A 72,089-nucleotide genomic window follows, 5' to 3' on the forward strand; every position below is an offset into this window, starting at 1 on the left:
TATAGAGAGCGAGGCTTTACTGAGCACTGTGTTATTTCTGCTGTAAGAGTAAAAAGGTTGTTACCAAAAGGTTGCCAGGGATAGTTAGCTCATGTAGTGCTGAATGATGTTGCTTCTAGTAGTGTGGAGGATGTTCGAGTAGTCAGGCATTTTCCTGATGTATTCCCTGATGATTTACTGGGATTGCCGCCATACCGAGATGTGGAGTTCACTATTGATTTGCTTCCAGGTACGGATCCTATATCTTTGACTTCATATAGAATGGCTCCTGTTGAATTGAGGGAATTGAAAGTCCAGTTGCAGGAATTAATCAATAAAAGTTTTATTCAGCCTAGTACTTTACCCTGGGGAGCTCCAGTTTTGTTTGTAAGGAAGAAAGACGGGACTTTGAGGCTATGTATTGATTATAGGCAATTGAATTGGGTAACAATTAAAAACCGTTATCCATTGCCGCGTATAGATGATTTGTTTGATCAGCTTCGAGGTGCCTGTGTGTTTTCTAAGATTGATTTGAGGTCTGGTTATTACCAGTTGAAGATCAGCAGTGAGGATGTCCCTAAGACTGCTTTCAGGATTGTTTATGACACACCCCGACCTAAATTCGAGGCATGCTGGCCGTCACGTGAGGGTGACGTAGCCATGTGCACAATGCGGAAGCAATAATGATATAAGAAATGCGAATAAATAAAAACCAACGGACTAAAACACTAGATGAGATAAGGTGAAAATGCGATATTAGAAGTGACTACACATAACCAGAGCGTAGGTATCCTAGGTGCAGTTCAACAGGACGAATACTAATTATACAATACCAAAGATGGTCCTACAATAGTGATAATCTGTCAGAGCTGCCGTGAATTCCTCGTGAGCCACCAGCGAGCACTCCTACCTAAAACCTGGAGGGGCGCAAAACAGAAAGTGTGAGTGGGCAAAAACAAAGCTTTTTAAAATCATTTCATTTATCAAAAGTAGTAACCCCTCACCGTAAAACCTGTATAATTCCCAGAAAATAACATATACAATATATCTCAAAATCATATTCAAAATAGCAATCCACCGAATATACCATGTCAAATCTCAGAAAGAAATAAGTAAGCCAGGTGCAATAAATCAATATGAAATAGCATGCTAGCCGGAGTCACCTAAAGTGACCTGTACGGCTGGGTCCACAACTCATCAATCAAAATTCTGCACACGAGTCGGAACCACCTAATGTGGTATGTACCACAGGCTAGGTGTAAATAAATACGCTTAAGTGCTATGGTCACGTGAAGGCTGTGCAAAGTATCGCAAGTCACTTATGAGTTGGAACCACCTAAAGTGGTCTGTACCATAGGTTGGCACCTGCCTTGGATCCAAGGTAAGTGTGTGGTGTGGGATGTGAACGATCACGTGAAGGCTAGGCCCTGTCTTTGGGCGAAGCACTAACACCGGGGTGCAGGATAAATAGCTCAAAATACATCTCAGCACTAATGTACTCATTACCATCACTACCATCAATATACTCACCTGAAGCTTACCTAAGCGTCTATAGTGGCGAGCAACAATATATAACCATACTAACGCACAATTAAACATAAAGAGCATTTGACATGGCATTTCAAAGTATCAAATCATTTAATTAAGTTTTCTGGGAAAAATACCAAGTATATAGATATTTACTGAAAACCAAAAGCCCACTCACTGATATGTGGAAGGGTCGTAACCCCCGAGACCTACTCAAGATAGGTCTCACCTATATGCAAAACAACTATTTAAACTTTATTTTTAAGCACATAAACAAAACTAGGTAATAACTTCTCATACATTGCTCAATTGGGGTATTTGAATATACCACCGTGACCTACTCAACCTCAAGAACATCCCCATATTTTTAGAAAAATTTTCTGACGTCCCACGCGTCGCCCACGCGCAGGCACGTGCCTGGCACACTGACGGATTCCCTAACGGCGTTAAGGAATATTCCGTTAAATAAAAGCATATGCCGTTATGTTTACCTGATGGCGTTAGAATATTCTGTCAACTTTAACGGAATATTCTCCTCCTTCTTCCTTGGTTCGCCGGAGTCCAGCGCCAGTCACCGCTGCTCTTGTCGGATTCTGGAAAAACTTTAGACTTCAATATCTTTCTCATTTCTACACCAAATCTCACAAAATTTATACCAAAATGAAGCCCTCAACAAGTAGAACATGATCGTACCCTTCAAAGGTCCTAAAAGCAACGGAAACTCGCCGAAAAAATCTCATGAAAATCGGCCAAACTTGCAACTCGATAAACCCGAGTGTTCTAACGTTAAAACCACTCCAAAATTGATCCAACGTGCTAGAAAAGCTAGAATAATACCTTCTTAGGTCTCAAAATAACTTAAAACCTTCGTGATCACGTCGGAGGAAAAATCAACCCTCACCGGAGTTCGGGTAACTCAAGTTTTACAAGTCCTCATGACCAACTAAGGGTATGGATGAGTTCCTGAGCTCACAAGGAGTACGAACTACCTTCACAGCCTCGATCCGTGACTGGTGAAGCTCGTTGAGAGATTGACCGTACACTTGTACGGAAAATGGGAAAATCCGAGAGAGAAGAGAGAGAAAAAGAGTTAACGGGAGTGGTATGGGTGTGTGTGTGTGGTCCAGATTGCAACCAATCAAACAAAACCTTAAGTCTTTTAGTTCTAATTGGGTCCAATTAATTAGGAATAGAACTAATTTGTCTAAAACCTTAGCCTATACACACACACACAACTCAACGATTAAAGGGCATAATAGAAATTTCCACGCTCTCGAGGATAAAATAATATATACATTCGGGACGAGCTGTCACAACCTACCCATCTTGAGAAAATTTCGTCCCCAAAATTCCATACAATAAAGTATAACCACTAATAACCGTAAAATAAGCCTGGATACATTTCCTTTATACGATCCTTAGCCTCCTAAGTAGCCTCCTCCACTGAATGATTCCTCCACAACACTTTCACTAAGCGCACGGTCTTATTCCTCAGAACCTTATCTTTCCAATCCAAAATCATCACTGGCTCCTCATCATAAGTCAAATCTGAATTAATTTCCAATGGTTGAGGAAGTATCACATGCGATGGATCAAAAACATAATGATGAAGCATATAAACATGGAACACATCGTGCACTTTAGACAACTCTGGAGGCAACTCGAGCCTGTAAGCAACTTCACCGACTCGCTCGGTGATCTGATACGGTCCGATATACCTAGGATTTAGCTTACCCTTTTTCCCGAATTGCACTACACCTCTCCACGGTGATAGCTTCAAAAATACCCAATCACCCACTTTATACACTCAATCAATGGCATGCCTGTCTGCTAGACTCTTTTGTCGATCATGGGCCGCTTTCAGGTTAGATTTAATTACCTGAATATTCTGAGTAGTCTCCTCTACAATCTCAGGGCCCACTAAAACTCTTTCACCAACCTCTGACCAACACAAAGGAGTACGACAAGATTTGCCATAAAATGCCTCAAATGGTGACATACCAATACTTAACAATCTTCGATATGAATAATTTAGCTAATCAGCTTAAAGAATATTTCTCCCTCACTGGAATAAAATGCACTGACTTAGTAAGCCGATCAACTATCACCCAAATGCCATTATAACCATTTTGTGTACGAGGAAGCTTGTACACAAAATCCATAGTAATACCTTCCGACTTCCATTGTGGCACGGGAAGTGGCTGCATCAATCTAAATGGCTTTTTCCTCTCAGCTTTGACCTGCTGACAAATGGCACACCTACTCACGTACTCAGCAATTTCACTTTTCATACCCGGCCAATAATAAGTTGGCCTAATAGTATAATACATTTTAGTGCCTCTCGGATGTTGGAAATGTGCCCTAAAACCAATCATATGATGATACTTTACGGACATTTCACATGTTAAACTAATCTAGTTTAATATAAAGGGCAAAGATTATTGTTTGAGCCGTCTCATATAAATGTTATATGCTTAAACGATAAGTCCAAGGAATATGTGATTGGGAGAATGCAATCTAAAGAAGTTAGATTCATGAGACCATTCTTTCGTAGACACATCCTAAACGTTCCTGATCATAGGATTGCCAATTAGGCATTGACAGTCCGTTAAGATCAGTACGTGTTGTGTCTTCTCTCAGGGAGAGTGACTAGTCTCGAGTCATTGGTGTGTATGACATCAAGACAAGTACGTAAGTGCTCAATAGAGAATGAGTTCATTGAACACGATCAACGAAGAGTTCTCATATTCATGTCACATGAGAACTCATGGTTGGGATAATGCAAAGTAGTCCTTTGACCTGAGGCATCATAGTTGTCTTGTGGTTAAGTCCTTGATCTTTGATTATGTCAAAGTCACTCCATCAGGAGGGTGTCCACGGCATAGTTGGGGTTAAGCCACTTAGCTATGGAGGCAAGTGAATGCGCAACAAGGGATCTCTAACCTTCAAACCGTTTGAGGGAGAATACTCTATGATATGATTAAGAATCTCTGGCCAGAGTATGAATGAGATTTAGGAAAGTCGTTCCAAATCACATTCAAGGTAATCATATAAGCACACGAATTACATTGGATAGTAGACATGAATATACTATCAAACCAAACAATGTGGTCAAGAGTATTGTATTAGAGAAAGACCGTATTGCATTTGTAATCCTAAACTGAATAGGTTCTCTACCTCTTCTTATTAGCTTGGGTAACCATGATATGCTGCTAGGTGTCACTCTTGGTTTGTGGAAGCCCTAAACGTGTATAAACACTAAAGGGAGAATTGAAAGTAAGTTTCAATTCACAATCGATTTGAAAGAGTTTTAATCGCCCACTGCCTCGCTAAAAGGAACCTAATGGATCGTATACCGTGTAAGGTAGAGATTGAAGAAACAACTGAGATGAGTAAGAATAATTAAATGGTTTAATTATTTATGGCAAGGATTAATTAATATGTTAATTAATCAAACGAATAAGTTCGTTAAAGACCTCGGGATAGTTTTGGACCTTAAGGCTCAATGGGCTTCGAACGTCAAAGCCTATGGACTTAAGTTGTATGACAACTTAATGAATAAAGATTCACAAGGGCCCAAAAGCCCAAATCCCTTAAAGTGGCCGGCCATGTTAGAAGAATGGTTTTTGGTTCTTTAGGTCACTTATTTGAAGGGACTATATAAAGGACTTTATAGCCTAAATTCATTAAGGGTTTTTTTTAGGAAATTGGAGAGAACACAAAGCTCTCCTTTCTCTCTAAAGAGGCCGGCCCCCTTGGAGGGATTAGCTAGCAATCCCACTTCTCCAAGGTCACTCATTTCTTCTCCAATCTAACCTTGGTGTAGACACTTAGAGGTTCTCAATTTTGGGAACTTGGAGAACCATATTCTTCCATCCAAATCCATGGATCTTATAAGCAAGGAATGAAGGCCCTCTCTTTGGGTGATTAGCCTTTGCTTATGCAAAGAGGAATCTACAAAGGTATAAATTTCAACTCACTTTGTTTTGAGTTGAGTCTTGGTTCACCAATCTACTAGGCTTTGAATTTCATGGTTAATGTTTTGTTTTTGAATGCATGCAAGCATGATTCCGCCTTTTAATTGTTAAATGCATGCTATAGATGTTATTCAAATGAACATGTTTTCACAAAATCATCCTTCATCGGATGCATTGCATATGCCGATACACGCGTTTCATCAAGAATTTCTTTCTTTAAATCCGTATTATTCGGCACATACATTCTTCCTTCCTGCATAAGCATGCCATCCGATTCTCTAATCCTTAGATCTTTCTTTTTCCCATCATTTCTTGCTTGAATCAATTCTTGGGTTTCCTCATCATTCATCTGAGCCTCGAGCACTCTATCCATCTTCGTTGTCGAAGATTAAGATCCCTCTGAGTGAAAAGATACTGAAGACTCTTATGATCTGTAAAAATCTTACATTTTTCACCATAAAGATAAAGTCTCTAAATCTTCAAGGCAAAGATAATAACTGCTAACTTAAGATCATGAATATGATAATTCATCTCATGAGGCTTCAACTAACGCGAAGCATAAGCAATCACCCTACCATGCTGCATCAACACACATCCCAGACCATTCAAGGAATCATCACTGTAGATCTCAAAATTACCATTATCATAAGGAAATGCTAAAACAGGTGCATGAGTGAGACAATATTTCAACTGCTGGAAGCTTTGCTCACAATTATCATCCGACTGAAACTTAACATCCTTCTTGGTTAACCTTGTCAGTGGTAATGCAATAACTGAATAATCTTTAACAAACCGTCGATAATAACCTGCTAGGCCAAGAAAACTTCGTACCTCAGTGACGGTTCGTGGTTGCTCCCAATTCTCAACAGCTGCTACCTTTTCAGGATCCACCTGAATACCTTGAGTAGATATGACATGTCCCAAAAATGCCACTTGATCTAGCCAAAATTGGCACTTGCTAAACTTAGCATACAACTGGTGTTCCCTCAATTTCTTCAACACCAAAGTAAGATGTCGAACATGCTCTGATTTCGGCTTAGAGTACACCATAATATCATCAATAAAGACAATGACAAACCTGTCTAAATATTGCTGGAATACTCGATTCATCAAATCCATAAAAGCTGCAGGTGCATTAGTTAACCCGAATGACATCACAAGAAACTCATAATGACCATATAGAGTCCTAAAAGTTATCTTAGGGACATCCTCACTTCTGATCTTCAATTGATAATAACCAGACCTCAAATCAATCTTAGAAAACACACATGCACCTCGAAGCTGATCAAATAAATCATCTATACGCGACAATGGATAACAGTTTTTAATCATTACCCGATTTAATTGCCTGTAATCAATACATAGCCTCAAGGTCTCGTCTTTCTTCCTCATAAATAAAATAGGAGCTCCCCAGGGTGAAGTACTAGGCTGAATAAAACCTTTATCAACTAATTCCTGCAACTGAATTTTCAATTCCCTCAATTTAGCAGGAGCCATTCGATAAGGAGTCAAAGATATAGGATCTGTACCTGGAAGTAAATCAATGGTGAACTCCACGTCTCGGTCTGGCAGCAATCGAGGTAAATCATTAGGGAACACATCAGGAAAATGCCTGACCACACGAACATTCTCCACACAAGTAAGAGTATTATCATTCAACACCACATAAGCCAAATATCCCTGATAACCTTTTTCTAACAATCTTTTAGCTCTTATGGCAGAAATAACACCATGCCTTACCCCACTACGCTCGCCCATGAATAAACCTCAAGCAATCCAGGACGATGAAAAGTAACTGATTTCCCATAGCAATCTATATTGGCACGATTATAATGCAACCAATTTGTGCCCAAAATCACATCAAAATCAACGATATCTAACAGAATGAGATTAGCTGGCATAACTACCTCATCCACTAACACAAGACATCCTGGATAAACACAACTAACATAACATCTCTCTCCTCTAGGCATAGCAAACTCTAAATCATACCCTAGAGGTGTAGGGTAAGGTTGAGTCAACTGAGCGAACGTATGAGAAATAACAGAATGCGTAGCACCACAATCAATTAATACTCTAGCAAAATGACCAAGAATATTCAACGTACCCATGATCAAATAAGGATTATTCTGAGCATCCTGCAGTGTCATGTGGTGAATACGTCCCTGAGCCTGCTGTCTGCCTCCACGACCTCTGCTAGTCTGACCACTACAACCTTGCACATTACGCCCCTGAACTGGCTGACTGGGCTGCCTCGATGATCCTGCACTGCTAAAAGCAATCTCCACATGCTGGGACTGTCTACCAAGGTACCATTGCGATCCACCAGCTGAATATGGCGGATATGGCATATAACCTATTGAATACTGAGGGTAACCACTCTGCTGATACGGGTCCTCTGGATACTGATACTGCTCTGCAGAATAAGGAGCTACATCACCCTGATAGCACATCTACGACCCGTCTGGGCATAATCACTAGGTCCTGAAACTTGCTGGGTCGGCCCTGGGGGTGGTAAGGATGGCTGCTGGGGCCTTTACTGATTCTGAGGACAATGCATAACCCTATGCCCAAATTAACCACAGATAAAACATCATCTACTACCCTGCCTGCACTCCCCAAAATGTCAACTATTACACCTATGACAAAATGGACTACCAGAACCACCAGAGCTACCAGAATCCCTCTACATCTGGAAACGAGGACCTTCAGAAAATCTACCACCTCTCCCCTGCCCAGTGGAACTCATACCTCCGCTAGAAGAACTAGAACTGGCACCACTTCTCTTAAAACTTTGAGTCTTACGAGGTCCCTGAGATGATTGACCCTTACCTTTATCATCTTTCTTCTGATTTCCATCATTTTCTTCCTCATCACTCTCACTAGGCATATTCTCTAAATCTTCAATCCGCAGTAAAATCTCATAAATCTCCTGGTAAGCGGCACAAGGAGTCGTGGTCGCCATAGAACGCCATTTCTTTCGAGTACCTAACCTGAAACGACGAAGCATCTCAACAGGATTATCAGCAACCTTCGGATCATAGTGAGACAAATCAGTAAACCTCCTGTAGTACTCATTAGCTGTCATCTTTCCTTGCTTTAGGTGTGTGAATTCTTGCTTTTTGCGATTTATATACTCTGGAGAAATGAATCTCTTCTGAAATAACTGCTTAAAAACTTCCCAATTGGCAGCTTCCTCTAGTGATAACTGATAAGACTCCTGTCTCTACCAAGCTGCAGGTTCCAGACCTAAAAACCAGGTAGTCGTCTTAACCCACCTATCAGGAGTAAGACTCCCCTAACTTTGCATCACATGGAAAGTTTTCTCAATATGATTGAGCCACCGCTCTGCTCCTTCATGTCCTTCATTACGCATGAAATGATTCCACTACACAGTCTCTAGAGGTGTCCCTTGGGGAGGATGAAGTGAATATGGAATAGCATTTGCTATAGCTTCCCCTAACTGAGCAATATTAGGAAAACTAGGCTCAGTTGAAGGACGTGGCTTTCTACAAGGCGGCATAGTTCTGACAAAAGTGTTGGAAATGTGCCCTAAAGCCAATCATGTGATGATACTTTACGGACATTTCACATGTTAAACTAATCTAGTTTAACATATAAAGGGCATAGATTATTGTTTGAGCCGTCTCATATAAATGTTATATGCTTAAACGATAAAGTCCAAGGAATTTGTGATTGAGAGAATGTAATCTAATGAAGTTAGATTCTTGAGACCATTCTTTCGTAGACACATCCTAAACGTTCCTGATCATAGGATTGCCAATTGGGCATTGACAGTCCGTCAAGATCGGTACGTACTATGTCTTCTCTCAGGGAGAGTGATTAGTCTCGAATCATTGGTGTGTGTGACATCAAGACAAGTACGGTAGGTGCTCAATAGAGAATGAGTTCACTGAACGCGATCAACGAAGAGTTCTCATATTCCATGTCACATAAGAACTCATGGTTGGGATAATGCAAAGTAGTCCTTTGACCTGAGGCATCATAGTTGTCTTGTGGTTAAGACCTTGATCTTTGATTATGTCAAAGTCATCCCACCAGGAGGGTGTCCACGGCATCGTTGGGGTCAAGCCGCTTAGCTATGGAGACAAGTGAATGCGCAACAAGGGATCTCTAACCTTCAAACCGTTTGAGGGAGAATACTCTATGATATGATTTGAATCTTTGGCCAAAGTATGAATGAGATTAGGGAATGCGTTCCGAATCACATTCAAGGTAATCATATAAGCACAAGACACACATTGGATAGTAGACATGAGAAAATAAACTATCAAACCAAACAATGTGGTCAAGAGTATTAGATTAGAGAAGGACCGTATTGCATTTGTAATCTCGAACTGAATAGGTTCTCTAACCTCTTCTGATTAGCTTGGGTAACCATGATATGCTGCTAGGTGTCACTCATGGTTTGTGGAAGCCCTAAACGTGTATAATCACTAAAGGGAGAATTGAAAATAGTTTCAATTCACAATCGATGTAAAATGGTTTTAATCGCCCACTACCTCGCTAAAAAGAACCTAATGGATCGCACACCGTGAAAGGTGGAGATTGGAGATTAAACGGAAATGAGTAAGAATGATTAAATGGTTTAATCATTTATTTATGGCAAGGATTAATTAATATGTTAATTAATCAAACGAATAAGTTCGTTAAAGACTCCGGGATAGTTTTGGACCTTAAGGCCCAATGGGCTTCGAACGTCAAGCCCATTAACTTAAGTTGTATGACAATTTAATGAATGAAGATTCATTAAAGCCCAAAAGCCCAAATCCCATAAGGTGGCCGGCCATATTAGATGAATTAGGGTTGTTTGGTTATTTAGGTCACTTAAAGAAGTGACTATATAAATGACTTTATAACTAAATATTCATTAAGTGAAAAATGGGTTTTATTTTGGGGGAAAATTGGTGAGAATTGTCTCTCCATTTCTCTCTAAAGAGGCCAACACCTTGGAGGGTACATCTAGCAATCCTACTACTCCAAGGTCACTCATTTCTTCTACAATCGAACCTTGGTGTCGAGAATTAGAGGTTCTCAATTTTGGGAACTTGGAGAACCTATTCTTCCATCCAAATCCATGGATCTAAGAAGCAAGGAATGAAGGCCCTTATCTCTTTGGGTGATTAGCCTTTGCTTATGCAAAGAGGAATCTACAAAGGTATTAATTTCAACTCACTTTGTTTTTGAGTTGATTATTGGTTCACCAATCTACTAGGCTTTGAATTTCATGGTCATGTTTTGTTTTTGAGTACATACAAGCATGATTCCGCCTTTAATTGTTAATTGCATGCTATATGATGTTGCTCAAATGAACATGTTTTCACAAAATAATTCCTTCAAGTGGTATCAGAGCCTAGGTCTAGTAGTTGGTGAATCCTTTTGTGTTTTGTAGTTCATAAGTTTGTGATCTAAAAGTTGTAATTGTTACAAGCTTTATTCTTGCTTCTTTGAAAGTAAATTTTGTTGGAAAATTTGCTATCTCAAATGTTGTAGATGTTGTTCATATGAGCATGAATATTGGAGCTAAAATTTGGTGCCATGCTTTTGGGAAAATTCGGCCAAAATCAAAGGGTGATTTTTTGGGTTCTTGTTTGACTTGTTAAAAGTGTTTTAATGTGTTCTTTGGAACCCCTAAGTACCCTAGTTTGGTTAGATGTTATTTCCCTTAAGTAAGAATGGTTTTGGAATGTTTTTGGGTGGAAAAAGTTCATGGAAAAATTTGGGTTTTTCATGGATGTTCTTCATTATTCTTGATGTTCTTGCCAAGAACAAAAAGGTTTGGTGTATTGATTCAAAGTTTTGAATTATTTCATAAAGTATATGTGATATGTTTTTAAATGATTTATTATGTATTTAAAGTGTTAGATATTTGTATAAATGATGATTGAAATAATTGTGATTGAATTATTTCATAAACTTATCTTACATACACTTGCATGTTTTTGACAAAACTCACTAATCAACACACACACCAACCTTATCCCTCCCCAAAACCAGCCACTCCCTCAAAGGGAGTACTTTTGGGGCTTTTATGCAATTACATAAAGTTTTGATACTTTTGTGTATTTGCACTTTGGCCCAAAAGTTTACGTTTTTACGTTAAGGTCCAAAAACGCTAAAGGACAAATTGTTTTGATCCTTTAATGATGTTTTTGCATTATTAAAAGTTTGGGTTCTAGTTGTATTTACATGAAGTTGTGACTTTTGTGTATTATACAAAGTGACCCCAAAAGTTTTTGTTATTGCAATATGGCCCAAAAGTTGAGGTTAATTGCATGATGGCCCAAATAGGATGAGAACAAAATTGTTTTGTCTCTTTAAATGAGAATTTGATTTTCATTTTGTTTAGCTCCATTTAAATCAATCTTATGGATACAAAAACCAAATGAAAATGTTGCATTCAATTAATTAGTTAAAGTGTTAATTAATTAAAGGGTGATTATGAACCTAAGCCTAATATAATTGAGCTATGTGAAAGGCGTTTCAAATTTGTTTGAACCATGGGAATGTGTAGATTAGATTTTGGTTGTAATTTGATTTGATCAAATGTTGTAAAAGGGCTTAAGCTCTTCTTTACTTTAAAGTAATTTGTTATATGCAAATGTTGTAATGAGCATAAGCTCACCTTTACTTTGAAGTACTTCTTTCTTGCTTTATACGATATGCATGAAAATGAAGTAGTTGGGTCCAACGCCCCTAAGACAACACGCCTTAATGTGATTAAACGCGTAACTAAAATCAATCACCATTCCTAGACCGAGATTCAACACAAGGCTCGTGTTGAATCTAAACAAAGGTTCATAATCATCCTTAGGCCCTAAGGCAACTATGTAGTCCATCAAATGAATGCAAAGTTTATGTTAGTAGTATCATATACTCTTGCTTTAAAAATCGTTTTAAAAGCATAGTGGGAGTATTATGTACAACTAAAACAAAGGGATGGACCAATAGTTGTAATAGGACCAAAATAGTTTTAATAGAGATTAAAGTGTATGTTTATATGTGATGAGACACAAAACCCTCAACCAAACCAATATTAAGTTGATAAGCGGAGAGTGCTTTGAACACTCTTTCGTGGCCTTCCACCGTGGTAGGCTCCGATCGTTTGTGACTCGTACACCGGCTTCACCCTATAATGGGGGAGTACAAAGTGCGTGCTTACACTCAGGAGGAGTTCTATATACATACATGATGAAGTGAGGTAGGCAACGAGTTTAGCCAACATGATATAATTCTGAGGCTATGCTTGAACCCCTACACGAACTAGGCATGGTGGGAATGACTTAACTAAGTGCAATGACGCCAACATGATATAATTCTGAGGCATCACTCTCTAGAGGCCAAATAAGATGGGTACTTGCATTAGTTGCAAATGAGTAAGCGTACTCTCTCATTATTATTAATGCTAGCCAACATGATATAATTCTGAGGTGGGCTTGGTAATAGTGAGTCTCCCATAACCTACTAGGAGTTTCATCCAAAACTCTCGAATTCCTATGAGGGATATGGAATTTGCCAAAAATAGTGGGTGGTGCTATTTGATTTAAAGACCCAAATCAAATGGCTTAAAATCAATCAATCTATATTCGTTATGTATTTGATTACCAATATATTTGCAAACGCTATCCAACACTTGACAAAACCGAACGTTTAGTTTACGGACTTGGTACTACAAAACCATAGATTGTCTTTAATGGCTTGTAAAAGTACCAAAGTAGTCTCATCCTCACAATCTTACTATTGATAATGTATCATTAGAAGAATATGTTAGAAAAGGTCTATCATAAAGAGGACAACACTTTTAATGTCATAATTCTTCAATTACAATTTGTTGTATGAAGAAATACGAGTTGCTTTGAACAACTCTTAGTCAATACAAACACTTAGTGCTTGTTTCTTTGTTACATGAACAAGGAACTTGAGAAGAAAGCACAAAGGCATGAACACTTTATGTGCCATGTTTCTTCACTTACAAATTGTTGTATGAAGAAATGAGAGTTGCCTTGTACAACTCTTGAAGGTTTGTAATTATGTTTAGAACATAATGGTTGGTTGACAAAAATAGTCCATTAACATGGACTTATGATGATTTTGAATCATTGAATGTTGAAGTGATAAACCACTTAACGAGACGGAAACTAGGCAAGGACTTCACCTTTGTGTCCCTATCCTAATGGTTCACTAAGTTTATTGTAAACTATGTAGTGAACAATAACCACATGCTCTCCAAAATTGTTTGATGTGTATAACACAATTGAAAAAGGTTTCAAGAGAGATAGTGGGAGTTTAAGGACCATGTCTAATGTAGTCAAAGGTGAAAGTCAGATAAAGAAGATAAATAACTCCAAGGGAACAAACTTTCTTTATGAAAGGATGGACATTGGAAGGGGTATTTGCAAGAAATGTCTTGCAAGTGTCAAGAACACACCTTTCGAAGGTGTTGTAAAATGTTCTTGAAAAGTTCAAAATAGTTGGTTCTTCTACTTGAATGCATGATTCCGTATTAGTAACAAAGCTTTACAATCGTTGTAAAAGTGTGACTAATAAGAAGTAGAAGATATATGAGAGAAGAGAAAGTACTTCACATTCGAAGAGTGAATCAAATGGAGATCTCTGCGAAAGCAGATGGTACTTACTTCCTCATATGAACTACCAAAGAAATTGGAAAAACATAGATTGTCTTTGTATTCCAATTTTAAGGAACTAAATTCCGTCACTATGTGAAATGGATAAATGTTTTGTTTGACAAAACAATGTTCTTTATTAATCAATGATTGGATTATGGTAATCTAATTAATTATCTCTATAATAGAGATAATATGGTGGTGTTAACTGTTTAGAAAATAATGATGCTTAAAACCCAAAAAAAAATTGCAAGGTAGTGACGAATCCCAACTAAAGTTGTGATACCTCTAAAACATAAATTACGAGTTGGCATAAATGGACGCTTTGGATCGTTAGGTCCGGATCCAATACCTTCTTGTTAAAATTGTATGGAGGCGAAATGTTCGAATCTTTATTCTTTTGGAAAGAAGAAAGAATCACAAAGTTGTTGAGGGTAATTCACTTAGATGTTAGTGGCACTTGTCCACAAACATAATATTACTCATGTTGAATAACATTCACCGAAGATCACTCTCGGTTGGACTATAGTTTATTTTGAATAAACACAAGTTCGAATACTTTGCAAAATGTTTCAAAGAATTCAAGTAATGTAAGTTGATGAGTAAGACATCTAAAGTATTTACCTCCTTAGATTTGATCCAAGGAAAGGTAACACTTTAGATAAGTTTCCTTGAAAGATATCAAGGAAAATAGCATCATAAGATAATGTATTTCTCCATTAGGAGAAGAACGAACTTGAATAAGATTTAGTTCGTTAGATGTTATCTATTACCCATATATAGGATATATACTTCTAAAACAATATGATTGTCAATGAGAAGATCTTCCAATATTTTCATGACTCCATAAGATGTAGTTGGAAAGAAAGACAAATCTTAAGCATGTTAAAGATTTGGGGTTGTGTGCTAACAAGCAATATTTGTTTGATAACAATCTTGTAGGATATCCTTAAAATAACTTTTGGATATCGCTTCTATAAACCAACTAACAAATGTTGTTTTGTTGGGTAGTTCATTGTAATTCTACAATGTGATTTGCCTAAAAGCAAATGAACGAGAGATAGAACTCAAAGAATGGGTTCTTTGAGAGACAAGAAAGTAATCAACAAATATAACAACCTAGTTCCTATACCACAAGCTCCAAGGTAGTCGATAAGAATTTATAAACCGTCTCAGTTGAATGGTTTTGAACTTTATGACTATGTCATAGAGTTGCACCTCTTACTTCGAAAGAAATAAGAATGAAAAATCCTTATGACTACATTGAGTGCATATACGATATATACTCAAGGAAATGGTAAAGTACCATTTGACTCGAAATAATGAAACCTTCAAAGCTAATTGGTAGCTTAAGGTGACTACAATCAAATAGAATGGTTGACTTTAAAGGAACCATTTTTGACGTAGTCTTAGTTTCAATAAATTCAAAGATTGCTAACTACAACTAAATGGTGATTCAATGTTTGGACATAATATGGGTTTCCGAAACCATTATTAAGACAGTCTTGATAATATATGTCTAAAACTATAAATCACAAGACATGTAAGTTGTAGAGATCCATCCATCATGGATCTTAGCAAGTTAGTGGGAGCTATTTGCATTTTATGAGAAAAAGGATCAAATCGTTTGATTTCTCATATAGATGTAAATGAATCTTTTGTTTACTAGTTTTACAAAAGATTAGTGGGAGTTAATCATGTTCCTAAAAATTTAAATATATATGATATATTAATTTTGGAAATGAAAAGAAAGCTTCTTCGTTAAAGTTATGACTTTAAGCATTCTATAAACGATAGAATGTATATGGGAGACATAGTCTATATACATGGGATGGAAATCTATAATGATATATTTCATGATATAATTGGATTATATCAATCCCTAATAATAGACAATGGATGCTAGGAAGTTTCTCATATGATGATAAACTTCAATAAGAAGGACGATTCTAGTGAGACTAGTAAGTTGCCATTCTCAAAGGGAACGTGCCCCTTTGACTCCCAAAGAAATAATGTGTAAATTGAATCCTTTATGCATACGCAGAAAGGTGATTTATGTATTTCATATTGTATGAAAAACATTGATATGAGTTGTACCTAGAACGGTACAAGACGATATCAGTGCAAGCCCAGGATCAGAACCATGGCAACTGTCAAGTGAGTCCTTAAGTATTTGAGAAATACTAACGGATAAATTCCTCAAAGAATGAGGAAGAATTAGAGTAACGTAAGGGAAGCGTAAATGTATTAGATTATGAATCTAATCCATCATTGGATGTTTCTTCATTATGAATGAAGAGATAAACGAATATCTCTTTATTATGACTAAAGAGATATTTGGATGGAAACATTAAAGTAATGACTTTAGTGTGTTCCATTATGAATGCAAGATATATTGCCATATAGAAGTTTACAACAATGTTGTTTGGATGGGAAAGTTCATTTATGAACTCTCTATTCGGTTCCAACCAGAAAGTGTTTGACACTAATGGGGCGATAGCTCAAGCCTGGGAATCAAGGTCTCATCAAGATCCGAACACAAATGAGAGACTGAACCACATGATTGAGAATCATGTATAATGGTGACATCGTTATTCTCAAGGTTGCTTCTGTGGATAACACATATAGATATCCACTGTCTAGGCCTACTATTCAGCCATTTATGAAATGACTACAAAAGAGGTATCATCAAGATGACCAAGCTGATTGGCTCTAGTGCAAGTGGGAGATTGTTGGAAATGTGCCCTAAAGCCAATCATGTGATGATACTTTACGGACATTTCACATGTTAAACTAATCTAGTTTAACATATAAAGGGCATAGATTATTGTTTGAGCCGTCTCATATAAATGTTATATGCTTAAACGATAAAGTCCAAGGAATTTGTGATTGAGAGAATGTAATCTAATGAAGTTAGATTCTTGAGACCATTCTTTCGTAGACACATCCTAAACGTTCCTGATCATAGGATTGCCAATTGGGCATTGACAGTCCGTCAAGATCGGTACGTACTATGTCTTCTCTCAGGGAGAGTGATTAGTCTCGAATCATTGGTGTGTGTGACATCAAGACAAGTACGGTAGGTGCTCAATAGAGAATGAGTTCACTGAACGCGATCAACGAAGAGTTCTCATATTCCATGTCACATAAGAACTCATGGTTGGGATAATGCAAAGTAGTCCTTTGACCTGAGGCATCATAGTTGTCTTGTGGTTAAGACCTTGATCTTTGATTATGTCAAAGTCATCCCACCAGGAGGGTGTCCACGGCATCGTTGGGGTCAAGCCGCTTAGCTATGGAGACAAGTGAATGCGCAACAAGGGATCTCTAACCTTCAAACCGTTTGAGGGAGAATACTCTATGATATGATTTGAATCTTTGGCCAAAGTATGAATGAGATTAGGGAATGCGTTCCGAATCACATTCAAGGTAATCATATAAGCACAAGACACACATTGGATAGTAGACATGAGAAAATAAACTATCAAACCAAACAATGTGGTCAAGAGTATTAGATTAGAGAAGGACCGTATTGCATTTGTAATCTCGAACTGAATAGGTTCTCTAACCTCTTCTGATTAGCTTGGGTAACCATGATATGCTGCTAGGTGTCACTCATGGTTTGTGGAAGCCCTAAACGTGTATAATCACTAAAGGGAGAATTGAAAATAGTTTCAATTCACAATCGATGTAAAATGGTTTTAATCGCCCACTACCTCGCTAAAAAGAACCTAATGGATCGCACACCGTGAAAGGTGGAGATTGGAGATTAAACGGAAATGAGTAAGAATGATTAAATGGTTTAATCATTTATTTATGGCAAGGATTAATTAATATGTTAATTAATCAAACGAATAAGTTCGTTAAAGACTTCGGGATAGTTTTGGACCTTAAGGCCCAATGGGCTTCGAACGTCAAGCCCATTAACTTAAGTTGTATGACAATTTAATGAATGAAGATTCATTAAAGCCCAAAAGCCCAAATCCCATAAGGTGGCCGGCCATATTAGATGAATTAGGGTTGTTTGGTTATTTAGGTCACTTAAAGAAGTGACTATATAAATGACTTTATAACTAAATATTCATTAAGTGAAAAATGGGTTTTATTTTGGGGGAAAATTGGTGAGAATTGTCTCTCCATTTCTCTCTAAAGAGGCCAACACCTTGGAGGGTACATCTAGCAATCCTACTACTCCAAGGTCACTCATTTCTTCTACAATCGAACCTTGGTGTCGAGAATTAGAGGTTCTCAATTTTGGGAACTTGGAGAACCTATTCTTCCATCCAAATCCATGGATCTAAGAAGCAAGGAATGAAGGCCCTTATCTCTTTGGGTGATTAGCCTTTGCTTATGCAAAGAGGAATCTACAAAGGTATTAATTTCAACTCACTTTGTTTTTGAGTTGATTATTGGTTCACCAATCTACTAGGCTTTGAATTTCATGGTCATGTTTTGTTTTTGAGTACATACAAGCATGATTCCGCCTTTAATTGTTAATTGCATGCTATATGATGTTGCTCAAATGAACATGTTTTCACAAAATAATTCCTTCAAAAAGACACCAAGATAATTAGAATTCTCACAAGACATGGGCTCTAATACCAAACTGACACATCCCGACCTAAATTCGAGGCATGCTGGCCGTCACATGAGGGTGACATAGCCATGTGCACAGTGCGGAAGCAATAATGATATAAGAAATGCAAATAAATAAAAACCAACGGACTAAAACACTAGATGAGATAAGGTGAAAGTGCGATATTAGAAGTGACTACACATAACCAGAGCGTAGGTATCCTAGGTGCAGTCCAGCAGGACGAATACTAATTATACAATACCAAAGGTGGTCCTCCAATAGTGATAATCTGTCAGAGCTGCCGTGAATTCCTCGTGAGCCACCAACGAGCACTCTTACCTAAAACTTGGATGGGCGCAAAACAGAAAGTGTGAGTGGGCAAAAACAAAGCTTTTCAAAATCATTTCATTTATCAAAAGTAGTAACCTCTCACCGTAAAACTTGTATAATTCCCAGAAAATAGCATATACGATATATCTCAAAATCATATTCAAAATAGCAATCCACCGAATATACCATGTCAAATCTCAGAAAGAAATAAGTAAGCCAGGTGCAATAAATCAATATGAAATAGCATGCCAGTCGGAGTTACCTAAAGTGACCTGTATGGCTGGGTCTACAACTCATCAATCAAAATTCTGCACACGAGTCGGAACCACCTAATGTGGTCTGTACCACATGCTAGGTGTAAATAAATACGCTCAAGTGCTATGGTCACGTGAAGGCTGTGCGAAGTATCGCAAGTCACCTACGAGTCGGAACCACCTAAAGTGATCTGTACGACAAGCTGGCACCTGCCTTGGATCTAAGGTGAGCGTGTGGTGCGGGAGGTGAACAATCACGTGAAGGCTAGGCCCTGTCCTCGGGCAGAGCACTAACACCGGGGTGCAGGATAAATAGCTCGAAATACATCTCAACACTAATGTACTCATTACCATTAGTACCATCAATATACTCACCTAAAGCTTACCTGAGCGTCCACAGCGGCGAGCAACAATATATATAACCATACTAACACACAATTAAACAAAAAGAGCATTTGACATGGCATTTCAAAGTATCAAATCATTTAATTAAGTTTTCTGGGTAAAATACCAAGTATATAGATATATACTAAAAACCAAAACCCACTCACTGATATGTGGAAGGGTCGTAACCCCCGAGCCTTGCTTGACTGTGCTCGTCCTCATGATAGGTCTCACCTATATGCAAAACAACTATTTAAACGTTATTTTTAAGCACATAAACAAAACTAGGTAATAACTTCTCATACATTGCTCAATTGGGGTATTTGAATATACCATTGGGACCTACTCAATCTCAGGAACATCCCCATATTTTTAGAAAAATTTTTCGACTTCCCACGCGCTCTCATGCGCCGGCCAAGGAACGGCCAGACGCGCTGCCCACACGCAGGCACGTGCCTGGCATACTGACGGATTTCCTAAATGAGTTAGGGAATATTCTGTTAAATAAAAGCATATGTTGTTATGTTTACCCGACGACGTTAGAAGATTCCGTCAACTTTGATAGAATATTCTCCTCTTTCTTCCTTGGTTCGCCGGAGTCCGGCGCCGGTCACCGCCGCTATCGTCGGATTCTGGAAAAACTTTAGACTTCAATATCTTTCTCATTTCTACACCAAATCTCAAAAATTTTACACCAAAGTGAAGCCCTCAACAAGTAGAACATGATCATACCTTTCAAAGGTCCTAAAATCAATGGGAACTCACCAAACAAATCTCATGCAAATCGGCCAAACCTGCAACTCGATAAACCCGAGTGTTCTAATGTATAAACCACTCCAAGTTGATCCAACGTGCTAGAAAAGCAAGAATAATACCTTCTTAGGTCTCAAAACAACTTAAAACCTTCGCGATCACGTCGGAGGAAAAATCACCCCTCACCGGAGTTCGGGTAACTCAAGTTTTACAAGTCCTCACGACCAACTAAGGAGTACGAAAGTCACCTTCACAGCCTCGATCCATGACTGGTGAAGCTCATTGAGAGATTGATCGTACACTTGTACGGAAAATGGGAAAATCCGAGAGAGAAAAGATAGAGAGAGTTAATGGGAGTGGTATGGGTGTGTGTGTGTGGTCCAGATTGCAACCAATCAAACAAAACCTTAAGTCTTTTAGTTCTAATTGGGTCCAATTAATTAGGAATAGAACTAATTGGTCCAAAACCTTAGCCTATACACACACACACACAACTCAACGATTAAAGGGCATAATAGAAATTTCCACGCTCTCGAGGATAAAATAATATATACATTCGGGACGGGCTATCACAGTTTATAAAACTGAAAAATAAAAGTTGTTCTTCATTTTTTTTTGGATTGTAATGTTATTACTTGGTTTGTTCTAAATGATGCATGGTTGTATTATTTAACTCATATGACATACACAAACTAAAAACATTTATCCAAACTAAAGTTAAAACCATTGTTTCAAAAATAAAATAAGCATTGTTTACAAAACTGAAAAATGATACTTTTTCTTCATTTTTTAGATGGTAATATTATTACTTTGTTTGTCTTAAAAAATTCATGGAACAATAGTCAAATAACACAAACAATAAACAAAAAAAATAAACAAACTAATTTTTTTTTAACAAAGGATATTATCTATACTAAGGGGTGGGAGAGTGAGCTAAGCCTCACATTGGGCTAGTAATAATGTGGTTTAAATTCGTCTTTGACAAGAATCAAACCTAAGACCTCTTACTTACAAGTGAAGAGGAATACCACTAGATCGTAGTACTAAGTGACACAAACTAAAATTAAAATCACTGTTTTGAAATATATTAATTTATGGAGTGAGACTAGTTTGATATGAGAGTGAGAGTTAGAATGGGTAAAATGATAGAGGAGAGAGGAGAGAAAGTTGATGGGGATGGGTTGAAAGAGGAGAGGGAGAAAGGGAATTGATAAATAGGGACTGGTGGAGTGGGGGAGGGAGAGAAAGAGTGTTTGTGTGATGTGGATGGGTGAGGAATGGGGAGAGAGAGATGGGACGTGTAAGACCCGTGCCAGCTTTTTTAGTTTTTTTTTTCATCTTCTCATTAAATTTTAAGGAAAACTAATGAAAATGACTTGAAAAATTTTAGTTTTAATAAAAAACCATGTTATAAATTTTGTTTAATGATTAGTACAAGACCCATATTAAGGTAGTCTAACTAAAAATGGCCCAACTATAATAAATTATGATTTGTCTATTTTACTCCTAACTTTTTTAGGTTGAGTTCCAAATTTCCGTCGTTAATGGAGTTCATCCTTGTTTTGCATACCTTCTTCTTTTTCTTTGAAACAAAAATATAGATCCTCATGCTATTTAATTTATATTTTGTATTATTTCGTTGAAATGTGATTGTCGATATTATTCATAGTGTATTCGAGGTATTGTTTTTCAACTTTTTATCGTCAGTGGAGTTCATCGTTTGTTTCTCCAGAAAATAAATTTGAGATATGCATGCTATTCAATAATAACGACGGGTCACTGCTTTTGGATTGTAAAAATAAATTGTTTCTGAATTTTAAGTAACATTGTTTCTGGAATCTAAGTTACAGTTTCTGGAATCTAAATCACTGTTTCTGGATCCAAGTGAAATAGACACACTGTTTCTTAACTGTAAACTATAAAAGAAATAGTGAAATTCATTGTATTTAGATTCAAAGGAAAATAAGCACCATGTTTCTTAAATATAATCAACTAATGCATGAAAAAAAAGAAACAGTCAAAGGTTAAAACATAGGTTGTTTTTGGAACTAAGTCACTGTTTTTGAAGTTTAAGTCACTGTTTTTGGATTTTGGTTCTTTTCTTTCCAAATATAGTGTTTGTTTGTGTACAGACAAAACAAACACTGTATCTGATTTTTTTTTCCATAAACAGTGTTATGTTTTGGGTTATCCAGAAACAGTTTTATGTTTGGGTTTTTTTTTTTTTTCCAGACATTTTTTCGCTGGTTTCTGCCATTAAACTTCTTTGAACTTGTTTCAGCGACTTTGTTCCGATGAATGCTTCCCCTTTCAACCTTGATTTGGTTGTTTTTGAAATGGGGGGAATTCGATTTGATAGGAAGACAGAGAGTTATTATGACGGTTTCATGCTGGGTTGAAGTTGGTGAAGAATCAAAACAAAATCAAATCATTTAGGGGTATTTACGGAAGTGTAGATTTGTAGTGGGTTGGGCTTGTAAGTTTGACTCGTGGACAATAGTTTTTGATGATTTTTTATTAAACTTTGAGCCCTTTTGGTTAAATAACATTTTGAGATGGTTTTTGGTTAAATATTTGTTGGCCCAAGCCATTTTCATTAAAGCTCTCTAAATTTTAAGTTTTTTTTATTAAATACAGTTATGAGGTGTTTTATGGTTAAGAAAAAGTTTGATGAAGCCCCTTTGATTAAAACTCCCTTTAAATTTTATGTATGATTGGTTGTTAAACAAAATGACTGCGAATTATAAGGCAAATTCAAACATGAGATACACCTAAAATCTATGCGATGGCATTAGAACGTAGCAGTACAACCGATAAAGATACAATACCATGGAACCCATTTGTAAAAAAGGAGAAAGAAAGAGAAAATGCAAGAAAATAAACTACAATATTCTTCATTCATACTTATTCAAATGAACATAGAAGTTTAAATACATAAGAGGATATCTACCATTTTGTACTAGGTCTACTAGTATTCCTCTTCACTTGTAAGTGAGAGGTCTTAGATTCGATTCTCACAAAGGCGAATTTGAACCACATTATTGCTAGCCCATTATGAGGCTAAGCCCACCCCTCCCCCTTAGTATAAATAAAATCGTTTGTTCAAAAAAGAAAAATACATAAGAGGATATCTAGAGTTTGGTGGGCCTAATGAATTTAATATTATGGTTAATTTCAGCTTACTATCCCGAAATTTCTTGATTTACAACATTTGATACATCAAGTTTTTTTCATCCCAGAGTTGTACCTTAAGTCATGATTTTGGGACACTTTCATATATCGGTTAAGGTTGATGTTAAATCAGCCGTTAATTAGTGATGTGGCGCGCACATAGACAATGATTGGATGCCACATGGATTAAAAAAAATTAAAAATTAAAAAAAAATGGGTCGTCTCCTGCCTCCCCCAACCCTCCCTCCCTTCTCCATCATTTCTCTCCTCTGCACCTTCACTTCCTTACTTCCCAAATCCTTCCCTTCACCTATCCGACCGACCTCTTCCATCTCTTCCACCATCTTCACATCCCCTCCCTTCTCTCTCCTCAGATCAACCCAATTTAAAATTTAAAATTTTAAAACCTAATAACCTAAAAGCAGAAACCACAACCTAACGTCCAAATTATCACTTTGAAGGCTTGGAAGGCGGAGGGGTTGCTGGGCTTGACCGCCGAAGAAGTTGATTAGCTGCTGGGCAACCACGAGGATGTTGTGCACTGCCAGAAATGCAGATGCTGCCATGGCTGCTCTTCCAATTCCTACTGCTTTAAACCTTCACCATTAGCGTCGTCCCGTGGGTTTCGACGACCTTACTCCTCGATGACCCTGAAATTCTGACGAGGAGGTGGAGGGAGGGATCAGGGGAGTGAGAAAGTGAGGGTGCAGAGGAGAGAATGGAGGGAGGGTCGGGAGAGGTAGGAGACGAACCAAAGTTTATTTTTTAAAATTTAAAAATTTTAAATTTTTTTTAATATCCATGTGGGCCCATATTGACACGTGGCTTATCCATTATCCACGTGGACGCTACGTCACAAGTTAACGGTTGATTTAACATCAACCTTAATGGATGTATGAACGTATCCCAAAATTATGAATTCAGGTACCACTCTGGGATAAAAAAAAAAAAAAAACTTGATGTATCAAATGTTGAAAACCAAGAAACTTAAGGGTAATAAATTGAGATTAACCCTTAAGGGTGTGTTTGTTGCACCAGACTATCTCATACTGGACTAGCTTTAGGGACTAAGCTGGACTGACTTAATGAAGCGTTTGGAACAATGTCGGACTAAGAACCAGGATAATGAAAATAATTTCATTTTAATTTCTTTTTCTATTAAGATATTATCAAAATTAATGTTATTAGATGAGTGAGACTTAGTAAAAAAATATAGACCAAATTTAGAAAAGAACTCGGGAATATAACAAAAGAACTGTATTGGTGTCTCAAATCAAAGAGACTGGTTATGCAATGAATTACAACTTATTTAGGATAATGTTACAAAATTGTATGAAAACTTGTTTTTTTTTATCTCGTCATACAAGATGTTTCACAAAGTAAGGCCATTCAAACTCATAACCTAATTTCCTAAAGTAATGATGAGTTCCTACTCCTGAAATAACGGCAATATCTACTAGCGATCCGCTGGGCCTCCTCCATCAAAAGGGTACCATAACCATGTTTGAAACAATTACGGAATGGAGTTTGATGAGGTAGAACCTGCTCAAGTGGGGAAAACTTAAGCCATAAGACACTGTCATAAGTCAATATGCAAATCAGAGGAACAAGAAGTTCTGGAACATATCTTAAGTTCATCTATATATTTAATTACTCTCCATTTGATTTCCTATAATGTACAGTATGTACAATAATATACAGAATCATTAATAAAGAATGAAGAGTATTTAAAGGGCCTTTTGATCTAGTCTTTCATTCCAGTTTAGGCAACGAATCAAGCTTCGAAACCAATCACTTGTTTGTTCACGTTTGTTGACAATTGGAAGTGGGTGTTGGCACATAGATATTGGGACGTCGTCTCCTCTTGAGAGTTGCTGCCCTATCTTTCCATCAAAAGAAACCAGGCATTGCTTCAAGTATTGCTTGAAACCTGTCCAAATCAATGAGTTGTCCCATGCAGACAACCAGTCGCTACAATTATAAGATACATGAGGAAAAACCAAATTCACCTTTAATTCAAGTTTTGTAGAATCTGGAAGTATAACTGGTTTGAATGAAAGGGAGTGTGGGCAGATTAGAGTAAACAACATGTACGGGACATTTGGATATACAAATCAGAGAAATAGAAAGTTCTGGAACAGTGAGATCTTAAGTTCATCTATATATGGTGAAGCGAAAGTTGTAGGCATCGTGCATTTTTATAATAAAGTAATCACGGTAATCCGCGGGCAACGACATGAAAGTACCACCCATTAAGATGAACTCGACCTGAAAACACAAATTCAGTCATTATAATGAGGCGAAAACTACGCATATTACTCTATCATGGAAATCTGCAAACCCGAAAATAAATTCTTTAAGCTCTAAACAGAGAAACATGTCAAACCTTGTCCTCAGTGTGACACAATCTCTTCAGCTGATCTATCCTGTTTCTAGCCTTGACATATGAGTTGTATCTAAACCAGGGGCGGATGGATTGAGGGGCAGGGGGGCTCAGCTGACCCCCCAAACGGTGAATGTCCATAGATACCTTGGGTGCTGACCATCCGAGCTTCGGTAAATGTCCATGGATACCTTGGGTGCTGCCCTTTTGAAGATTAGAGTTGGCTTCATACATGCCCTCCAACTAACTTCAAGCCTACTAAGACTCGGTGAATGTCCATGGATACCTTGGGTGCTGCCCCTTGCATACATTAACAGGTGTGCAATATGCCTTTCCAAAGACTTTAGGCCTACCAAGACTTGATGAAATGACAATATGCATGCTATTTATGGTAAAAAAAAATTTGAGCGCTGCGCGCTATTCTTATGGACCCTCATAATATTATTTCCTAGATCTGCCACTGATCTAAACACAATTGAGAAATCAAAGAAACATTTCAAGAAACCTAATTGAGAAATCCATGAAACAATTCCAGAAACCCAATTGAGAATTCAAAGAAACTTCTAGAAAAATCAATTGAGAAATCAAACAAACAAATCTAGAAACCCATTTGAGAAATCAAAGAAACAATCCAATACAGAATCTGCGCAATTCAGAGAAAGAAAAGCAAAAGGCCCTAAAGTCCGAATCAACTGAAATTCAAGAAATAAGAATCAGGGAAAAAGACATATATGAGGAGCATAGGCAAAAACGGAGTCGAACCATAGCTCAGCCTTGTGCTTGTCATCGTCACTATCGTGCTTTATGAAGTCGAAGAAGCGCAGAGCCGAGAACTCGTAAACGATCATCACCATCTCCGTCGGTGGGTTGTCCGGCGAAGTCGGTCAAGCAGTACAAGGATGAGGCTACGAGGAGGATGACTAAATGAGGATGCAAGGATGCGAACGGTCTTAGCAGTCCCCTGCCTATTGGGGGTTTCACTAAGAACTTCTTGCGAATGACTTAGTTCAAGCGAATCCGGGCTAGTCTCATTAAGACTAGTCCTGCATGATAGTCTAGTCTAGTCTAGTGATAACTGGTAAGGGTAAACAAACGCCCCCTAATATTAATAGTGGGCCTAAAAAGTACTAGGGTTTTTGCTGTGGAAGCGGCAACGGCAGCAGTCTTTTTGCTGCTAAAGATTATGGTTTTTGTTGTTTTTTTCCCTTTGTGTTTTGGATTGTAGTTCTTCTTTGCTTGAGCATGTTTTATCTTTTATGATTTGCTTTGTTTTATGTAGGGTTTTGTGTTTTGTTTGAACTTTAAGCCCATCTATCACAAATTGTAAGACGTTCAAATCACACTTGAATTTCTACCAGTAAAAACTCCCTTCTTGCACTTCTACGATCTTGACTTGTTTGACCTCTTCTTTCTTTAACACCTTTGAAAATGTCTTGCCCCTCCGACCATCATTTTGACTTGAACCTTGATGAAGAGGCAGTCTCGCCTTCTCCAGACAACATATGGCGCCCATCCTTCATATCCCCTACTGGTCCCCTTACCGTTGGGGATTCGGTGATGAAGAATGATATGACAGCTGCGGTGGTGGCCATGAACCTTGTCACTCCCAAAGATAACTGACTACTTGCCAAACGGTCTGATGAGTTGCCTTTTAAGGATTCTCTGGCTCTCAGTGTGCAGTGTGCAGGTTCCGTGTCAAATATGGCCCAACGCCTATTTGCTCAAACCCGTCAAGTTGAATCATTGGCGGCTGAAGTGATGAGTCTCAAGCAAGCGATTAGAGGGCTTAAGCATGAGAATAAACAGTTACACAGGCTCGCACATAATTATGCTACAAACATGAAGAGGAAGATTGACTAGATGCAGGAATCTGATGGTCAGATTTTACTTGATCATCAGTGGTTTGTGTGTTTGTTCCAATAGCATTTGTCTTCGTCTTCTGGGGCTGTACCGCGTAATGAAGCTCCAAATGATCAACCTCTGATGCCTCCTACTTCTAGGGCTCCACCGACTGCTGAGGCTCCACCGACTACTGAGACTTCTCCTAAGTAGCCTTTGTGAAGGCTCCCTCTTGTATTTATCTGCTTAATGTTCCTTTCCTTTTTTATGAATGTAAAACTACCTTGCATAACCGTCAGTGTTTCAAAAATAAACCCACACAAAAAACAATTAAACAAGCAACAGATAAAAATGACAATCATGGCAAAATAAAACTAAAGAAAAGGGAAGGTTTTTAGAAACGCAAAACTGATTGTGGAGCAATTCAAAAATCTTCCTTATTTGAATACATGGGTTGCCTCCCAAGAAGCGATTGCTTTAACATCTTCCAGCCGGACGATACTTCCTTTTAAACTTGGATAGGGCCCATAGCATGGAATTGATCCTTGAATGGACGGTGATACTTGACGTGATCCGGCAATCGTTTAAATTCTAGTGTAGGTGCCTGAATCATCAAAATCAGCAAGTTAGTATATACTAAAATCGAAGTTGGAGAAGATGGCTTACTTGCTTGCTCCAACACAAACTCAATTACGAACACCACATCTTTGAAGGTTGCAGGGATATGGGACTTGGCCAGATTTGATGTTTTGAGAGTTATGACTTGTCCCGTTCATAAAATCCAACTTCTTTGGGAGTTTTCATCTCAAGGGTATCTTCTTTGATGAATTCTAGACATTCCCCATCCACTTCTTGCTCTTGAGTCTTTGGAAAGGTTTCGAAGATGCCTTTCTCACCCTCTTCTTCTTTGGATTGCATGATCCTGCAAGGAATAAGGATATTTGATGAAACGGGGTCAGGACAAATTGAATTTAGGCTTACCTTGGTTGTAGTGGACGGCATAAAGGGCATATGGGGTTACGGCAAGGGTGGTTCTTCCCTTGCCGTGGCCTTGTTATTCCCCTCTTCTTCGAGCAACAGCTGTTCATCCATGTTTTGGCTTGGTTTGGATGTCTTGGGTTCACCTCCACCTTCCTTAGCACTTCCCAAAGTGATAGCATCATGGATTTCAAAATCTTCCTTCAAATTTTCAATAGTTGAGTTGGAGAGTTCACTTTGCTCTTAAATTTGTGCCATGAACTCCATAATCTGCCCAATTTGCTTATCCAATTCTCCCGTCTTCTTGGCTTGATTTTGCACCTCTTTGTTTCCATTTTCTACTTCCTGGTTCAAAGAGGTGAGTAACTTATTAAACATATCATTATCCAAAGACGTACCTGAATTGAATTGGGCAGATTGTTATGGTGGCTGTGATGGTTCATATGGCCAGTGATAGAACTCATCTTCTTGCTGCCAATATCCATCTTGTTGGAATTGTTGCGGTTCTCCACACATGTAATCTGAATAATCTCTCCAATCCGAATTGTAAGCGTTGGAAAACATGTTGTCCCCTGATTGGCTATGGCCTTGATAACCCCAAGCATTTTCATTCGCAGCGAATTGAGAACTTTGATGAGTTGGATATCCTTGCCCATAGGACACACCATCTGTAGGGACACTTTGCATTGTGGTCCTTTCGGCATATTGTGACAATTGAGAAGTAAGTTTCGCCAATTGAGCTTGAATAGTAGCAAAATCCATGTCTTACTTCTCTAGTATTTGAAATCAAGGAAACAAAACTAAATCAAATATCATAAGTAAAAATAAGAGACACAAATAGAAACAAAGTCAGTAACTAAAACAAAAAACATGACAATAAACAAAAAGAAATAACAAGGGATTAGCAAAATTGTTAATCCCCGGCAACGGCGCCAAAATTTGATGCGATGAAAGTTAAGCACTCAAATTAAACCCTCTTTTGACAATTGTAGTATATGTATAAGTAGGGATCGTTCTGGACCGGGGATTAGGAGGGATTGCTAAGCTAAACTAAACTGACTTACAAAAAGAAACTTAAAAACACTTAACTAGACTCTATAGACTCAAAACACTTAAAAACACAAACTAAAACAGATTCTAACTAATTAGACACACTAAAGTAAAGGGGGATTGGGTTTTGGACAAAAATAAAGTAAAACAAAACAGAAACTAGAACTAAACAGATTTGCACGAAATTGGTTGTTTTGGATGGATGATGGGCTAGCTAGAAGGTCTTTCTCCACACATGACACACTTGCATACAAATCAATCTCCAATTGCTTTTCAATAAACTATGATACTCAACACCCCAAATTAACCGTGATGCACAAATTAACCCTCAGATTTTCCTTTACTCATTGAATTGGATGAATGCATGCGACAACCCAAATCATTCTCTAAAAGTCCCCCATATGAATGCATAATAGAGATACAATTAAAGATCATTACGTTCCATGAAAATCATAAGCGTTGACGAGGCAATTGTAACTATGAATGCATGATACGTTTGCCAAGAATTCAATTAACGCGATTGTGACAAGCAACCTTCACTACTCATGAATATAAACTTGTAACGATTAGGTGAAACTTATTTATATCCTAGCATCAAATTCATGCATGAAAACTAAGTATGCATCCTTAATAAACATACACAAATCCGTTATGAATAAAATAGATAATTGAATTGCAATCACAACTTATCAAATCACAATTGGAAGGAATCAATTCATATTGCAAATATATTCATGGTATCGAATTCTCCTCTAGCCAAAAGAGGTTTAGTTCCTCATACTTGCAATTAAACAGAAACAATTGAAATTAAACATTGAAAACCAAAGTAGAATACACCTAGAATGCTCCAGCAATCCAAATTGAATGACTAGCACAACTCCAAGCAATCCTCCTTCCTTGCAAATATGCGGCACCAAGGTGTGAGTGGTGAATGGATGGTCTCTTGTGGTGGTGGATAGATATAGGTGAGTTATAGTGAAGGGTGGAGAGTTGTGTAGATGATGTGGTGTCTTTGGATGATGGCCCCCTTAAATTATGGTGAAGGGTGGATGTATTTATAGGCTAGGGAGAGGAGTGTATGGAGTTGTAATGAGTGGATGTAATGGGTGTAGTGGGTGAGTGTTGTGGTAATGAGTGGATGTAATGGGTGTAGTGGGTAGATGTTTGGTAATGAGTGGATGTAATAGGTGTAGTGGATGAGTGTTTGGTAATGAGTTGATGTAATGGGTGTAGTGGATGAATGTTTGGTAATGAGTGGATGTAATGGGTGTAGTGGGTGGATGTTTGGTAATGAGTGGCTGTAATGGGTGTAGTGAGTGGATGTAATGGGTGTAGTGGATAAGTGTTTGGTAATGAGTGGATGTAATGGGTGTAGTGGGTTGTGGTAATGAGTGGATGTAATGGGTGTAGTGGATGAGTGTTTGGTAATGAGTAGTGTTTAGTAATGAGTGGATGTAATGGGTGTAGTGGGTGGATGTTTGGTAATGAGTGGATGTAATGGATGTAGTGGGTTGTGGTAATATGAGTGGATGTAGTGGTAGGTGAATGTGTGTGTTGGGTGAAATGAGTGTGCTAAAATGGTTATTTATAGGGAGAGGATGATGCACAAACTTCAAATTTCGTCCATTCCTTTTTCTCCAAGCATATGCCATCCATTCCATGCCTAAAAATGCTCCAAAATGCTCCAAAATGCACTTCTTTGCCACATTAACCCTTTAGACCTACAAACACACGAAAATAGCTTAAAATACTAAAATAACTACGAACTAACAACATAAATGCCAAGAAACAAGCTAACTAAGTCGCATAAATATGCTCCTATCAGTAGTCAATTCGGATTTTAAATGAGGATTTTGAAATCATGTTGTAGTCAAATTAGGATTTAAGAGGATTTTAAAAATACATTCAAATTCAGGGGTAGCCGATTAAGATTTAAAATATGTCCACACATGTCTAGGTGTAGTCAAAACACCAAAGATTTGGTAGGATTTTAATGATAATGGATTTTATTGGATTTGAAGGTGATGATATAAATACCAAATGCCTTTAACAATCCAACCTTCAACCCTATGATTTCATTTCAAGACCAAAAATTTCTCTCTTCTCTTAGAAGAGGAACAATCTTCCTCTATTTTTTGCCCTACCTGAGATCTAGTGATTCAATATATATTTTTAACATATTGCTGCAATCAGTTTTCTTCTCCCATGTTCTCCTCACACGAAACCAACTTTCAATGGAAAATCGCCTCAAATCGCCAAAAATCATCATAATCTCCATTACCCTAAACCCACACAACTTGCACAAATTCAGTGAGTTCGGCGCTGGGTCGAGCTTTGTTCCCAACAGCTATACTTTCTCGTTTTGGGGTGGACTCTGTGTTGCATGTATAGAATTTGTTGATTCATATGTATTGTTATTGTGGGGAAGTGGAACTTGCTGGAAATTATTGTTGTTGTGGGGAAGTGGAGCTTGCTGGAAATTAATGAAATGTGGTTTCTAATGTTATGCTTGGTGGTAGACCTGGCATTTTGGACCCGACCCGTTAACCCGACCCGACCCGACCCATTAATATTAGTATTTGGGTGGATGCTTAACGGGTCGGGTCGCTAACGGGTCAACCCGTTAACAACTCGTTAAATAACGGGTCACTTTGGGTCAACCCGTTAGACCTGTTAACACCCTTTAGTTGATGATGTTTTAGTAATTTTAATAAAGTCTTAACAGCAAAATATAAACTCTATGCAAAAAAAAATAATAATAATTGTTAACAGGTGTAAACGGGTGACCCGTTAACTTAACGGGTCGAGTTAAACCCGACCCGTTTACAGGTCTACTTGGTGGGTACTAGAAGGGCAGGAAGCCAGAGTGTGCATTGAAGTTTAGGAATGGTCGACGTGGGATTGAAAGGGAATGAAACTACCATGGTGAATATGCTTGCGGCTTGTGGTTAGTCTACTAGACTGAATGAAGGAAGGTTTGACAGAGGAGACTCATAACTTAACACACATTGGAAAATTGGAGTTGTTTGAGTCACATGTGCATGATTTCATCATAAATGATCCGACGGCTCCACGTGTGATTTTCATTTTTTTTCAAAATCCTAAGAAATCCATACAAATCCACAAAAATCATAATATAAATCTATATAAATTTTTTAAAATCTATATAAAATTATAAAGTCTATTAAAATCTTTTGAAATTTATCACTAAAAAAAAATATATTAAAATCCTCGAAATCCAAATTGACCAGTAATTCCGGTCTATTGAACGAGTGATAGGACTTGGAACCTCTCCTGAGCCCAAGGAGAGGATCTTCTGACCAAAGGACTTGGGCACCCAACGGCTATAAACCGAATCCTTTTAAAATTATAATAATTATAGCTGTTGAATTTTCATCCAATGCCCAAGTCTTTTGGTTAGGAGGATCCTCACCTTGGGCTCAGGAGAGGATCCAGGTCCCGAGTGATATACCCAATTGTGTCGTCGCTAGCGACAGTACAATAGCACAAAACTCATAGAGAAGCAGAAGCCGGCGCCTACAGACATTAGACTCGTCGTGGAAGAAGCAGGAAACGAGTTTCACATTCCTACAGCGGATATTTAAGATGGAAGGAGGTGGAGGAGGAGGAGGAGGAGGAGGAGGAGAAGACGACATAGTTTGCTTGGACGAATCTTTCTTCATCGATGACAAGTAAGATTAAGGACGCTGTCCCTTTCATTTTTTCTGGGTTTTCTTCTTTTGCTGTTGCTGTTGCTCTTCTTCTGTATAATTTCCGTTCAGAAATCCCAGTGGTGAATGAAATGGTGCAGTTACCAGCTGACCACCTTCATATTTGGATCTCAAGTTATCGAGCTTCTTTGCCTCCACTCTGCTTCTAGTAAGTTTTATTGGCTCCTCTCTCTAAGTGACTCGACAATTTTAAGGTTAAAACTCAAGTTTTTCCTAAAACCAGGAAATTTGTCTTAAAAGAAATCAGGAAATTTCCGAAAACAAAATGTTTTTGAGAGAAAGTACGAAAATCGATTACACGTGCACAACAGTGGCCTTCGATAAAAACCTTGCCGGGATTTCAAAAGGAAAAAGAGCGTCCGGCACCAACATTAAATAGAGTTACTATCCTCTACTAATAAATCATCGATTACAACAGGAGGTTCCTCAAACCATGGAACTTGTTGAAGCAAATTTAGTTATATAAACTTACAATATGAACGAGTTATGTAACTAGTTTACTCTTACATTATAATTCTTGCTTCAGTCCCTTTGCTTTATAAAGTATAAGTAATGATCTTTTTGAATGTATTGGATTTTGAATAACATGGGTAAGTGCCTAATCTGAATGAAGCCATTACTTTAAATTTTGTTTTCAAGTCGACAACGGGGTCACATAGGTTCCTTTGTACATAATGCATTGTTGTAGTTCTAACTATTCTTGGAACAGCCGATTTTGATCTGACAGGGCAATTGGTATGGCCTGGAGCAATGCTGTTGAACGATTACCTTTCAAACAATGCGGTGCTTCTGCAAGGATGCACTGTTTTGGAATTAGGCTCTGGGGTCGGTATGTAGTTTTCAACAATTTCCTTTCTCTCCCTTTGGAATTAGGCTCTTGACTCCATCATTGCATAAGATAGTTGGTATACTAAATATGTATATGTATATGTATATGTATATGTATCTGCACGTAAGCGTGCGCGATATCTGTCTTGGTTCTGTAGCTTCCGTTTTACAATTTACAGGTATTACTGGAATACTGTGCAGCAGGTTCTGCAGCAAAGTTGTATTAACAGACCATAATGATGAAGTTCTCAAGGCAAGGTCATGGTATTAAAATTTAAGGCTATGGCATTTGATGAATCATCTCTAGTCTGCTAGTTTTCTTATTTTACTATTTTATGTTTTTCGTCGCAGATCCTGAAGAAAAATATAGATCTGCATGCATCTTCCGAGAAGTCTAACTTTTGTTCTGGTGAGACAATAATCTCAAAACATATGATGCGTAGTGTACTTGGTTGATAATTCGTTTTGGTTATGTGTATGCAGAATTAGTCGCTGAGAAACTCGAATGGGGAAATTCGGAGCAGATCTGCCACATTTTGCAGACGTATACAAATGGATTTGATTTGATTCTTGGAGCTGACATATATATCCACAATTGTTAATTTTTATCATAGTTAAGCAGCATGACTACATTATTCGCTACATAACTGAGTCAGTGCACCTGCATTTAGAGTCCTTTGGATTACACTGTACATTGATAGAAACCAGTTTAATGCGTTCTTTATTTTCATCTATCGAAAATTGAAAATCATGTTTTTGTACCTTCTGTTTCCACCTTTTATTAAATTGTGATTTTGTTATCTGCTCAATATTTCTTTTGTAGGAAATAAGTAGACATACATTTCATCCTACAATAAAGTTCCTCATCCAGCATATTTTAGAAAAGAAAAAGAATAACCCTTGACAATGCATACGCTTTCAACAATCGAGCATTTGTTTGCTTTTCAACACTGTGGAAAAACTTCTTCAAGCTAGAAGGGATGGGCAATGCAAATTCATACTAGCCTATGTATCCCGAACGAAGACGTAAGCAGCAATTTGTTATTAGTTTGCTTTTTGCTTCACATTTTCTGAAAAGGTCTTTATTGAATGTAATACCAGAGAGTTATATAAGTGCTCCTGTAGTTGGTATTATCATTCATATTCAAAATCTACTCATGTAGATGCCATTATGCATTCATAACTAAAGATTCCTAGGTATTTTATTCTGAAAATTTGTTTGTTAATTTAGGACTGAAAGTTTAAGTCAAATAATATCACTGCTAATTTTAAATTGCCAAAATTTTCAATGGAAACATCATTGTATTCAGTAATGCTGTATGTGTTGAGGAAGTGAGGAGGTGGTGGATCGTCTATTGCTGTGCTGTCTGGTTTAGTGTTTTGCCTAAGTCAGTTGTGGCTCTTGCTGATTGTTCATGCTCTCGAGCATAAATGAAAAAACCTAATAACAAAGCATTTTCTTTGGTATATATACACAGTTTGAACATTTTTCTTTCATCACTTTTCCGGGCGGTTCTTTTCCGCGATTTCAGAAATTGAGGATCCATTTGAAAGACAGTGCAGATAGAAATTGGGGTTTAGATCATAATCCCTTTAAAAGATGACTGATTTGCTATCGGTGCTTATGTCCTATACTGGTTAGAGTGGGAGTAAAAGCTACAGATCTCCACCATATCATCGATGTTTTCTATCTTGCACCAGTTGTTACTCTTTAACAAAATCACCTAGAATTAATATGCTTTGGTGTGGTTCAAGATCATATCATGTGAGGAAGTTTCATCACTGCTGATATCATGACTTTCAATGTGCTTAGAGTTCTATTGTTTATAATTCCCTTCCCTCTCTTATGCAATTGCATTTTTCTGTGCGCAGTATGGATTCGTTGGTCATTAGCGAAGCTTCACGGTGTGGGATGCAGATAAATGAAGTAGTTGGGACTCGTTCTGTTGTTGGAAATCTTGAAGGAGTCATCTTTGAGGTGACCCTTAAAAAACAGCATGAGTAACTACAACGTTCACATTTTATGGGTGACAAATCACGAGAGCTTCACGTGTATTTTCTTCCTTTTCATGTTCAACCAGAAATGGATAATTCATTCTGTATTTTGCCTCGAGAGAAGCTTGCCTATGTTTGGATTATACATTTTCAGTTTCCTTGTAAAGTTTTCGTTTCAAATATATTCTGCCAATGGGGTCGGATGGAAGTAATCTCGTTCGTTGGATGATGATATGTTTCCAAGTATGCTTTGCTTCATTGCTTGTAAGGACAGGTCTAATGTTTGGGGAAATTGCCTGGCTTTGCTAGCAAGAGGAATCTAATGCAAAATATGTTTTATGTTTAGAGCTTATTAGTGTGTGAATATCATTATCTTGTGTCGTAAGATGATTGTCTCGATCCTCTCCTTGGTTCCCGAACGGTTTTCTGTTTGAAAGGCGTCCCCGGGAATCGCTTTAAGCATATTATGGTCCAGTGATCTATTCTTCAATTCTGGCTTGCACCGGTAAACCTCTCCTATTAGACTGTGCGCAGTGTGCAGTGTGGCCGTAAACGGGGCTGTGCGCAGTGTGGCCGTAAACCAAAAATCCCTTGTGAATGCCTCCACAGGCCTCCAATTTTACAATCTATTCAGCCCTGCCACTTCTTCACAAAAGAAGCTACGCCCTTGACGGTGTGACGCCAATAATTGTTGCTACAAGCCCCTTGCAAATTAGTACGGTTAGAGTAATAGCAATGTTACATTACAGTCTATTGATGAAGGTGAATCAAGTCTCATGAGGATCAACAACTAATAGTAGTACACAATAATGTTCTAGACCCAGCTCAGCTGAACTATTACAGGCTTCTATATTAAAATCGGAGCATAGAACTGATGACTCGAGATTAAAGTGCCGTTGATCAACATAATGTTCTTAATCTTTTCATCCCAATCAAGCCTCCGACCAAAGTATAAACCACAAAAGCCCTGCCAGAATTAGTTCCCGAAAACCTTTGTTAGCCATGAAGCCAATAATCCAACTGTCTTTGCAATTATCTGAATCTTTGAAAATCTTCCAAGCTGCTGCATGCTGCACACATCATTCCCCTCTTTCGTTTATAACAAATGTTTCACATTCTTCATAATGGACGGCCAACAGCAACAAAAACAAGGAATGGAGATGAAGTGTGATGCTCGGAGAAGGGCAATCTGCAGGATTTAAGGTATCTCTGGATTGGATGATAAGTCTGACTTTATCCCTTTTCCGTATGCGGCAATGAGTAGTGCATCAGCCCTCCCTAAAATATCAGGAAAATTCACAACATTGAACATCATTTACCATCCTTTCAAAAGAGAAGAGTAAAGAACATTGCAGTAAATCGAACACTAAAATACTTTTTTCTTTTGATCACAGAATTAGATCATATAAGATTCATGTAGATTAAAAGGATCATACACTCGAATAGACTTTGAATATGTTTTTGCAAGGATTAGCACAGGCGTTTATACCACAGAGCACAAGACAGGTGATATGAGCAAACATGTCTTCTACATTACAGCAGCGCAAAGCTAAAGGGACCCTTTGAAAAATGCAGTACAACATTCCTGTATTCCTCGATTAAGTAAAAGTAGACTGGGAGCTTCGCATTTATTTCTTTGGTTCCATCTGTCTTTCTCAACAACAACAACAACAAAGCCTTTTCCCACTAAGTGGGGTCGGCTGAATATATGAATCCTAGAACGCCATTGCGCTCGGTTTTGTGTCATGTCCTCCGTTAGATCCAAGTACTCTAAGTCTTTTCTTAGAGTCTCTTCCAAAGTTTTCCTAGGTCTTTCCTCTACCCCTTCGGCCCTGAACCTCTGTCCCGTAGTCACATCTTCGAACCGGAGCGTCAGTCGTTCTTCTTTGCACATGTCCAAGTCACCGGGGCCGATTTTCTCTCATCTTTCCTACAATTTCGGCTACTCCTACTTTACCTCGGATATCCTCATTCCCAATCTTATCCTTTCTCGTGTGCCCACACATCCCACGAAGCATCCTCATCTCCGCTACACCCATTTTGTGTACGTGTTGATGCTTCACCACCCAACATTCTGTGCCATACAACATCGCTGGCCTTATTGCCGTCCTATAAAATTTTCCCTTGAGCTTCAGTGGCCTACGACGGTCACACAACACGCCGGATGCACTCTTTCCATCCAGCTCGTATTCTATGGTTGAAATCTCCATCTAATTCTCCGTTCTCTTGCAAGATAGATCCTAGGTAGCGAAAACGGTCGCTTTTTGTGATCTTCGCTAGATTGCTCCGGTCATTAGTGTGGATAAGTATATAAATGGATAGAGATAAGAAAGCAAACACAAGATGTACGTGGTTCACCCAGATTGGCTACGTCCACGGAATAGAAGAGTTCTCATTAATTGTGAAGGGTTTACACAAGTACATAGGTTCAAGCTCTCCTTTAGTGAGTACAAGTGAATGATTTAGTACAAATGACATTAGGAAATATTGTGGGAGAATGATCTCGTAATCACGAAACTTCTAAGTATCGGAGTGTGGTGTCGTCTTGACTTGCCTTATCTGTCTCATAGGTAGATGTGGCATCTTCTCTGGAAGTACTCTTCCTCCATCCAGGGGTGGTATCTTTAACTGGTGGAGATGCACAAGGTAATGTATCAATTTCACTTGAACCTTACTTGTAGTTTCAGGCTTGGTCAAGCGCGATACAAACCATGTAGTAGGAGTCCTCCAAGTCGCCGAGCTAGGGGGTTTGCTGAAAGAGGTGACAGACAAGGTAAGCAATCAGAGCTCCGACTGATTGTTCACCTTCTCCCCATCTTGCAGCAGCATGAAGGATAAAGAGAAGAAAAATGAGAAGAGATGATATGAGATACTTTTGCTTTTGAAGAAGTAACTTTCCACAGGCTTATTCTTGAACTGAGCTGGAGGGTTTTCTGGTTTTCTCCAGAGTATAAGGCCGACTGAAGAATTTGAGGGTCAAAACAAGTCCATCAAATCTAGAGTACATTCCACCCTGCTGATATGGGATACTTTTGCTTTTGACAGAGTAATGGATGTATCGGCACGTGTGCTGTTACGCTTGTCTCCACATGCTTCCTTGTATCCTTCGCACTTGCCCTATCTGTTCCTCAAGCAGATGTGGAATCTTCCCTGGAAACATAAGATGTTGAAGATGAGTACTCGAGACCAATGCCAGGTAAGTAATCAGGTAAAGGGTTCCAGGCAGTCAGTTCCTGGCTGGAAGCTTGATTCCAAGTGTTGACTGATTGCTCTCTTTCTCCTTGTCTTGCAGGTAAAAACAAGGCCAAAAGAAAAGACAGGGAAAAAGCATGATATGGGATACTCTTGCTTTTAACCCTGATGATATGAGATATTCTTGCTCTAGTATAGCTTGTTTGCAGAGGTATTATCGGGGGGAAAGAAAGCTGAATATTTCGAAAGGCTTCGTTGGGAGTGCCCTCTCAGATATGATGAAGGGTTGAGCATTTTTGCAGGTCTGCCTGTCCGTTGGGGATGGAGGTCGACATATATAGGAGTCTCCCTAACAACAAGTAGTAATGCTATTCCTTTACCCTGCTTGGTCATAGCACGGTAGTGGGAGCTGCCAGTTTCACATGTTTTAACTCTGTCAGAGCACTTTGAAAAAGTGGTCTGTGGTATCTGGCTCTCGAGATTCGGAGAACGATGCCTCTTCGATTTTTGTGAAAGCAATCATGCTGGGGGTCTGACTCTCGAGATTCGGAGAGCAGTGTCTCTTCGATTTTTGAGGAAGTAATCATGTTGGGAGTCTGGCTCTCGAGATTCGGAGGGCAGTGCCTCTTCGATTTTGGAGCAAGCAATCTTGTTGGGAGTGTTGTCTCGAATGTGAGTAAAGGTTGGGCATGTTTGCTAGTCTACCTTGCCACGAAGCACAAAGGTTGACACACAGGGACTTTCCAATTATCCAGCAATGGTACTGTTCCTTTACCCTCTCTTCGATTTTGAGAAAGTAGTCATGTTGGGAGTCTGGCTCTCGAGATTCGGAGGACGGTGCCTCTTCGATTTTGGAGCAAGCAATCTTGTTGGGAGTGTTTTCTCGAATGTGAGTAAAGGTTGGGCATGTTTGCTAGTCTACCTTGCCACGAAGCACAGAGGTTGACACACAGGGACTTTCCAATTATCCAGGAGTGGTACTGTTCCTTTACCCTTGTGGGTAATAATATGGTAGCTAGACCTTCAAAATTTATGTGTCTAAACTTTGTTAGTGCTGTTTCTTTGCTATTCTTTTACCTTTCTTGGTCAGAGCGATGTAGTGGGAGCTGCAAGCTTCACGTGCTCAACTTTGGCAGAGAACTTTGGCAAAGTTATCTGTGGTACCCATGAGCTATTATTGCGTGTGGGAAGTGGGTGATTGAACAGTAAGATTCATGTGCTTTCTACTTCACCAGAAGTCTTCGACAGAATGCCCATAATTTCTGCAAAGCTGAGTGTGCGTGTGACAGGTAGCAGCCCAGCTTTTGAGAAAGCGAGCGCCTCTTCGATTGATTCGGAGAACGATGCCTCATCGATTTTTGAGAAAGCAATCATGCTGGGGGTCTGGCTCTCGAGATTCGGGGAGCAGTGTCTCTTCGATTTTTGAGAAAGTAATCATGTTGGGAGTCTGGCTCTCGAGATTCGGAGGGCGGTGCCTCTTCGATTTTGGAGCAAGCAATCTTGTTGGGAGTGTTTTCTCGAATGTGAGTAAAGGTTGGGCATGTTTGCTAGTCTACCTTGCCACGAAGCACAGAGGTTGACACACAGGGACTTTCCAATTATCCAGCAATGGTACTGTTCCTTTACCCTCTCTTCGATTTTTAAGAAAGTAGTCATGTTGGGAGTCTGGCTCTCGAGATTCAGAGGACGGTGCCTCTTCGATTTTGGAGCAAGCAATCTTATTGGGAGTGTTTTCTCGAATGTGAGTAAAGGTTGGGCATGTTTGCTAGTCTACCTTGCCACGAAGCACAGAGGTTGACACACAGGGACTTTCCAATTATCCAGCAGTGGTACTGTTCCTTTACCCTTGTGGGTAATAATATGGTAGCTAGACCTTCAAAATTTATGGGTCTAAACTTTGTTAGTGCTGTTTCTTTGCTATTCTTTTACCCTTCTTGGTCAGAGCGATGTAGTGGGAGCTGCAAGCTTCACGTGCTCAACTTTGGCAGAGAACTTTGGCAAAGTTATCTGTGGTACCCATGAGCTATTGTTGCGTGTGGGAAGTGGGTGATTGAACAGTAAGATTCATGTGTTTTCTACCTCCCCAGAAGTCTTTGACAGAATGCCCATAATTTCCGCAAAGCAAAGCTGAGTGTGCGTGTGACAGGTGCTGACAAGGCTGGAAAAGTAGGTGCCTCTTCGATTTCTGAGATCGGCCCTCGTGGTCTCTGGGGAGCCCAGCTTTTGAGAAAGCGAGCGCCTCTTCGATTTCTGAGATCGGCCTTCGTGGTCTTTGAGCAGCCCAACTTTTGAGAAAGTAAACGCCTCTTCGATTTCTGAGATCAACCCTCGTGATCTCTAAGCAGCCCAGCTTTTGAGAAAGCAAACGCCTCTTCGATTTCTGAGCAGGCGCCTCTTCGATTTCTGAAGCTCCGTCGAGTGCAGATTTTTATAGGGGCTGGCAATAAGTTCCAAAGCACACTTGAATCTCCACCAGTAGAAGCTTCATTCTTGCACTTCTAAGATCTTGATTTGTCCGACCTCTTCTCTCTTCAACACCTTTGAAAATGTCTGGCCCCTCCGACCGTCGTTTTGACTTGAACCTTGTTGAAGAGGCAGCCCCGCCTTCTCCAGACAACATATGGCGCCCATCCTTCGTCTCCCCTACTGGTCCTCTTACCGTTGGGGATTCCGTGATGAAGAATGATATGACTGCTGCGGTGGTGGCCAGGAACCTTCTCACTCCCAAAGATAACAGACTACTTTCCAAACGGTCTGATGAGTTAGCTGTTAAGGATTCGCTGGCTCTCAGTGTTCAGTGTGCAGGTTCTGTGTCTAATATGGCCCAACGCCTATTTGCTCGAACCCGCCAAGTTGAATCATTGGCGGCTGAAGTGATGAGTCTCAAACAGGAGATTAAAGGGCTCAAGCATGAGAATAAACAGTTGCACCGGCTCGCACATGACTATGCTACAAACATGAAGAGGAAGCTTGACCAGATGAAGGAAACTGATGGTCAGGTTTTACTTGATCATCAGAGATTTGTGGGTTTGTTCCAAAGGCATTTATTGCCTTCGTCTTCTGGGGCTGTACCGCGTAATGAAGCTCCAAATGATCAACCTCTGATGCCTCCTCCTTCTAGGGTTCTGTCCAGTACTGAGGCTCCAAATGATCCCCCTCCGGTGCCTTCTCTTTCTGGGGCTCTACCGACTGCTGAGACTTCTCCTAAGCAACCTTTGTGAAGGCTCCCTCTTGTGTGTTTATTTTGACTCATGTATATGTACATATTTGTAGCTTATCGAGGATATCAATAAATAAGCTTTTCTTCATTTCAACGTATTGTGTTAAATACACCAAAGCCTTCTTCGCTAAGTTCTTTGAATTTTGTTTTGTTGAAGCTTGTATGTTGAAGCTTTCTGAGTGGAGCATGTAGGTTGGGATAGTGTTCCCTTACTTTCCCGAGTGAGGAAAACTTCTCGGTTGGAGACTTGGAAAATCCAAGTCACTGAGTGGGATCGGCTATATGAATCTTAGAACGCCATTGTGCTCGATCCTGTGTCATGTCCTTCGTTAGATCCAAGTACTCTAAGTCTTTTCTTAGAGTCTCTTCCAAAGTTTTCCTAGGTCTTCCTCTACCCCTTCGGCCCTGAACCTCTGTCCCATAGTCGCATCTTCTAATCGGAGCGTCAGTAGGCCTTCTTTGCACATGTCCAAACCACCGTAACCGATTTTCTCTCATCTTTCCTTCAATTTCGGCTACTCCTACTTTACCCCGGATATCCTCATTCCTAATCTTATCCTTTCTCGTGTGCCCACACATCCAACGAAGCATCCTCATCTCCGCTACACCCATTTTGTGTACGTGTTGATGTTTCACCGCCCAACATTCTGTGCCATACAGCATCGCCGGCCTTATTGCCGTCCTATAAAATTTTCCCTTGAGCTTCAATGGCATACGGCGGTCACACAACACGCCGGATGCACTCTTCCACTTCATCCATCCAGCTTGTATTCTATGGTTGAGATCTCCATCTAATTTTCCGTTCTTTTGCAAGATAGATCCTAGGTAACGAAAACGGTCGCTCTTTGGTATTTCTTGATCTCCGATCCTCACCCCTAACTCGTTTTGGCCTCCATTTGCACTGAACTTGCACTCCATATATTCTGTCTTTGATCGGCTTAGGCGAAGACCTTTAGATTCCAACACTTCTCTCCAAAGGTTAAGCTTTGCATTTACCCCTTCCTGAGTTTCATCTATCAACACTATATCGTCTGCGAAAAGCATACACCAAGGAATATCATCTTGAATATGTCCTGTTAACTCATCCATTACCAACGCAAAAAGGTAAGGACTTAAGGATGAGCCTTGATGTAATCCTACAGTTATGGGAAAGCTTTCGGTTTGTCCTTCATGAGTTCTTACGGCAGTCTTTACTCCTTCATACATATCCTTTATAGCATCTGTCTTTCTCAATCTAGAGAATTTTTTTTTTATCACAAATAATAGAAACAATATATACATCTTATATATACATACATACCGTGATCTTTTTTCCTTTCCAACATGGAACTCAATGATGGAAATAATGCAGACGCAACCCTCCGGCTATCATCCTATCAAGTCAAAACTTAGAATTAATATACCATATTTGTTTTGCTTTACAACATAGAACTCAACAATGAAATTGATGAAATCGCAACTGTCTGGATATCATCCTATCATGTCAATACTTAGCATTTGCAAATTTCAATGGAAAAGTTCTCGCACAGGACATATTCTAAAAAATTAAATTAAGCAATGTCAAATACAAAAAAGTTGTCCTAGTTTTTATTTTATTTTATTTTATTTTTTTGTACTTTATACATTGGAAGGAATCAAACCATTGGCTAGCCTATTGTTTTTATTCAACTAGATTTATGATAAATTCTGAACTTAAACTGCTGTAAATAGCCTGTGAACACGTAAATAGTTGGGACCAACCAACCTTTGTATACATGCTTCCGCTGATTTCAAATTTGTTCTTCCACGAAATAGATGACACTGGAATAACTGAAAACCCCATGGCAACTAAGATCCCAATCCATAGTCCATACCCGAAACCTCCACTCCACCATCCCTTCATCCAGGAAAAAACTATCAGCAAGAACCAAAAGAATTCAAACAGATTTCTGTTTTCTTGTCCCTTTTCATTTGGAAGGCAATCAGTCAAGCAAAATGGAAATGATCACAGTAGTCTAGGACATTCAAGAAAGAACTTTAAGAAAAAGCAATAATGGATAAAAGAATTGGTGAAATTTAAGTTCTTACAACTAAAATAATTGACCGAAAAGCCTAATGATAAATATCTTGAGAAAAACTGGAAAATATGGCAAAATATTCACTTACAGAATCTACTGGAACTGAAAATCAGTTTGTAAAATTTGATGGAAATTTCCTTTAGCATAATCTCACATTTCCTAGGAATATGTAGTAGTAGTTTTGCAAGGATAAGTTGTACCCATCGGTTTAAGTCCCTCCCTCCCTCTGTTGGCCCTACACATGCAAGATGGGATTGCACATGAGGAAGGGCGGTTAACTTGATATGCATTGTTGGTCCATTCCCTGAAGACTTGAGATTTCAAAGTCAATGGTTATCTAACACGGTAGCAGAGCCGGTGTTAAAGACTAACTAGCCTGCTAGTAATCTCTTATGCTAAAATCAAAGATAAGTGCTTTAATGGCTCTGATTCTTTCCAAGTTTTTGTAATACTGGGGATGACAATGATGCAATCATACAGGACGTCAGGATAACTGGTAAGGAATCGGTAGCAGCCTTGAGATCAAAAGAAAATCATTTTTTCTTTCCTATAAGGTACTCCAACAGTTGGGTCTGGTTATAAGTACCATCCATTTTTAACCTTGCCAAAACAGTCATGGCCCAATCATGTATAGGCCGTACCGAGGCCTGATACAAGGGTGAGTCAATAGGGAATAACCTTTTCTATCAATGAATTCCCGAGCAATTCTCATATGCACAATTTACAAAAGAAAACAAAAACAAAAAAGGAACCAGATGTAAAACAATATCAAGGAATACTCTACTCAGAGATAACACACTAACCTGCTTTCCATCTTGTGGAAAGGGGGTCGACTGCTCTACATATGCAACCGTGCCTGAGACATGAAAATGCAATTGAGTATGCCAAAAGGATTGGAGGATAGAGGAAAATAATGAAAGGAATAGGAGAGCATACCAGGGGGAGCATCGAAACTGCCGAGCAACTGAACAATAGACTTTGCATCTAAACGCCTCCGAACTCTTTTACCCACCAGAACTTTTAAATGTGGAGAGTCATATACCTGAGAAATCGAAAAACAAAAAGAGATTGGATAAATTGACAGGGCCAACAAGCAGAGCGGGATTAGCAAGTGAAAATCCATGGCATTGTAACAAGATTTATCAAACTCATGAAAAAATCTCTCAATGTACAAAATAATTTATGTTAAACTGCCAAGAATTTATCCTCGAATCGAAACAAACCGAAACAGAAACAGTTGATACGCAGAATGAGAAACAATAATAACATTAAACTGAATAACTAACTAACTAACTAACTAACTGCTCTTAAAAATTAAGATATTATGAAATCAAAGAGTAGTAGTTGAAGCAGGAGGGCAGTTAAGTTAGTTAGTTAGTTAACCTGAGCAGAAGAAGAAGCAGGGTCATCATCCCCTTTCAAGAGGGCTAAAGCACCAGAAACATCCGGGTCGACCCCAATGACCCAACTGGAATCCGAATTGGTACTGGTCGAATCCAAGGTGTCTGGGTTCTGAGGAAAAGGGCAAGAGAGAGAGGCCAACCAGTTGTGTTTGAGATGAGCAGCGTCGGAGACCTTGGCGGCGGCAGCCCTATCGCCAACCCCTACGGATTTTGTTGAAGCGGAAGCGGAGGAGAAGGGTGTCGTCGAGTGAGAGTAAAGAGAAAAACACCATTTGAGGTTGAATTTGGAAGGGAATGAGAGATAAGGTCTCATCATGAGTTGGTGATGAAGTTGGAGGTTGACAGCTTCCATCAAATTCTAATTTCAAATTTCAAATTCTTACACAATCCACACCACATCACCAATTGGTCCAATTCATTCAAATCATCCTATCAGGTAGAGCTCGGTGTTCTTGCTGTTTTCATGACATATTTAGGGCTGGTTTGGTATTGCTGTGCTTTGAAAAAAAACTGCTGTGAGAATAAGCGGCTGTGAAATAAAACCAGTAGAGTGTTTGGTAAACTTTTTTGTGAAAGTGCTTTTGGAAAAAAAAGCAGGATGATAGTATGTCTTTTCATTAAAGGAGCACTGTAGCTCTGTGTGCTTTGAAAAAACTGGCTTTTTTTCAAAGCAGCAAATAGCAGCTTCAGCTTTTCCTTTGATTTTTAGCTTATTCTCACAGCAGCTTCCAAAATAAGCCCTTTTTTTTCAGTTTACCAAACACAAAAATGACCCTCAGCTTTTTTTCACAGTGACTTTTTTTAAAATCACCTCAATCCCAAACGGGGCCTTAATGGGGTGTGATATCCACACACCCCATTTTACTTCTCACACACCCCTTGATAATTTCTGTTCGTTGATCTTCTTCAATTCATCCGATCCGACGGCCGATAATTTCTGTTCGTTGATCTTCTTCAATTCATCCGATCCGACGGCCGAAAATTAAAAAGGTGTGTGAGAAGTAAAATAGGGTGTGTGGATAGCACACCCCATATTTAATATTCTAATGGTTCTCTCTTGTAACACCAGTTAAATTGAATGATACTTGATCCGAACTCAACCCGTTTATATTAATGAGTAATATAACTTAATGTGTTAAAGAAAATATATTTTACTTCAATAAATAATCAAATGAAAAATGTAATACCAAATTAGTATCTGTTTGAATATGAGTATGATTGTAAGATCATTTCCACCTCTCGCAAATTCCCTAGGGGATAGTGATTTCTTTTTTTTTTTTTGGGGGGGGGGGGAAATACCCCAAAATTGGACAATTTCTTAGCCTTGGGACAAAAATAAGACATTTCAAATATGCACACGCCATGTGCACGCGATGCACAACAATTGGACAAAAAATATGATTTTTCCTACACCTTAAAATGATCTAATTGCCCTTGTATTTAAATAGGTTAATTTGTCAAACCAAGTCAGCATTTCTTCCTCCTTTTTCGAAAATCTGTGGCGCCCAACCCTTAGCTCCAAGAACCTTAACCCCAAACGGCACGACCCTGTTCCACCCCATTTCTAACTGAAGCAACCTTTTCCACCCCATTTCCTGCCAACGCAACCCTTTTGTACCACAATTTCCAACCGACGAAACCTTTTCCATCCACTCTATTATATATTTAGGAGGTGTTGTGCTGTGCATTTGCACATCCTTTCGAAATATTTGAAAAAGTTGTTTCCACCCCAGCATTTGCACATCCTTTCCAATAGAATTCAATGGCAAAATCCAAAAAGAGATACACTTTGAAATGAAATTTAATTATTTGAACGTAGGTTTTGTAAAATTGGGAATTTTGGGTTTTGGGTGCGAATTAGTGTTTTGTATAGTTAATTTGTTTGATGTTAATTTCTATTGTGCATGTGGTTTAGAGGTTGGTGAAAATTAATTGATTGAAACATGTTCATCAATTCATACATACTGCGTGCATAGTCCTTGCATGTCTATATAGGGCACGCTTAAATTTTGTTCATGATTCGTTGAATTTGTGCATACTATATGTATATTCTGTGCATATCCTTTTGATATTACTGGAATTTGATTGAATTATGTTCATGAATTGGTAGATACTATGTGCATATATTGTGCATATCTTGTGCACGCGTTGATGTTCGCCATACTTGTAGTTGGTTGATGAACTGGTTTAATTTGGGCAAACAATATGCATATGATGTGCAAATCCTATATGCATGCTTATCTTATTCAATTGATTTGCTTATGTTCTAAATATTGCAAGTCCAAAGTCAAATCTACATCTGACAGAACTCGTGTGTTCGTCAGATGAGGTGTTTCTTGCAACCATCTCTTGTCTGTCATATGCCTCATGGTGTCTGGGTAATATTAGAGGCTGATTTACAAAGGATCAGTGTTTCAGCCGTTTGGTTGATGTGGATCACATTGACTGGTTCGAGCAGCTCACCCACTACGCTATCCTTAGAGCTATTAAGGATAAAGTGAGTGATGATTCCGTCTCCTTCCTTTTTGGGGAACATATCGAGACTTTCGGTTGTCACAAATTTTGTTTGGTGACGGTGTTGGAAGTATGCCCATAAAGCCACACATTTGATGTAATAGCTTTTGGAATACTTATTGTGTTAAACTATTATATGTTTAATGAAGGGCAAATCTTATTGTTAATCACTATTTATTGTATTATGTGTTTAAGCAATAAGGGAATCCAAGGAATGTATTTAATCAAAGAGAGAAGTGATATAAATAAGTTAGATTAACGAGACATTTCTCTTGTGTTCATTCCTAAAACGTTCTTAGTCATATGATTGCCAATTGGGCATTGACAATCCGCTAAGGTTAGTATGTGTTATGTTAACTCAAGCATGAGTATGACTAGTCTCAAGTCATTTAGTGTTGGACACTAAGACAACACACATAGGTGCTCGAAAGGTAATTGAGTACACTGAACCACGATCAAAAGGAGTTCAAACATACATGTCATGTAAGAACTCGTAAGTGGCAATATGCAAAGTAGTCATTTGACCAGAGGCATCATAGATGTCTAATGGTTGGGTCTTTGATCTTTGACCATGTTAAAGGCATTCCATTAAGAGTATCCACGACATTGTTTGGGTCAAGCTATCTAGTCATGTAGGCATATGAATGCACAACAAGGGATCTCTAACCTTCCATGGTGGATGGAGAATACTCTGAGATATGATTCAGGAGTCTTTGGCCAAAGCATACGAATATGACTTAGGATTTGTTCCAAATCATATTCAATTGAATCATATAGAGAAGTATCACATTGGATAGTAGACATAAAACAAACTATCACTCAAACAACGTGATTAAGAGTATTGTATTAGAGAAGGACCGTATTGCATTGTAATTGTAACTAAATAGGTTCTCCAACCACTTCTACTTAGCTTGGGTAGCCATAACATACTGCTAGGTGTCACTCATGGTTTGTGGAAGCCCTAAAGATTGACAAACACTAATCTTCATCAAAGGGAGAATTGAAATGTAGTTTCAATTCACAATTGATCGTTAAAAGTAACAATCGCCCACTGCCTCACTAATTGGAACCTAATGGATCAGACATCGAGTAAGGATGAAAGTGAAGAAATATAAATAAGATGGATAAGCAATTAAATAGTTTAATTGAGAATGGTCAAGATTAATTAATTAGTTAATTAATCTTATGAAAGGTTTGTATTGGACTTTTAAGTTGGTTTTAGGTTTCAGGGCCCAAAAGGATTTTTGGTCTATAAGGCCCATTGAGTTTAAGTTGTGTGACAACTAAAACTAAATGGAAATTAGCCCAATAACTAAGTCAAAAACCGGCCATAGGGTTCGTGGATGCAAACTTGGCTTAATTGCAAGTTTGCCAAGTGGTATAAAGGCAACTTTATAGCCATTCTCTCACTAGGGTTTTCTTGAGGCAAAGAAGAGAAACTTTTTCTCTCTTTTTCTCTATAGAGGCCGGCCACTTAGGGAGACTTTAACTAGCATAAAAAATCTCTCCAAGTAATCCATCTTCTCTTCACACTACATCTTTGGTGTGGAGACTTAGAGACACCAAATCTTTGGTGTTCTTGGAGATCCTTTCCTCACATCCTCAAGGAGCAAAGGAGTATCAAAAGGAAGAAAAACACAAGGAAGATCTAAGGAGCTAGGAGGTGACTTAAAGGTTCTCCACTTGGGTGAATCCCTTGTGTAAACAAGGATGAGCTTCAAGGGTAATGAATCTCAAAATCATTTCTTCTCTTTAATGTTGTTAAAGAGTCTTGTGGTTCACCATTCACTAGGCTTTGGAAGTCATGGGTTTTAGAATTGTTTTTTAATGCATGCCTACTTTAAAGTGTTATTAGTTTGCTTATGTGTTCAAATGTTCTCACATGTTCTTAGCTAGGACAAAATTTTTCCTTCAAGTGGTATTAGAGCCTAGGTCTAGTGTATGGTGAATCCTTTTGGGTTTTGTGTTTTTCATGGTTTGTGATTTAAATGTTGTAAATGTTACAAGCTTTGTTCTTACTTTTTGAATATAAATTTTGCTTGAAAATTTAGCATCTCAAAAGTTGTAGTTGTAGTTCATTTAAGCATGAATTTTGGAGCTAAAATTTGGTGCCATGTTTGTGGGGAAATTCGGCCAAATCCAAAGGATGGATTTTTGGGTTTATGTTTATCTTGTTAAAAGTGTTTTAAAGTGACTTTTGGAACCCCTAAGTACCCTAGGAAGTTAACTCCCTTTTGAGTAGTGAAAATTTTAGTTTTATTGAGTGAAAACATTCATGGAGCTCTTATGGGTTTTCATGGATGTTCTTCAATGTTCTTGCTTTGTTCTTGTTGTTCATACCAAGAACAAAAAGTTTGTTATTTTGATTCAAAATGTGTTTGGTTGTTTATTTGACATTTTGTTAGTCATGGTTGGTGTACTTGATTGGTGTAATTTTATTCAAAGCCATACCTCTCTTTTTCAACCATACCAATCACTTTTTCAACCATACCTCACCAATCACTTTTCTTTCAACACACACACAATCACCACTCACTCCATAACCGGCCACCCTATAAAGTAGGGTACTTTTGGGGCTTTTATGCAATTACATAAAGTTTTGATACTTTTGTGTATTTGCACTTTGACTCAAAAGTTTACATTTTTACGTAAAGGCCCAAAATCACTAAAGGACAAATTGTTTTGCTCCTTTAATGAAGTTTTTGTTATTGTTGAAATTTTTGGGTTCTAGCTGTAATTACATGAAGTTGTGGACTCTTGTGTTTTTACAAAGTGACCCCAAAAGTTTATGTTTTAGCATTATGGCGCAATAGCTGTGGTCATTGTTTTTTCGGCCCAAATTATGATGAGAACAAAATGGTTTTGTCTCTTTAATGAGAATTGGATTTTCATTTCATTTAGTTCCATTTAAATAAATTCTATGAATCCGAAAACCAATTGTTTAAGTTGTTTTCTTAGTTAATGTGATTGATTAAGAAAAGGGTGATTATGAACCAAAGGCCTCGATAATTGAGCTATGTGATTGGCCGCTTCACATTATGAATGTTTGGGTTAAGTAGTTTAGATTTGAATGTAATTTGATTAGTTCAAATGTGTTGTAAAAGGGCATAAGTCCTTCAAATGTGTTGTAAAAGGGCATAAGCCCTCTTTATTTCATGTATTCCTTTTTGTTTATTTGTATGCAAATTGGAATAGTTGGGTCCAACGCCCAATAGGAAATGACGGTTTAATTAGATTAAAAGCGTAACTAAAATCAACAACTACCTACCTTAGACCCAAGGTCCAAAACAAGGCTCGTGTTGGATTAAATCAAACGGTTCATAATCATCCTAAGACCTAAAATGACTATATAGTCCATATGAGGATGCAATGCATTTGTTAGTAGTTACATATAGTCTCGCTTGTTTCATCGAAATAGTGGGAGTATTATATACTACTAATTCATATAAACTTGGACCAATTGTTGTGATAGGCCCAAGTTCTTTTAATAAGATTAAAATGAAATTGATGTAGCCCAACACTACTCCCTCAAAACGAATATTAAGTTGATAAGCGAGAGATGCTTTGAACATCTCTTTATGGGCCTTCCACCTTGGTGGGCTCCAATCGTTTGTGACTCATACAACGGCTTCACCCTATAGTGGGGAAGTTTAAAGTATGTGCTTACACCCAGGAGGAGTCTATAAACACATATGATGAAGTGAGTGTAGACAACGAATGTGACCAACATGATATAATTCTGAGGTTGTGCTTGAACCCCTACATAAACTAGCATGGTGGGAATGACTTAACTAAGTGCAATGACACCAACATGATATAATTCTGAGGCAATCATTCTCTAGAGGCCAAAACAGATGGGTAATTACAAAAGTTGTAAATGGCTAAGAGTTATCCTCTCATCATTATTGTTGCTAGCCAAAATGATATAATTCTGAGGTGGGCTTGGTAATGGTGAGCCTCCCATACCCCACTAAGAGTTCAACATAACTCTCAGATTCCATTGAGGGATGTGGAATTTGCCAAAAATAGTGGGTGATACTATTTGATTTAAGACCCAATCAAGTAGTTTTAAAATCAACAATGTAATATGATTTCTGTTATGTTATATAGTTAACGACATGCCTAAAATTACACCAACCATTATACTTGACAAAAGGGGCCTTAGGGGCCAGCGTTTCCTTGCTTGGTATCATCATATTGAGAATGTCTCAAAGATGAATGACATATCGTATGTACTCAAGCAATCCCCTCCTCATGTACCTCCTACGAAACTAGCTTTAAAGGAGGAGTGTCAAAAGTATACTAGACACTTTGAGGATGACTTACAAGCCAAATGCTTAATCCTCACTAAAGCACATGGACACTTCATGTGCCATGGTTGATAGTTTGCATAAGATGCCTGACATTGACACTAGTAACGTACGATTCTCAAATGTTTGTAGTCTATTGAATGCCAAAATGGCAAAGGGGACATCGGTCCAAAAACATGGACAAAAGATGGAAATGATCTTTCAAGATCTTGAGAGTTTAGATACTTCCGTCGATGGGAAAATGGCCCAAGATTTTTTCCTTGCATCTCTCTCGGATGATTTCACTAAGTTTATAGTAAACTATAAAGTGAATAAATTCGATCATACTTTTACTGAGATGATTGACATGTGCTGTGAGTTTGAACAAAGTTTCAAAAAGGACAGTGGGAGTGAGAATGCAATCACAAGGAAAAGGTTGCATAAGAAGAAGGTAAGAAAATCCAAAGGAACATGCTATCATTGTGGAAATGATGAACGTTGGAAGAAGAAATACAGGGTGCGCATTGTGAGCTTTATGACATGAACTTTTGAAGGGACTATTTCTGTCATAGAAAGTGCTTTTATAGTAAGCTCTAATTCTTGGATATTTGATTCAGGCACTAGTCAACATATCTGTAATTCATTGCAGGGACTAACAGGGAGCAGGATACTGCGTAATGGGGAGATGATTGTGTGAGTTGGGAACGGCACTAAGATCTCTGCAAAAGCAGTAGGCACTTACATGCTTAAACTACCTTCTGGGGAAGTCTTGGAACTTAAAAATTGTTTATATTTTCCTTCATGTATAAAGAATTTGATTTCCATCTCTATGCTTTTACGAGATGAACACTCAGTATTGTTTGACAAAATGAGTTGCACTTTATACTTGAACGGTCGTATTATCTCTCATGGCAATATGATAGAGGGACTTTTTCACCTAGAGACAAGTAGTGGGATGCACTATATTGAGAGCGGGAATACCTCAAAACCCAAAAGGGCTAGAGAAAAAGTTAAGTTAGTTAGAGTTTGGCATCTTAAACTTAGACGTGTAAACTAGTAAGATTCGCAAGATGTCGAAAGACGGATATCTTAGCCCATTGGGTAATGACACATGGGCACTTGTGAACCTTGTCTACTAGGAAAGATGTCTAAATCTCCATTCGCTGGGAAATGAGAGCATGCCAAAGATATACTAGCATTAATCCACACAAATGTATGTGGACCTATGTTCACCACATCAAGGGGAGGGGAGGCTTCTCCTACTATATCACATTCACTGACGATTACTCTCGGTTTGACTATGTGTATCTTATAAAGTATAAGTCAGAATCCTTTGAAAAGTTCAAAGAATTCAAGAATGAAGTAGAGAAGCAAACTGGGAAACAGATAAAGACCCGAAGATCAGATCGAGGGGTGAGTATCTGAGTACTGAATTCTTAGATTATCTCAAAGAGTGTGGAATAGTATCACAGTGGACTCCACCAAGAACTCCTCAACATAACAGAGTTTCTGAGAGGAGAAACTGAACCTTGATGAACATGGTTCGTTCTATGATGAGTTTCGTTGATCTATCAATATCATTATGGGGATATGTACTACACATAACAGCTTATTTGCTAAATGCAGTGCCTTCTAAATTTGTTCCACAAACACCATATGAGATATGGTATGGGAAGAAGTCAAGTCTTAAACATCTTAAGATTTGGGATTGTCCTGCATACGTTAAGAAACAAGATGTAGGAAAGCTTGAAGCAAGATTTGTTAAATGCTATTTTGTGGGGTATCCTAAACAAACATATGGATACGAATTTTATCACCGTGACGACCAAAAAGTCTTTGTCGCCAGAACTACTATATTCCTTGAAGATGAATTAATTCTCAATGGAACTGGCAAAAGAACGATAGAATTGAAGGAAATTCCTAATAAGCCACAAACAAGCAATCAATAGATGAACAACCCTGTTCCTGAACCCCTAGCTCCACTTAGATCTGAACGGGTCAGCAAGCCACCTAAGAGGTATGGCTTGGATAATGACTTTGGGGAATTGCACCTTCTAGGTGACAATGATACAAAGGACAAAGGAAGACCCTAGAGACTACACTGAAGCAATGTCTGACATTGATTCAAAGAGATGACAATAGGCCATGAAATCCGAGATGGATTCCATGTATCAAAATCAGGTCTGGACTCTTGTAGACCCTCCATAAGGTATAGTACTTGTTAGAAACAAATGAGTATTCAAGAGGAAGATAGGCGATGATGGGAACGTGGAGACTTATAAGGCTAGACTAGTAGCCAAGGGTTACATGCAACAATAAGGGATTGACTATGAAGAAACCTTCTCTCCTGTAGCCATGATTAAGTCCATTCAGATTTTACTTGCTATAGCTGCGTACCATGATTATGACATATGGCAAATGGACGTGAAGACTGCCCTTCTGAATGGCTACCCAGAGGAAGAGCTCTATATGACTCAACCCGAAGGCTTTGCGTCCAAGTCTGAAAAGACCAAGGTATGCAAGCTTTAGAGGTCCATTTATGGACTTGAGTAATGTTGGAAATGTGCCCTAAAGCCAATCATATGATGATACTTTATGGACATTTCACATGTTAAACTAATCTAGTTTAATATCAAGGGCAAAGATTATTGTTTGAGTCGTCTCATATAAATGTTATATGCTTAAACGATAAGTCCAAGGAATATGTGATTGGGAGAATGCAATCTAAAGAAGTTAGATTCATGAGACCATTCTTTCGTAGACACATCCTAAACGTTCTTGATCATAGGATTGCCAATTGGGCATTGACAGTCCGTTAAGATCAGTACGTGCTGTGTCTTCTCTCAAGAAGAGTGACTAGTCTCGAGTCATTGGTGTGTGTGACATCAAGACAAGTACATAGGTGCTCAATAGAGAATGAGTTCATTGAACACGACCAACGAAGAGTTCTCATATTCATGTCACATGAGAACTCATGGTTGGGATAATGCAAAGTAGTCCTTTGACCTGAGGCGTCATAGTTGTCTTGTGGTTAAGTCCTTGATCTTTGATTATGTCAAAAGTCACTCCAAAAGGAGGGTGTCCACGACATAGTTGGGGTTAAGCCACTTAGCCATGGAGGCAAGTGAATGCGCAACAAGGGATCTCTAACCTTTAAACCGTTTGGGGGAGAATACTCTATGATATGATTTGGAATCTCTGGCCAGAGTATGAATGAGATTTAGGAAGTCATTCCAAATCACATTCAAGGTAATCATATAAGCACACGAATCACATTGGATAGTAGACATGAATAAATAAACTATCAAACCAAACAATGTGGTCAAGAGTATTGTATTAGAGAAAGACCGTATTGCATTTGTAATCCTAAACTGAATAGGTTCTCCACCTCTTCTGATTAGCTTGGGTAACCATGATACGCTTCTAGGTGTCACTCATGGTTTGTGGAAGCCCTAAACGTGTGTATTCACTAAAGGGAGAATTGAAAGTAAGTTTCAATTCACAATCGATGTGAAATGGTTTTAATCGCCCACTGCCTCGCTAAAAGGAACCTAATGGATCGTACACCGTGTAAGGTGATGATTGAAGAAACAATGGAGATGAGTAAGAATAATTAAATGGTTTAATTATTTATGGCAAGGATTAATTAATATGTTAATTAATCAAATGAATAAAGTTCGTTAAAAGACCACGGGTTAGTTTTGGGCCTCAAGGCCCAATGGGCTTCGAACGTCAAGCCCATTGACTTAAGTTGTATGACAACTTAATTCACAAAGGCCCAAAAGCCCAATAAAACCCTCATGGGCGGCCATGTTAGAGAGAATGGCCTTTTGGTTCTTTAGGTCACTTATTTGAAGTGACTATATAAAGGACTTTATAGCCTAAAATTCAAAGGGGTTTCTTTTGGAGAAAATTGGTGAGAACTTGTCTCTCCTTTTCTCTCTAGGAGGCCGGCCCCCTTGGAGGGTGCATCTAGCAATCCCACTACTCCAAGGTCACTCATTTTCTTCTCCAATCTAACCTTGGTGTGGATACTTAGAGGTTCTCAATTTTGGGAACTTGGAGAAACCTTTTCATCAATCCAAATCCATAGATTTTAGATGCAAGGAATGAAGGCCCTCTCTTTGGGTGATTAGCCTTTGCTTATGCAAAGAGGAATCTACAAAGGTATAATTTCAACTCACTTTGTTTTGAGTTGAGTTTTGGTTCACCAATCTACTAGGCTTTGAATTTCATGGTTAATGTTTTGTTTTTGAATGCATGCAAGCATGATTCCGCCTTTTAATTGTTAATTGCATGCTATATGATGTTATTCAAATGAACATGTTTTCACAAAATCTTCCTTCAAGTGGTATCAGAGCCTAGGTCTAGTAGTTGGTGAATCCTTTTGGGTTTTGTGGTTCATAGTTTGTGATTTAAAAGTTGTAATATGTTACAAGCTTTATTCTTGTTTCTTTGAATGTAAATTTTGTTAGAAAATTTGCCATCTCAAATGTTGTAGATGTAGTTCATATGAGCATGAATATTGGAGCTAAAATTTGGTGCCATGTTTTTGGGAATTTTCGGCCAAATCCAAAGGGTGGATTTTTGGGTTCTTGTTTGACTTGTTAAAAATGTTTTAAGGTAACTTTTGGAACCCCTATGTACCCTAGTTTGGTTATATGTTATTTCCCTAAAGTTTGAATGGTTTTGGAATGTTTTTGGATGAAAAATGTTCATGGACCTCTAATGGGTTTTTCATGAATGTTCTTCATTGTTCTTGACATTTTAGCCAAGAACAAAAAGTTTGTTGTTTTGATTCAAAGTTTTGGTTAATTTCATAAAGTCTTTGTTTTAAGTTGGTTGGTGTGACTTTTCCATCATCAAAAACATTTATTTGAAATGGTGATGGAAATGTTGTAAGAGTGTTTAATTTATGTACATAATTGTTTTTCTTTCTTACACACATGTTCCCACCAACCAATTTCAACTTGCAAGGCTTTATGACTTAGTTGAAAAAAATTTCCAAATTTTGTGGCTTCAATTTTTTCCTTCCATCTCTCCTAAAACCGGCCCTCCCTCAAGTGGGAGTACTTTTGGGGCTTTTATGCAATTACATAAAGTTTTGATACTTTTGTGTATTTGCACTTTGGCCCAAAAGTTTACGTTTTTACGTTTAGGTCCAAAAACGCTAAAGGACAAATTGTTTTGCTCCTTTAATGAAGTTTTTGCATTGTTTAAATTTTGGGTTCTAGTGTAATTACATAAAGTAGTGGACTTTTGTGTTCTTACAAAGTGACCCCAAAAGTTTGTGTTTTTGTAATATTGCCCAAAGGTTGTGGTAATTGCATTTTGGCCCAAATAAGGTTGAGAACAAAATTGTTTTGTCTCTTTAAATGAGAATTGGATTTTCATTTCATTTAGCTCCATTTAAATCAATCTTATGGATACAAAAACCAAATGAAAATGTTGCATTCAATTTAATTAGTTAAAGTGTTAATTAATTAAAGGGTGATTATGAACCTAAGCCTACGATAATTGAGCTATGTGAAAGGCCGTTTCAAATTTGTTTGAACCATGGGAATGTGTAGATTAGATTTTGGTTGTAATTTGATTTGATCAAATGTTGTAAAAGGGCATAAGCCCTTCTTTACTTTAAAGTAATTTGTTTTATGCAAATGTTGTAATGAGCATAAGCTCACCTTTACTTTGAAGTACTTCTTTCTTGCTTTATTTGATATGCATGAAAATGAAGTAGTTGGGTCCAACGCCCCTAAGACAACACGCCTTAATGTGATTAAACGCGTAACTAAAATCAATCACCATCCCTAGACCGAGATTCAACACAAGGCTCGTGTTGAATCTAAACAAAGGTTCATAGTCATCCTAAGGCCCTAAGGCAACTATATAGTCCATCAAATGAATGCAAAGGTTATGTTAGTAGTATCATATACTCTTGCTTTAAAAACCGTTTTATAAGTATAGTGGGAGTATTATATACAACTAAAACAATCAAATGGACCAATAGTTGTAATAGGACCAAAATTGTTTTAATAAGATTAAAATGTATGTTTATATGTGATGAGACCTAAAACCCTCAACCAAACCATTATTAAGTTGATAAGCGTGAGAGTGCTTTGAACACTCTTTCGTGGCCTTCCACCGTGGTAGGCTCCAATCGTTTATGACTTGCACACCGCCTTCACCCTATCATGGGGGAGTGCAAAGTGCACGCTTATACTCAGGAGGAGTCTATATACATACTTGATGAGGTGAGTGTAGGCAACGAGGATGGCCAACATCGTATCATCATGAGGCTATTCTTGAACCCCTTCATGAACTAAGCATGGGGGGAATGACTTAACTAAGTGCAATGGAGCCAACATCATATCATTGTGAGGTGACATTCTCTAGAGGCCAAATAAGATGGGTACTTGCAAGTGATGCAAATGAGTAAGCGTACTCTCTCATTATTATTAATGCTAGCCAACATCATATCATTGTGAGGTGGGCTTGGTAGTAGTAAGTCTCCCATACCCTACTAAGAGTTTCATCCAAAACTCTCGAATTCCAATGAGGGATATGGAATTTGCCAAAAATAGTGGGTGGTGCTATTTGATTTAAAGACCCGAATCAAATGGCTTAAAATCAATCAATTTATATTCGTTATGTATTTGTTTACCAATATATTTGCAAACGCTATCCAACACTTGACAAATAAAAGCCAAATGCTTTAGTTTCCGGACTTGGTACAACAATCCCAAAGATTGTCTTAAATGGATTGTAGAAGTACCTAAGTAGTCTCATCCTCACAATCTTCCTATTGATAATGTATCATTAGAAGAATATGTTAGAAAAGTCTATCATAAAGAGGACAACACTTTTAATGTCATAATTCTTCAATTACAAAAATGTTGTATGAAGAAATAAGAGTTGCTTTGAACAACCCTTAATCAATGCAAACATTAGTGCTTGTTTCTTTGTTACATGAACAAGGAACTTTAGAAGAAAGCACAAAGGCATGGACACTTAATGTGCCATGATTCTTCACTTACAAATAGTTGTATGAAGAAATGAGAGTTGCCTTGTACAACTCTTGAAAGTTTGTAATTATGTTTAGAACATAATGGTTGGTTGACAAAAATAGTCCATCAACATGGACTTATGATGATTTTGAATCATTGAGTGTTGAAGTGATAAACCACTTAACGAGACGGAAACTAGGCAAGGACTTCACCTTTATGTCCCTATCCTAATGGTTCACTAAGTTTATTGTAAACTATATAGTGACCAATATCCACATGCTCTCCAAAATTGTTTGATGTGTATAACACAATTGAAAAGGTTTCAAGAGAGATAGTGGGAGTTTAGGGACCATGACTATTGTAGTCAAAGGAGAAGTCAAATAAAGAAGATAAAATTAACTCCAAGGGAACAAACTTTCTTTATGAAAAGATGGACATTGGAAAGGGTATTTGCAAGAAATGTCTTGCAAGTGTCAAGAACAGACCTTTCGAAGGTGTTGTAAATTGTTCTTGAATAGTTCAAAACAGTTGGTTCTTCTACTTGAATGCTTGATTCCGTATTAGTAATTATGTTTTACAATCGTTGTAAAAGTGTGACTAATAAGAAGTAGAAGATATATGAGAGAAGAAAAAGGTGCTTCACATTCGGAACGTGAATAAAATATAGATCTCTGCGAAAGCAGATAGTACTTACTTCCTCATATGAACTACCAAAGAAATTGGAAAAACCAAAGATTGTCTTTACATTCCAATTTTAAGGAATTTAATTCCGTCACTATAGTAGAGATGGATGAATGTTTTGTTTGACAAAACATTGTTCTTTATTAATCAATTATTGGATTATAGTAATCTAATTGATTGTCTCTATAGTAGAGATGATATGGTAGTGTTAACTGTTTAGAATATAATGATGCTTAAAACCCAAAAGGTTGCAAGGTAGTGACTAATCTCAACTAAATTGTGATACCTCTAAATCATAAATTACGAGTTGGTCAAAGATGGATGCTTTGGATCGTTTGATCCGGTTCCAATACCTTCTTGTTAAAATTGTATAGAGGCGAAATGTTCGAATCTTAATTCTTTTGGAAAGAAGAAAGAATCACAAAGTTGTTGAGGTTAATTCACTTAGATGTTAGTGGCACTTGTCCACAACATAATACTACTCATGTTGTATGACATTCACCGAAGATCACTCTCGGTTGGACTATAGTTTATTTTGAATAAACACAAGTCCGAATACTTTGCAAAAGGTTTCAAAGAATTCAAGTAATGTAAGTTGATGAGTAAGACGTCTAAAGTATTTACCTCCTTAGATTTGATCCAAGATAAGGTAACACTTTAGAACAGTTTCCTTGAAAGATATCAAGGAAAGAAGCATCATAAGATAATAAATTTCTCCATTAAGGAGAAGAACGAACTTAAATAAGATTTAGTTCGTTGGATGTTATCTATTACCCATATATAGGATATATACTTCTAAAAACAATATGATTGTCAATTAGAAGATCTTCCAAATTTTTCATAACTCCAAAAGATGTAGTTGGAAAGTGTTGGAAGTATGCCCACAAAGCCACTCATTTGATGTAATAGCTTTTTGGAATACTTATTGTGTTAAACTTTTATATGTTTAATGGAGGGCAAATCTTATTGTTAATCACTATTTATTGTATCATGTGTTTAAGCAATAAGGGAATCCAAGGAATGTATTTGTTCTAAGAGATAAGTGATCTAATGAGTTAGATTATCGAGACCTTTCTCTTATGTTCATTCCTAAAACGTTCCTAGCCATAGGATTGCTAATTGGGCATTGACAATCCGCTAAGGCTAGTATGTGTTATGTTGACTCAATCGTGAGTATAACTAGTCTCAAGTCATTTGGTGTTGGACACTAAGACAAACACATAGGTGCTCGAAAGAGTACTCGAGTACACTGAACTACGATCAAAAGAGAGTTCGGACATACATGTCATGTATGAACTCTAAGGTTGCAATATGCAAAGTAGTCCTTTGACCTGCGGCATCATCGATGTCTAATGGTTAGGTCCTTGATCTTTGATCATGTCAACGACATTCCTTTGGAGTGTCCACGACATTGTTGGGGTCAAGCTATCTAGTCATGTAGGCATATGAATGTACAACAAGGGATCTCTAACCTTCCATGGTGGAGGGAGAATACTCTAAGATATGATTCTAAAGTCTTTGGCCAAAGCAAATGAATATGACTTAGGAAGTTTGTTCCAAATCATATTCAAGGGAATCATATAGGAAAGTATCACATTGGATAGTAGACATGAAACAAACTATCACTTAAACAATGTGATTAAGAGTATTGTATTAGAGAATGACCGTATTGCATTGTAGTTGTAACTGGATAGGTTCTCCAACCAATTCTACTTAGCTTGGGTAACCATGACATACTGCTAGGTGTCACTCATGGTTTGTGGAAGCCCAAATGATTAGGTAACACTAATCATTAAAGGGAGAATTGAAATGTGGTTTCAATTCACAATCGATAGTTAAGAGTAACATCGCCCACTGCCTCGCTAATTGGAACCTAATGGATCGTACACCGAGTAAGGATGTATGTGAAGAAATTATATGAAATGGATAAGCAATTAAATGGTTTAATTGAAGAATGGTCAAGATTAATTAATTAGTTAATTAATTTTACGAAAGGTTCGTATTGGGCTTATATGTTGGTTTTGGGTTTCGGGGCCCAAAAGCGTTTTGGTCCAAAAGGCCCATTATGTTTAAGTTATATGATAACTAAAACAAAATGGGCAAATTAGCCCAATAACAAAGGATGGCCTGCCATTAGGGTGGATGGGCAAAGTTTGCTTAATTACAAGTTTGCCACTCACCAAAGAAAAGGTTATAAAAGCAACTTTATAGCTATTTTCTCACTAAGGGTTTTTCTTGTTGAAATTGGGTGAAACATTTTCTCCATTTTCTTCTAAGGAGGCCGGCCACTAAGGGAAGGGACATCTAGCAATCTCTTCTTCCCTTAGTCATCCATTTCATCTTCACAAGATACAACCTTGGTGAAGAGACTTAGTGACATCAAGCTTTTGGTGTTTTGGAGAACAAATCCTTATTTCCTCAAATCTTCAAAGGAGCACTAAAGGGAGGAAAACACAAGGAGGATTCAAGGAGCTTGGAGGTGACTTGAAGGCCTTCCACTTGGGTGAATCCCTTGTGTAATCGAGGATGACCTTCAAGGGTAAAGAATCACTAAATCTTTACTTATCTTTAATGTTGTTAAAGAGTTTATTTTGGTTCACCATATACTAGGCTTTGAAAGTCATGGGTTTTATGAATTGTTTTTGGATGCATGCCTACTTTAAAGTGTTAATAGCTTGCAAGTGTATTCAAATGTTCATACTTGTTCTTAGCTAGGACAAATTTTTTCCTTCAGAAAGAAAGACAAATCTTAAGCATGTTAAGATTTGGGGTTGCGAGCTAATAAGCAATATTTGTTTGATAACAATCTTGTGGGATATCCTTAAATTAACTTTTGGATATCGCTTCTATAAACCAACTAACAAATATTGTTTTGTTGGGTAGTTCATTGTAATCCTACAATGTGATTTGCCTAAGAGCAAATGAACGAGAGATAGAACTCAAAAAATGGGTTCTTTGAGAGACAAGAAAGTAATCAACAAATATAAACAACCTAGTTCCTATACCAAAAGCTCCAAGGTAGTCAAGAAGGATTTATAAACCGTCTCAATTGAATGGTTTGAACTTTATGACTATGTCATAAAGTTGCACCTCTTAATTCGAAGAAATAAGAATGAAAATCCTTATGACTACATTGAGTGTATATATGATATATACTCAAGGAAATGGTAAAGTACCATTTGAACCGAAATAATGAAACCTTCATAAGCTAATTGGTAGCTTAAGGTAACTACAATCAAAAGGATGGTTGACTTTGAAGAAACCATTTTTGACGTAATCTTGGTTTCAATTAATTCGAAGATAGCTAGCTACAACTAAATGGTGATTCAATGTTTGGACATAATATGGGTTTCCGAAACCATTATTAAGATAGTCTTGATAATATATGTCTAAAACTATAAATCACAAGACATGTAAGTTGTAGAGATCCATTCATCATGAATCTTAGCAAGCTAGTGGGAGCTATAAGCATCTTATGAGAAAAGGATCAAATCGTTTGATTTCTCATAAAGATGTAAATGAATCTTTTGTTTACTAGGTTTACAAAAGATTAGTGGGAGTTAATCATGTTCCTAAAATTTAAATATATATGATATATTAATTTTGGAAATGAAAAGATTAGTGGGAGTTAATCATGTTCCTAAAATTTAAATATATATGATATATTAATTTTGGAAATGAAAAGATTACTTCTTTGTTAAAGTTATGACTTTAAAACATTATATGAAGATAGAATGTATATGGGAGACATAGTCTATATACATGGGATGTAAATCTATAATGATAGATTTTAGGATATAATTGGATTATATCAATTCCTAATAATAGACAAGAGATGCTAGGAAGTTTCTCATATAATGATAAACTTCAATTAGAAGGACGATTCTAGTGAGACTAGCAAGTTGCCCTTCTCAAAGGGAACGTACCCTTTGACTCCCAAAGAAATAATGCGTAAATAGAATCCTTTATGCATAAGCAGAAAGGTGATTTATGTATTTCATATTGTATGAAAAACATTGATATGAGTTGTACCTAGAACGGTACAAGACGATATCAGTGAAAGCCCAGGATCAGAACCATGGCAACTGTCAAGTGAATCCTTAAGTATTTAAGAAATACTAAAGGATAGATTCCTTAAAGAAATGAGGAAGAATTAGAGTAATGTAATGGAAGCGTAAATGTATTAGATTGTGAATCTAATCCATCATTGGATGTTTCTTCATTATGAATGAAGAGATAAACAGATATCTCTTTATTATGACTAAAGAGATATTTGGATGGAAACATTAAAGTAATGACTTTAGTGTGTTCCATTATGAATGCAAAATATATTGCCATTTAGAAGTTTACAACACTGTTGTTTGGATGGGAAAGTTCATTTATGAACTCTCTATTCGGTTCCAACCAGAAAGTGTATCTAGTGTACTGACACTATGACACTAATGGGGCGATAGCTCAAGCCAGGGAATCAAGGTCTCATCAAGGTCCGAAAACAAATGAGAGACTAAACCACATGATTGAGAATCATGTATAATGGTGACGTCGTTATTCTCAAGGTTGCTTCTATGGATAACATATAGATATCCATTGTCTAGGCCTACTATTCAGCCATTTATGAAATGACTACAGAAGAAGTATCATAACAGATGACCAAGCTGATTGGCTCTAGTGCAAGTGGGAGATTGTTGGAAATGTGCCCTAAAGCCAATCATATGATGATACTTGGGACATTTCACATGTTAAACTAATCTAGTTTAATATCAAGGGCAAAGATTATTGTTTGAGCCGCCTCATATAAATGTTATATGCTTAAACGATAAGTCCAAGGAATATGTGATTGGGAGAATGCAATCTAAAGAAGTTAGATTCATGAGACCATTCTTTCGTAGACACATCCTAAACGTTACTGATCATAGGATTGCCAATTGGGCATTGACAGTCCGTTAAGATCAGTACGTGTTATGTCTTCTCTCAGGAAGAGTGACCAGTCTCGAGTCATTGGTGTGTATGACATCAAGACAAGTACGTAGGTGCTCAATAGAGAATGAGTTCACTGAACACGATCAACGAAGAGTTCTCATATTCATGTCACATGAGAACTCATGGTTGGGATAATGCAAAGTAGTCATTTGACCTGAGGCATCATAGTTGTCTTGTGGTTAAGTCCTTGATCTTTGATTATGTCAAAAGTCACTCCAAAAAGAGGGTGTCCACGGCATAGTTGGGGTTAAGCCACTTAGCCATGGAGGCAAGTGAATGCGCAACAAGGGATCTCTAACCTTCAAACCGTTTGGGGGAGAATACTCTATGATATGATTTAGAATCTCTGGCCAGAGTATGAATGAGATTTAGGAAGTCGTTCCAAATCACATTCAAGGTAATCATATAAGCACACGAATCACATTGGATAGTAGACATGAATAAATAAACTATCAAACCAAACAATGTGGTCAAGAGTATTGTATTAGAGAAAGACCGTATTGCATTTGTAATCCTAAACTGAATAGGTTCTCCACCTCTTCTGATTAGCTTGGGTAACCATGATATGCTGCTAGGTGTCATTCATGGTTTGTGGAAGCCCTAAACGTGTGTAATCACTAAAGGGAGAATTGAAAGTAAGTTTCAATTCACAATCGATGTGAAATGGTTTTAATCGTCCACTGCCTCGCTAAAAGGAACCTAATGGATCGTACACCGTGTAAGGTGAAGATTGAAGAAACAATGGAGATGAGTAAGAATAATTAAATGGTTTAATTATTTATGGCAAGGATTAATTAATATGTTAATTAATCAAACGAATAAAGTTCGTTAAAAGACCACGGGTTAGTTTTGGGCCTCAAGGCCCAATGGGCTTCAAACGTCAAGCCCATTGACTTAAGTTGTATGACAACTTAATTCACAAAGGCCCAAAAGCCCAATAAAACCCTCATGGCCGGCCATGTTAGAGAGAATGGCCTTTTGGTTCTTTAGGTCACTTATTTGAAGTGACTATATAAATGACTTTATAGCCTAAAATTCAAAGGGGTTTCTTTTGGAGAAAATTGGTGAGAACTTGTCTCTCCTTTTCTCTCTAGGAGGCCGGCCCCCTTGGAGGGTGCATCTAGCAATCCCACTACTCCAAGGTCACTCATTTTCTTCTCCAATCTATCCTTGGTGTGGATACTTAGAGGTTCTCAATTTTGGGAACTTGGAGAAACCTTTTCATCCATCCAAATCCATAGATTTTAGATGCAAGGAATGAAGGCCCTCTCTTTGGGTGATTAGCCTTTGCTTATGCAAAGAGGAATCTACAAAGGTATAATTTCAACTCACTTTGTTTTGAGTTGAGTTTTGGTTCACCAATCTACTAGGCTTTGAATTTCATGGTTAATGTTTTGTTTTTGAATGCATGCAAGCATGATTCCGCCTTTTAATTGTTAATTGCATGCTATATGATGTTATTCAAATGAACATGTTTTCACAAAATCTTCCTTCAAGTAAGCCTCAAGGAGCTGGAATATTCGTTTTGACACTGAAATCAAATCGTTTGGTTTTACTTAAAATGAAGACAATTGTGTTCATCAAAAGGTCGTTGGGGATGCAGTTGTATTCCTAGTGTTATATGTAGATGACATATTACTATTCGAGAATGACACTGCAGTACTTTCTTCTATAAAAGTATGGTTGTCCAAAACCTTCCATATGAAAGATTTGGGAGATGCATCTTATGTATTAGGGATAAAGCTCTATCGTGATAGATCCATAAAATTAATTGGATTATCCCAATCTATGTATATAGATAAGGTGCTAAGTAGGTTCCAAATGGAACAATCGAAGAAATGTCTTCTTCTTGTGAGACATGGAATTCACCTTTCTAAATCCATGGGACCAAAAACTCCTAAAGAGATACGGTAGATGAGTAAGATTCCTTATGCATCCGCCATAGGAAGCCTTATGTATGGCATGATATGCACAAGGCCTGATATCGCATATGCTGTGAGCATTATTAGTCGATATCAATCTAACACAAGATCAGAACACAGGGCAGCTGTCAAAATGGTCCTTAAGTACTTAAGAAGAACTAAGGACATGTTCCATATTTATGGAGGAGCGACATAGTTGCGAGTGGAAGCCTATACAGACGTAGATTTCCAATCTAACGTCGATGATAGAAGTTCCAACTTCAGATATATGTTCACTCTGAATGGTGGGGCTGTCAGCTAGAAAAGCAAGAAACAAGATGTAATTGCTGATTCCACGATGGAGGCTGAATATGTCGCTGTAGTTGAAGCCTGCAAAGAAGCGTTCTGGATGAAGAAGTTCACTACTAAACTTGGGGTGGTTCCAACCATTACATCACCAGTAACTTTGCCACTCACATGTGAGGTGGTATAAAGGCAACTTTATAGCCATTCTCTCACTAGGGTTTTCTTGAGGCAAATAAGAGAAACTTTTTCTCTCTTTTTCTCTATAGAGGACGGCCACTTAGGGAGACTTTAACTAGCATAAAAAATCTCTCTAAGTAATCCATCTTCTCTTCACACTACATCTTTGGTGTAGAGACTTAGAGACCCTAAATCTTTGGTGTTCTTGGAGATCCTTTCCTCACATCCTCAAGGAGCAAAGGAGTATCAAAAGGAAAAAAAACACAAGGAAGATCTAAGGAGCTAGGAGGTGACTTAAAGGCCCCCCACTTGGGTGAATCCCTTGTGTAAACAAGGATGAGCTTCAAGGTTAATGAATCTCAAAATCCTTTCTTTTCTTTAATTTTGTTAAAGAGTCTTGTGTTTTGACCATTCACTCGGTTTTGAAAGTCATGGGTTTTAGAATTGTTTTTGAATGCATGCCTACTTTAATGTGTTATTAGTTTGCTTATGTGTTCAAATGTTCTCACATGTTCTTAGCTAGGACAAATTTTTTCCTTCAGACGGGACTCAGTTACGAAGAATTCCACCCCTCCCCAAAGAGCATGATGATGAATGTCATCTTAGAGACATATATTTTAGGGGGAAGAAGAAGATAACCCATGAAACAATTGGTGGAGTAATTCAACATGTGCCAACAAGCTCGATCTATTGTACTACACCCACTTTGTTGTTTTGGGCAAGGAGAAGGAGTCAACCATTGACTACCACCTGCTTCAGTTCGTAGAAGATGAAGAAAAATGGGAAAGATATCCTTAAGGAACCGCATCATTCCAAGTGTGGATGCCAAGCATATCCACAACTGCTTTGACCCACCACAAGGTTGTAAAAGAAAACGTTGTAGAGAAACCGGGGGGAACGATCTGGGACTCATATAACTTGAGAGGGTTTCCTTATGCTTTTCAGGTAATTTCCATTTTATTGTGTTGTTATAAGTTGAACGCACTTTTGCATTCGCTTTCGCTGCGACTTATTGACATTATCGCTTTAAATTTTGTAGATTTGGTTGTTTGATGCGAAAATTACTTAACACACAAATTAAACCCTCTTGTTGTCAAATTGTAGTAAAGAATGCAAGTAGGGACCGTTCTAAACCGGGGATTAGGAGGGCTTGCTAAAACCTCTAAACTGACTTAAAAACATATAAACAAAGTTAAAAACACTAAACTAGACTCAAAGAACTTAAAACAAACTCAAATGACTCAAAACAAGCTAAAAACGCTCAAATCTACCTAAAAACACAAACTGGGCAGATTTGGACTCTAACACACTTTTGGGACACCTAAAAACACAAATCAAAACAGATTTTGACTAATAAAACACTTTTAAGTAAAGGGGGTTTTGGTTTTGACGAATTTGAAAACAAAACAAGTAAATTAAAGAACTAATGAAATCTGCACGAATTTGAGTAAATTGAATGGATGGAAGGCTAGCTAGGAGGTTCTTCTCCACACATGACATACTTGTACATAAACCAATTTTCAGTTGTTCTTTTGATCAATCATGAAACTCAACACCCCAGGTTAATTAAGTCCGCTTAAATTAACCTTCAAGTTCTCCTTAAGTTATTGAATTTGATGGGAAAGCGCATACAACAATTCAAGCATTCTTCAAAAGTTCTTTACGTGAACAGCACAATAAAGATACAATCAAAGATCATTAAGCATTATGAAAACTATAAGTATTGACGAGGCATTCGTTACCATGATGAGCATGAAACTCCTGCCAAGAATTTATTTAACGTGATCGTTTATAAGCGACCTCCACTACTTGTAAATATAAGTTTGTAACTATTAGGTGAAACTCCCTTATACTCTAGCATCATATTCATGCATGCAAACTAAGTGTGCACTCTTAATAAACATACACAAATAAGTTATCAATCAAGCAGTTAAACAAATTGAATTCACAACTTATGAAATCACAGCTGAAGGTAATCAAATCATATTGCTAGCATGAACATGGTTTCAAATTCCCCCCTATCTAAGGGGGGTTTAGTTCCTCATACTCACAAAGCAAAGATAAACAAATTTAGACATTGAAAACAAAAGAATGAAAACACCTAAAAACACTCCAACAATCCAACTTGAATGGCAAGCACGTCCAAGGGTCCTCATTCTTTTCTTTGTTGCGGCACAAGGTGTGGTTTGATGGATGAATGGTAAATTATGGTGGTGGATGGATATAGGTGAGTTATGGTGAAGGGTGGATGGGTGGATTGTGTTCTCCCGGCCAAGGAATGAAAGTGTAAGTGTATGGAGTTGTGAGATGTGAATGTAGTATCTTTTGATGGATCTTTTCTCCCCTCCCTTGTTATGGTGAAGGGTGGATGTATTTATAGGCTAGGGAGAGGACCACCATCTAATTAAGGTGGTAGTGGTGTATGTTGTGGTAATGAGTGGATGTAATGGGTGTAGTGGGTGAGTGTTTGGTAATGAGTGGATGTAATGGGTGTAGTGGGTGAGTGTTTGGTAATGGGTGCAGTGGATGGATGTTTGGTAATGAGTGTAGTGGATGAGTGTTTGGTAATGAGTGGATGTAATGGGTGTAATGGGTGGATGTTTGGTAATGAGTGGATGTAATGGGTGTAGTGGATGAGTGTTTGGTAATGAGTGGATGTAATGGGTGTAGTGGATGGATGTTTGGTAATGAGTGGATGTGTAATGGATGGATGTTTGGTAATGAGTGGATGTAATGGGTGTAGTGGATGGATGTTTGGTAATGAGTGGATGTAATGGGTGATGTAATGGGTGTAGTGGATGGATGTTTGGTAATGAATGGATGTAATGGCTGTAGTGGATGGATGTTTGGTAATGAGTGGATGTAATGGGTGTAGTGGATGAGTGTTTGTAATGAGTGGATGTAATAGGTGTAGTGGGTGGATGTTTGGTTTTGTAGGTCAACACACTTGCACACACACATGCTGATTTCTAGCCTTCAAATCTTCAAAAACATCCATCCTCATGTCTCCATGCTTGCACCATCCAATCTTGGCCCAAAAATGCTCCAAAATGCTGCAAATAGCACTTTGTTGCTAACTTTGTTATTTGAACCTACAAACACACGAAAATAGCTTAAAATACATAATTGACTAAGAAATAACAACATAAATGCACAAGAACAAGCTAACTAAGTCGCATAAATATGCTCCTATCAAATTCCCCCACACTTAGCTTTTGCTAGTCCTCGAGCAAAACAAAACAAACGAAACAAACAAAACACAACCTAGACCTTCCAACATTTGCCTTAGGGATTTTCAATGAAACATGACATGCCAAAGATCACCACTTACATAGATTTAAGCAATCCTTACCCTTGAGCATACTTAATCACAGTCACCATTCACTAGCTCACATTTAATCAATTTAAACAACATTTTGAATGTAGTAACATGCCTTAGAGAATTCCCTCAATTCCTTACTAGATACTCTCTATTTTCACACACATTTTCTGACTACACACCCTACACTAGTTATATGTGAGAAGATTGATGTAAAAATGGAAGACTAGTACTCACATATGTTATAACAAAGAAAGCAATTTTTGGAGTTAATAAGCATGTTTAGATATGATCTCATGAATGGTATGCTACTACTTAGATGCGAGAACCAATGACACCATATGCTCATACCAATTTTGAACTCCACAAATTGAAACACACAACACACTCAAGATTGAAGTTAAGGGTTGTAACAGGGCTTGGGGGTAATGGCTAACAAAGAAAGGATAGGAATAACAAATGTTCTTAAAGCGATAGCAAGCAAAGCAATGAAATAGACACTTGGAATTCTCTTTAGAATGTAGAATCAACTTTTACATACAAATGGAAGATTCATGCAACACTTAGGGCCGAATTCAATGTTTTGGACCCTTTTTTAACAAACAACACTTTAGAGCTCTTGCTCATACTCTTTTTTCTTTTCTCT

At 38.0% G+C, this 72,089-nt stretch overlaps 2 protein-coding genes across 3 annotated transcripts; one reads left to right on the forward strand and one right to left on the reverse strand.

Moving 5' to 3' along the window:
* The first annotated feature begins 33,330 nt into the window (after positions 1-33,330).
* Positions 33,331-36,745, forward strand: LOC126588328 (uncharacterized). 2 transcript variants are annotated; one of them, XM_050253400.1, is made up of 8 exons: positions 33,331-33,538; positions 33,658-33,725; positions 34,287-34,406; positions 34,585-34,658; positions 34,757-34,814; positions 34,889-34,990; positions 35,320-35,431; positions 36,278-36,745. In XM_050253400.1, exons 1-8 carry the CDS (start codon positions 33,453-33,455, stop codon positions 36,408-36,410), a joined length of 753 nt encoding a protein of 250 aa, XP_050109357.1. In that variant the 5' UTR covers positions 33,331-33,452; the 3' UTR covers positions 36,411-36,745. The 2 variants fall into 2 exon arrangements, with proteins under 2 accessions (XP_050109357.1, XP_050109358.1); XM_050253401.1 differs by having other exon boundaries at positions 33,332-33,538; positions 33,629-33,725.
* Positions 36,746-37,088: 343 nt separating this feature from the next.
* On the reverse strand, positions 37,089-46,711 carry LOC126588327 (Holliday junction resolvase MOC1, chloroplastic). The gene is made up of 6 exons (XM_050253399.1): positions 46,253-46,711; positions 45,806-45,911; positions 45,673-45,725; positions 44,557-44,688; positions 44,113-44,185; positions 37,089-37,678 (listed from the first exon to the last, which is right to left on the reverse strand). The coding sequence occupies exons 1-6, from the start codon at positions 46,622-46,624 to the stop codon at positions 37,599-37,601; spliced, it is 816 nt and encodes a 271-aa protein (XP_050109356.1). The 5' UTR covers positions 46,625-46,711; the 3' UTR covers positions 37,089-37,598.
* Between the last annotated feature and the right edge of the window lie 25,378 nt (positions 46,712-72,089).

Source organism: Malus sylvestris, chromosome 11 (assembly GCF_916048215.2).
Source record: "Malus sylvestris chromosome 11, drMalSylv7.2, whole genome shotgun sequence".
Lineage (NCBI taxonomy): Eukaryota > Viridiplantae > Streptophyta > Magnoliopsida > Rosales > Rosaceae > Malus > Malus sylvestris.

Excerpts from the sequence above, each read along its gene's own strand:
- LOC126588327 (XM_050253399.1), bottom strand. The coding sequence starts at position 46,624 with ATGGAAGCTGTCAACCTCCAACTTCATCACCAACTCATGATGAGACCT. Across the intron at positions 44,186-44,556 it reads GCGGAAGCATGTATACAAAG|GATGATAGCCGGAGGGTTGC; the intron begins GTTGGTTGGTCC and ends TTGACTTGATAG. Across the intron at positions 37,679-44,112 it reads GGAAAGGAAAAAAGATCACG|GGAGGGCTGATGCACTACTC; the intron begins GTATGTATGTAT and ends CTGATATTTTAG.
- LOC126588328 (XM_050253400.1), top strand. The coding sequence starts at position 33,453 with ATGGAAGGAGGTGGAGGAGGAGGAGGAGGAGGAGGAGGAGAAGACGAC. Across the intron at positions 34,659-34,756 it reads ATAATGATGAAGTTCTCAAG|ATCCTGAAGAAAAATATAGA; the intron begins GCAAGGTCATGG and ends TTTTCGTCGCAG. Across the intron at positions 34,991-35,319 it reads GATTCTTGGAGCTGACATAT|GCTTTCAACAATCGAGCATT; the intron begins ATATCCACAATT and ends GACAATGCATAC.